This window comes from Leptodactylus fuscus, unplaced genomic scaffold (genome assembly GCF_031893055.1).
Source record: "Leptodactylus fuscus isolate aLepFus1 unplaced genomic scaffold, aLepFus1.hap2 HAP2_SCAFFOLD_114, whole genome shotgun sequence".
NCBI lineage: Eukaryota > Metazoa > Chordata > Amphibia > Anura > Leptodactylidae > Leptodactylus > Leptodactylus fuscus.
This window is the reverse complement of record NW_027439967.1, coordinates 165,097-237,185: the sequence shown is the minus strand read 5'-3', so window position 1 is coordinate 237,185 and position 72,089 is coordinate 165,097. Positions and strand designations below refer to the sequence as shown.

The window sequence follows — 72,089 nt, the reverse complement described above, 5'->3', positions numbered from 1 at the left end:
CTCTTCATAGATTCTCCTCATACATACCTCTTCATAGATTCTCCTCATACATACCGCTTCATAGATTCTCCTCATACATACCGCTTCATAGATTCTCCTCATACATACCTCTTCATAGATTCTCCTCATACATACCTCTTCATAGATTCTCCTCATACATACCTCTTCATAGATTCTCCTCATACATACCTCTTCATAGATTCTCCTCATACATACCTCTTCATAGATTCTCCTCATACATACCTCTTCATAGATTCTCCTCATACATACCGCTTCATAGATTCTCCTCATACATACCTCTTCATAGATTCTCCTCATACATACCTCTTCATAGATTCTCCTCATACATACCTCTTCATAGATTCTCCTCATACATACCTCTTCATAGATTCTCCTCATACATACCGCTTCATAGATTCTCCTCATACATACCGCTTCATAGATTCTCCTCATACATACCTCTTCATAGATTCTCCTCATACATACCTCTTCATAGATTCTCCTCATACATACCGCTTCATAGATTCTCCTCATACATACCGCTTCATAGATTCTCCTCATACATACCTCTTCATAGATTCTCCTCATATATACCTCTTCATAGATTCTCCTCATACATACCGCTTCATAGATTCTCCTCATACATACCTCTTCATAGATTCTCCTCATACATACCGCTTCATAGATTCTCCTCATACATACCTCTTCATAGATTCTCCTCATACATACCTCTTCATAGATTCTCCTCATACATACCTCTTCATAGATTCTCCTCATACATACCTCTTCATAGATTCTCCTCATACATACCTCTTCATAGATTCTCCTCATACATACCGCTTCATAGATTCTCCTCATACATACCTCTTCATAGATTCTCCTCATACATACCGCTTCATAGATTCTCCTCATACATACCTCTTCATAGATTCTCCTCATACATACCTCTTCATAGATTCTCCTCATACATACCTCTTCATAGATTCTCCTCATACATACCTCTTCATAGATTCTCCTCATACATACCTCTTCATAGATTCTCCTCATACATACCGCTTCATAGATTCTCCTCATACATACCGCTTCATAGATTCTCCTCATACATACCTCTTCATAGATTCTCCTCATACACACCTCTTCATAGATTCTCCTCATACACACCTCTTCATAGATTCTCCTCATACATACCGCTTCATAGATTCTCCTCATACATACCGCTTCATAGATTCTCCTCATACATACCGCTTCATAGATTCTCCTCATACATACCGCTTCATAGATTCTCCTCATACATACCGCTTCATAGATTCTCCTCATACATACCGCTTCATAGATTCTCCCCATACATACCTCTTCATAGATTCTCCTCATACATACCTCTTCATAGATTCTCCTCATACATACCTCTTCTTTCTTTGTACAGCTCAGGCCTTGACGTGTTTTCATTGTGATGACGATGGGAATCCTGCAAATTGCCAGAAGAAAAACTGCCCAGAGGGGAACACAGGCTGCGCCATGTACCTGACCAATAAAGGTGAGTGGTGCAGGCGCTTTACACAGTGACCTAGAGAAGATACTGACACAGTTAGCAAGGCAGAGGTCTTCTCCATAGGCTTCATTTTGAGTTGTAGATTCCTCGGCCTGGAGATGTTACATGATACAGAACCCCCATACTGTGCCCTGTAGGAGGGGACCTCTGGATGTCACCCTGCAGGGACAAGTAGTGTTGATTTTTTTAAGGTCTTGTATGGAGACCATAAGGCAAGCATTGGGTCCCAACAAGTCCTTTCTCGGCAGGTCTCCCACCCAAGCAGAGCTCCCATTGAATGTATTTTTGTAGACAGAAAGGAGTGACAACCTCTATGGGTGATGGGACAGAGTGACCAGAGTGGTTGTCACGTTTCCTATAAAACTTGACCAGGGCCGAGGTCAGTGACCGGTTGATGACTTAAGGACTCTAACTTAATTTCAAGAGCAGACAATAGTAAAAGCTGTGCACTAAACGAATAACCTACCCCAGGGGTGTAAGAGCTGTGAATCTGGGGAATAGCCTACTCCAGGGGTGTAAGAGCTGTGAATCTATGAAATAGCCTACTCCAGGGGTGTAAGAGCTGTGAATCTATGAAATAGCCTACTCCAGCGGGTGTAAGAGCTGTGAATCTATGAAATAGCCTACTCCAGGGGTGTAAGAGCTGTGAATCTATGGAATAGCCTACTCCAGGGGTGTAAGAGCTGTGAATCTATGGAATAGCCTACTCCAGGGGTGTAAGAGCTGTGAATCTATGGAATAGCCTACTCCAGGGGTGTAAGAGCTGTGAATCTATGGAATAGCCTACTCCAGGGGTGTAAGAGCTGTGAATCTGTAGAATAGCCTACTCCAGGGGTGTAAGAGCTGTGAATCTATGAAATAGCCTACTCCAGGGGTGTAAGAGCTGTGAATCTATGAAATAGCCTACTCCAGGGGTGTAAAAGCTGTGAATCTGTGGAATAGCCTACTCCAGGGGTGTAAGAGCTGTGAATCTATGAAATAGCCTACTCCAGGGGTGTAAAAGCTGTGAATCTATGAAATAGCCTACTCCAGGGGTGTAAGAGCTGTGAATCTATGAAATAGCCTACTCCAGGGGTGTAAAAGCTGTGAATCTGTGGAATAGCCTACTCCAGGGGTGTAAGAGCTGTGAATCTATGAAATAGCCTACTCCAGGGGTGTAAGAGCTGTGAATCTGTGGAATAGCCTACTCCAGGGGTGTAAAAGCTGTGAATCTGTGGAATAGCCTACTCCAGGGGTGTAAGAGCTGTGAATCTATGAAATAGCCTACTCCAGGGGTGTAAGAGCTGTGAATCTATGAAATAGCCTACTCCAGGGGTGTAAAAGCTGTGAATCTGTGGAATAGCCTAACCTAGGAGTGTAAGAGCTGTGGACTTATGGAATATTCTACTCCAGGGGTGTAAGAGCTGTGAACTTATGGAATGGCCTACCCCAGGAGTGTAAACTGTGAATCTGTGGAATAGCCTACCCCAGGGGTGTAAGATCTGTGATTATGTAGAATAGCCTACTCCAGGGGTGTAAGAGCTGTGAATTTGTGGAATAGCCTAACCTAGGAGTGTAAGAGCTGTGGACTTATGGAATAGCCTACCTCAGCGGTGTAAACATTGTGAATCTGTGGAATAGCCTACTCCAGGAGCTAACAGCTTAGATGCCTTTTTTTTTTTTTTTTACAGCAAAATAACATTCATACTTTTGAAATTGTATAGAAGATTTATCCCCTTCACTTGTCCCTTCAGTCTTGGTTGAAATGTTGGACATGTCTTGTTTTAGCCCTACATAAGTAACCTGTCGGCTCCCCCTCGTATAAATTTATCCAGACCTTCCTGGCTCCAGGACTCATTTTTTACCAAATTTCAAGAATTTTGCAAAGATGTCCTACAAGTTGTGTAATATTCTAGTATGACGGACGTCTCATCACGTTTTGTTTTTCAGATGGACAAATGAAGCAGACCAGAGATTGTGTCTCCAGCTGCCAAGAACCTAACTCATATATCATCTTTTGCTGCAACACCGAGCTGTGCAATAATGTGGGACTCGCCTTCAATGCTGGTTCTGCCAGTTCTTCCAGTAATAGTAATGCTGGGGCTGCTTCTGGCCCTGACACTACTAGTTCCTCCACCAGTAGCTCAGTTCATAACCCAAATTCCTCCAATACCCTTACTGGAACCAGCAGCAACTCTTCAACCATCCACAGTGGTCCAGTATCTGGCTCCAGCTCTTCTATGACTGGTAATAATAACAATAGTGGGTCCACCGCCGTACATTCTGCCAATGGTTCACCCACTCATGTTTCCAGTGGTCCAGTACCAGTCCCAGGATCAGGCTCGGGCTCTTACGTGAATAGTAATGGCAACAATAACACTTCCACCACCGTACACTCCACTGGTGGTTCATCCACTGGTCCAGTCCCAGTCCCAGGCTCAGGCTCTTACGCAAGTAGTAATAGCAATAACAGCACTTCCACCACCGTACACTCTACTGGTGGTTCATCCACTGGTCCAGGCCCAGTCCCAGTCCCTTACGCCAGTAGTAATGGCAGCAGTAACACTTCCACCACCATACTCTCTACCAGTGGTTCATCCACTTATGTTTCCAGTGGTGCAGTCCCAGTCCCAGGCTCAGGCTCGGGATCTTATGTAAGTAGTAATGGCAATAACAGCACTTCCACCACCGTGCACTCCACTGGTGGTTCATCTACTCATGTTTACAATGGCCCAGTACCAGTACCAGCTTCAGGCTCAGGCTCCAATTCTTATCCGAATAGTAATGTCAACTCTGGCGGTTCTGCCTATGGTTCGTCCAACACCATACACTCTACTGGTGGTTCCTCCGTTCATGATCAAAACTCCCCATCAAAAAACAAAGATCCTTCAATTAAGACCTAGAGATAATCCTGACCATATCGAGAGGTGGAGTGAGATGCTCCTGGGTCCTTGAACACACCACCGATGATGTCACGTGCCACCCTTTACGTCAGTAGCCTCCAACCTGTGACTCTCCAGTGGTTGAGAAACTACAATTCCTAACACGCCCTGACAGTCGCGAGCTGGGAGTTGTATTTTTTCCAACAACTGGAGAGTCAAAGTTTGGAGACCTAAGACATAATGTGAACCTTGAAGTATTTATTTGTCATTGATGACCTCCTAGTGCCTTAGCCCATGGGTGCCAATGGGTCACCCGGCCATGGGAGATGAGGTGCCACTGCGCCCCCTGCTCTGCCACTGCGTATCAATCCTTATATCTCAAGCACATTCTAGGAAATTCCTAATATTTACATTTTTCTCTTTGTTTCAACTTTTTGGAATATTTTTGACTACAAGAGTTTGAGGGATTCCAGAATTCAGCTTGCAGGGTTTGGTGGGCGATAAAGAGCCAATATCTGCGATAGGTTTCATGAAGAGCTGGAGCCCCCTTGCTGGATCCTATATAGCCTGCGGGTCTGCCCTATATAGCTGCGTTGCCTCCTGCGTTTTGTCACTGTCTATGGGACTTACTGTTGTTACAATGTAATAAATATAATAAACTCTGACTTATTGTCGTCTGATTTCTCACCTTGGAGCATTGATATTAACAGAACTAGAGGAGAAGCGAAACAGCAGAGAAATCAAAGAGTTAAAGTGACAGAAGAATATCCGGAAAATTCCCATCACTTGGATTTTTTTTAAAAACCTCACTAAAAAATTCTTTAAAAAAATGTTTAACATAAAATTTGATAAAAAAAAAAAGGTTATTTTCTGGCTACACATTCCCTTTAAAGGGGACCTTCACCCCTGTCACTAACCCCAACTCTGCTTCCTTCAATGGATTTTGCATTCTGCACAGTTGCAGTTTTGTCTCCAGCCCCTGCCATAACCTGAGCAGTCAATGCTGTTAGTTTCTGTACCCAATATGCTAATTGGGCTCTCTACTGTCAGGTGGGCTGGGGTCATGGACTGGAGCAGATAGTCTGGGACCGCCCACATGACACTAGGGAGCCTGAAAAGCATATTGAGTGCAGAAACTAACTTTCCCTGGGAACAATGGAGGCCAGAGAAAATAATTCTGACTGCGTTGGAAACAGTGGTGACTGGGGTTGAGCCGATCTTGAGATTTCAGGATCGATTTTAAAATCCAATTTCTGATCATTTTCCAGCCAATCCCAATCGTGGAAGTTGCTTGATCACCGATCGGGATCCAATCTATCCGAATCCCGATCGCTCAACTCTAGTCAATGCTTCTCTATGGGAAAAGTCAATTTTAGGGTCGAGCCGATCTTGAGATTTCAAAATGCGATTTCCGATCATTTCCCAGCTGATCCCAATTGTAATCGGGAAATTTGCTTGAATGCCGATCGGGATCTGATCTTTCCTGATCGTTCAAATTTAGCGGAGAGAAAGAAAGATTATGAATGATAATCCCCCTACGCCCAAACAGCAGCACAACTGGCATATTCCTGCCCCTATGAGCTGTTAGGACAGGTGGAATATTTAATTACCTAACAGCTTTGACCCCTATAAGAGGCCGGAAGACCTGCTCCCCCTTGTGTTAGTAACAAGTATGATATACAAAGAGCAATTTATGCCAAGAGCTACACACATACACAAAATCTGTACAACAGTACCTCCTAGGGAGGGAGTCTTGTGCTGCTGTTTGGGCTAAGGGAAAACAGATCATTCATAATCTTTCTTTCCCCCTACGCCCAACAGCAGCACAACTGGGGATTTAGCAAGTATTATTTCCACTAGCGTGGGCCATCTTGGCAAGCTGATGCCAAAACAGAGTGTCCAAAGGCAGTTGACTCTGTCGTACGCCAGTCCAGCCTGTAGTGCTTGGCAAAAGTTAGCTGTGAGCTCCAAGAGGCTGCAGCACATATCTGCTCTAAGGAAAGACACCGGGTCTCTGCCCATGATGTTGCTACTGCTCGGGTGGTATGGGCACGGATAAATTCTGGAACAGGAAGCCCCTGAGCCCGTAGGGAACAACTGATGGCTTCTCTGATCCATCTTGACAGGGTGGTCTTTGATGCTTTAGCGCCTCTATTGTGGCCAAACACATTGACCAGAAGATTCTCTGCTCTTCGGATTGGTGCTGTACAGTCTAGGTAAATACGTAAGTAGTAAAAGGTTCAGCGGCCGCTAAGGCCTGTAGTTCACCAACTCTCTTGGCGGAGGTTATTACCAACAGGAAAGCCACTTTGTATGATAGGTACTTCCAGTCCACTTCAGGTAAAGGTTTGAAAGGGGGGAGCAGAGGCCTTGTAGAACCGCAGCCAGGTCCCACCTGGGAACAGGGGGCCGTACCTGGGGGCAGAGCCTGGCAGCCCCCCTTAGGAACTGCTTGACTAGAGGATCTAGTGCCAGACGTGTCTCCAGGAGAGCAGATAGAGCTGAGACTTGGACTTTCAGGGTAGACACTGCTAGTCCTCTCTCTCTAGGCCCTTCTGTAGGAACTCCAGAACTGAGTTTCTATCCGGATCGCGTTGGTTTCTCACACACCAATCCTGGAATATCCGGGCGATCCTACTGTAGCTCTGATTAGTTGACTCTGCTCTTGAATGGGCTAAGGTACTTAGCACTCCCTGGGACAATCCTCTGTCTGCGCGTATGGCGCGGTTAACCTCCAGGCAGTGAGGTTGAATTTGTCTAGGCCCAGGCACGGCCGACTGTTCAGTGACACCAGGTTCCTGACTGGTGGAAGCCTCCAGTAGTTCCCCCGACTCATAAGGATAAGGTCGGTGAACCATGCCCTCTTTGGCCAGAACGGCATGATCACTATTGCCGAGGTCTGGTCCTGCCTGAGTTTCGCCAATACCTTCGGAATCATTGGAATAGGAGGGAAAACGTACGCCAGCTTGAACCTCCATGGTATTGACAGGGCATCCACCGCCAAAGGATTGTCTTCCTGGTACAGGGAGAAAAACCTTTCTACTTTGGCATTGTATCGGGTGGCCATCCGATCCACCTCGGGGAGACCCCATATCGTGGTAAGGTAGTGGAAGATGTCCTGATGTAAGGACCATTTGGCTGTGACTGTCAAGCCTCTGCTGAGTCGATCCGCCAGGCTGTTCAGACGACCTTGGATGTGCACCGCGGCCAGCTGGGAGAGGTTCTGTTCTGCCCAGGAGAAGATCTGGTTGGTGACTTGTAGAAGCGAGGGGGACCTGGTTCCTCCTTGTGCTTGTTGATGTAGTGGACTGCCGTCAGGTTGTCCGACCTCACCTTGACTGCTGTCCCCCGCAGAACTGGAGCAAACGCTAGAAGAGCCCAATGAACTGCCGTAAGATCGCGCCAATTGGATGAGCACGTCCTCTCCCGCTGATTCCATGTACCTTGTACCAGGGTCTCCCCCAGATGGGCTCCCCAGCCTGTGAGGGAGGCATCTATAGTCAACAGGGTCCAGGCGGGCTGGACCGAGGACTTTCCATCTCACAGATGGGTCCACCAGGGCAAGGTTTGCCGGGTGCTGATGGTTAACTGGATAGGCTTCTGTAATCCTGTAGGACTGTGGTTCCAGACTCTCAAGATCTTGTTCTGCAGCGGGCGCATGTGCCATAGGGCCCAGGGGACTGCTTCTATGGTGGCGGACATCAATAATAGGACCTTCATGGCCGTCCTGATGGTGACCCTCCATGTAGTGGATAAGTGATGCACCGCCCGAGCAATCTTCCTTTTGCGAGAGGAGGGTAGAGAGATCGTCATGTTGAGAGAGTCTAGAATGAATCCCAGGAACTGAATTCGTGTTGCTGGCACCACCACCGATTTTTGCCAGTTTACCAGCCACCCCAACTTGGTTAACAGAGCTACTACGGTCTGCACCTGCGTGGTAAGAACCTCCTTTGAGTGGGCTTTGAGGAGCCAGTCGTCCAGATAAGGGACTATAAATATGCCTTGAAGGCGCAGGGTGGCAGCGACCGGAGCTATTACCTTGGTGATGGTGTGGGGGGCTGAGGTAATGCCGAACAGGAGGGCTGTGAACTGGAAGTGCGCCTCTTTCCCTTCTATGTATACAGCAATCCTTAGGAATTTCCGGTGCGCTGGAAATATGGGTACGTGGAGATAGGCGTCCTTCAGGTCTAGGGTGACGAAGTGATCTCCAGGCTATAGGAATGGCAGCACTGACCTGATGGTTTCCATGTGGAAGCGCACTTTGTGGATAAACTGATTCAGGTATCTGAGATCGATGATCATACGCCACTCGCCTGATGTCTTGGGGACCAAGAAGACTGGGGAGTAGATGCCCTTGCCTTGCTCTGCGCGAGGAACCACCTCCAGCACAGTGTTGTCCACGTACTCTTGGATGGATTTCTCCAGATGAAGTTGTTTGGAGCCCTGAAGAGGGCGGGTTCTTACCATCTTCTCTGATGGCTGGAAAATAAAACTTATTTTGTAACCCTCCTGGATAGTCTGGATAGCCCAGGGGTCCCGAGTGTGCTGGCGCCAGGCAGCCACATAGTGGAAAAGACGATCGCCCACTACAGGGGGGGAAGGAAGGGGGGGGAGAGGGGATTTTCAGAAGGAGACCTGCTTATGGTCGCGAGAGGCGCCCCTTCCTCTGCCGCCACGCCTACGTCCTCTGGACCCTCTTCTTGCGAAACCCCGCCCCCAAAAGGAGGATCTTCGGCTCTCTAAGGGCTGTGGGAGGTTTTTCGCCTTGGAGTCGGCCAGGCCCTCCATGATCCGGTTGAGCTCTTTCCCAAACAACCGCCCAGGCTCAAAGGGGAGGCCGCAGAGGCTGCTCTTGGAGGAGATGTCAGCCCTCCATGGTTTCAACCACAAGGGCCGTCGGGCAGCAGTTGAAAGTGCCATCGCCCTGGAGGCTAGCCTCGTCTGGAAGCGGGTGGCCTCCGCCAGGTGGTCCGCCAGCAAGGAGATATCTGCCATTGTATCCAGGAGGTCATCCCGATGGACTCTGGAATCAATGTCCCTTGATAGGGACGACAACTCAGCCCGAAGGCCCAAAGCCACTTCATTGGCCAAGATGCCTAAGGAGGCCTGGGCGGAGGAGGCTGAATAGATACGCCTCAGAGAACTCTTGACCCGACGATCCATTGGGTCCCTTAAACTTGACCCATCTTTCGTGGGCAGCACAGTACGCCTAGACAATTTGGCCACTGTGACATCCACCTTTGGGGGTGTCCCCATACCTTCAGCTGGGCCTCCGCCATGGGGAACAGCGTCCTGAAACGCCGGGAAGGGATGAATGGTTTATCTGGGCGCCTCCACTCCCTTTCCATCACGCGGGCCAAGTCTGGGCTGGGTCTGAAGGTCTTGGTTTTGCGGCTTGGATCTTCACCGCCGTCGCGGTCTTTTATCTTTAGTGTTTTAAACACTCTAGAGATCTTCTCTAAGGGGAAGATCTCTTTCTCTCCTTCCACAGAGTTGTCCTCCGAAGACTCCACGTCTCTAATCCGCAAGTTTTCCAACGGCGGTAGCGACAGCTCGCATGGTTCCAGGCGCGGTCTTTTCGCTAGGTGGGAAACCGTATCTTCCACCTGCTTCATGGAATCCTGGACAAATCCCTTCACCCAGGAGACCATTTCGCGCATGGGGGTCGCATCAGATGAAGGAGCTCTACACCCTTGGCAAAATCGATACTGTGAGTCATCCGGTAATGGAATCCTACACTTGGCGCATGCTAGGTGCTTTCTTTTACTCGTAGCCTTCCTTCGAGGCGGCAAAACGGAGGAAGATGAGGATGACATCCTGGGAAGAGAAAAAAAAACACCCCTCACAAACTGCTTTAACAGGTAGAGCCCCCCCTTTCCTCCGCCCCCTCCCCCTCCACCAAACCTTTCAAATCCGTAGAAGTCAGATTGCACTTCACGCAATGTACAGCAAGGCAAAGCTTACCGAGTTGCTTGCAACCGGAATGGCAAGCAAAGAATGAATGGTGGAGGGTGGAACTTATAGGAGCCGGGGGAGGGGCTTACAGTGGGACCACCCACTGACAAATCTGCACTGTGACAGCCTGGGGGCCCTTCTCCCCCTCCAAAAAGCCCCCCCCCGGGGGGGGGGGGGGGGGCGCTATCTTTCCAGGGGGGGAACAAACAAAAAAATCCCCTAGATTCTTAATATAATCTCCCGGGGGGACACCATAGCCGGCGGACCTGGGGAACCTGAGAAAAGTTCCCAGGCAAAAAGGTTCCTCCTCCTCCTACCACCAAGCACCCGGCGGGGAGGAGACGTGGCCACCGAAGCCGGAGCCACAAGAGACAAAGAAGGGGGGGGGGGAGAGGAAAGCTGTCAACCTCCGCCCCACCCAAGGAGAGGGAGCCCCCCTGACACCCCGCAGGGCCAGGAAAAGAATCACTAAAAAGATAACTGAAGGGGGAGAGGGGCAGACCCTAAGGCCAGAACCCCTGCTCTCCCCTGACCACCTGAAAAAAAGAAAAAAACAAAGGGGGGAGCAGGTCTTCCGGCCTCTTATAGGGGTCAAAGCTGTGAGGTAATTAAAACTTCCACCTGTCCTAACAGCTCATAGGGGCGCGAATACCCCAGTTGTGCTGCTGTTGGGCGTAGGGGGAAAACCTATTAATGGATGGAAGAGTTGGAGGAGGTGGTGAAAGGTCTTCAGAGGGTTCTCCAGGGAGTGTCTCAAAATTGACTTCCCCCATGGCCTGAACCACAGGTTTCTGGTCTGGGTCAGATCACCAGTTGGTTCCGCCCATTAGTCATGTGATCTGAACCAGCATCACCGCCCCCCCAGTTGCTCCGCCTCCTCGTGCCTCGCCTGTATTAACTACTACCTGTGTATGGAGCTGGAGTTACTTTTATAAGGATCTGGTATGGTTAATGGATTCTTGGAGGATATCCTGGAAGGCTACAGAACAATGGCGCCACCTATAGGCCTTCACTAGGATTTCACAATTACCACCAGACTCTTAGACTCCAATATTAATATGGGTCAGATTATAAGGACCGCGGCCTGCCAGAGGAACCAAAACCAGAAATGGAGGCCAGTGGGAAATTTTATCTAATTCCTTATAATCAGGCCCACACCGCAACTTCTGACGATTGGCAGCCATGTTTTTTTGCAACCATAATTTTCTCCTTTTTGACAGAGGCAGGTGAGGCGTCAAAGGCAGAAAGGAGATAGGCATAATAAGCCTGAGTGTGGTGAGAGTGACCTATGGATTCCCATGGTTTATGGACCCAATGGCAGGTCAGACAACAGCAAACCCTTAGTGTATAGGTCCCATAAGACTCCTGGGCCAGGGTGTGATCGCACCCACTGCCTCTGGCTGTAACCAGTACAACTGATCTGCACTGTCTCCAAGAGGTTGCCAAATTGAGGCACAAGAACCAGAAACCAGTAAGACCTGATGGCGTTCCTGGTAGTGCTCCCACAGTTATCAGTCAAGCCTGATGAACAAGGACATGGTGAAGCACGCCCATTATGGTGGCAGAAACTGCAGGCTCCTGCGGGCCGGGTCATTCCACATTAAGCCGGATTAAATCCTCTGTAATATTGTTGTACGAAGCCCATTATGTGTTGTATGGCTCCATCCCCGGATTCAGGCAACGCCTGTAGATCATCCTGCATGGAGAGGAGATGAATCCTACTCCTGACTGCTGGGATGCCCACCGATCCTGAGATCAGGGACTCATCTTCTCCATGTGCCTGAAGAAACACGTCACACATGCGTATCCCATTCATTCTCTATGTGCCTGGCCTTCCATTTACAAATAAGAGACAGGGCTCTTGGGACTGGTGGGGATTCCAGTGGTCAATCCCTCCCCCACCAATCTACAATCCTGATCTATTCTGAGGACAGGTCTGCAATGATGTTTTGGCAGTATACCTGCAGGGAAGGATTCTCCCACTCCTCTGCCTCCCTCTCCTCTGTCTCACTCTCCTCTCCCTCCTTCTCCTCTGTCTCACTCTCCTCTCCCTCCTTCTCCTCTGTCTCTCCCTCCTCTCCCTCCTTCTCCTCTGTCTCTCCCTCCTCTCCCTCCTTCTCCTCTCTCTCCCTCTCCTCTCCCTCCTTCTCCTCTGTCTCCCTCTCCTCTCCCTCCTTCTCCTCTGTCTCTCCCTCCTCTCCCTCCTTCTCCTCTCCCTCTTTCTCCTCTGTCTCACTCTCCTCTCCCTCCTTCTCCTCTGTCTCACTCTCCTCTCCCTCCTTCTCCTCTGTCTCCCTCCTTCTCCCTCCTCTCTCTCACTCTCCTCTCCCTCCTCTGTCTCACTCTCCTCTCCCTCCTCTGTCTCACTCTCCTCTCCCTCCTTCTCCTCTGTCTCACTCTCCTCTCCCTCCTCTGTCTCACTCTCCTCTCCCTCCTTCTCCTCTGTCTCTCCCTCCTCTCCCTCCTTCTCCTCTCTCTCCCTCTCCTCTCCCTCTTTCTCCTCTGTCTCACTCTCCTCTCCCTCCTTCTCCTCTGTCTCACTCTCCTCTCCCTCCTTCTCCTCTGTCTCCCTCCTTCTCCCTCCTCTCTCTCACTCTCCTCTCCCTCCTCTGTCTCACTCTCCTCTCCCTCCTCTGTCTCACTCTCCTCTCCCTCCTTCTCCTCTGTCTCTCCCTCCTCTCCCTCCTTCTCCTCTCTCTCCCTCTCCTCTCCCTCTCCTCTGTCTCCCTCTCCTCTCTCTCCTTCTCCTCTGTCTCTCCCTCCTCTCCCTCCTTCTCCTCTCCCTCCTTCTCCTCTGTCTCACTCTCCTCTACCTCCTTCTCCTCTGTCTCCCTCTCCTCTGTGTGGCCACCTTGGGCTCTTTGCAGGTAACTTGTGCAGGAACATTCTATTAACCAGTTCGTGGAGATCTTGTAACATCCTGCTGAGCGCAGCACCGGAGGACAAAAGAATAACAAAATGATAAGCCTGGGTCTTAGCCAATAACTTCAGTACAAGTAGTAGCAGTTAAAGGGGATGTCCAATTTAAAAAAAATAATTTCCAGACCCCCTGGCTTCTCAGTACACTGTCCAGTGGCTGATACTCTACAACTCCTTAGAACATCCCATCTGTGGGTTATGTAACCAGTATGGGAAGCAACATGGCGGCGACCATGGGATTTATTAACCCATATAGTGTTGGCCAAAAGTATTGGCCCCCCTGCAATTCTGTCAGATAATACTCGTGTTCTTCCAGATAATGATTACAATCACAGATTCTTTGGTATTTTCTTCATTTAATTTGTCTTCAATGGAAAACCACAAAAAGAATTGTCAAAAAGCCAAATTGGATCTAATTCCACAGCAAACATAAAAAGGGGGTGGACAAAAGTATTGGCGTTGTCTGATAAATCATGTGATGCTTCTGTAATTTGTGTAATTAACAGCACCTGTTACTTCCCTGAGGCACCTAACAGGTGGTGGTAATAACTAAATCACACTTGCAGCCAGTTGAAATGGATTAAAGTTGACTCCACCTCTGTCCTGTGTCCTTGTGTGACCACATTGAGCATGGAGAAAAGAAAGAAGACCAAAGAACTGTCTGAGGACTTGAGAAGCAAAATTGTGAGGAAGCCTGAGCAATCTCAAGTCTACAAGTCCATCTCCAAAGCCCTGAATGTTCCTGTGTCTACCGTGCGCAGTGTCATCAAGAAGTGTAAAGCCCATGGCACTGTGGCTAACCTCCCTAGATGTGGACGCAGAAGAAACATTGACCAGAGATTTCACCGCAAGATTGTGCGGATGGCGGATAAAGAACCGCGACTAACATCCAAACAAGTCCAAGCTGCCCTGCAGTCCGAGGGTACAACAGTGTCACCCCGTACTATCCAGTGTCAGCGTCTGAATGAGAAGGGACTGTATGGTAGGAGACCCAGGAAGACCCCACTTCTTACCCACAGACAGAAGCCAGGCTGGAGTTTGCCAAAACTTACCTGAGAAAGCCAGAACCGTTCTAGAAGAATGTTTTCTGGTCAGAGGAGACAAAAGTAGGAGAAGGCCTCAACATAGAGATTACAGGGAAAAGAGAAGAAGACGCCCCCTACAGTCAGACATGGCGGAGGTCCCTGATGGTTTGGGGTTGCTTTGCTGCCTCTGGCACTGGACTGCTTGACCGTGTGCATGGCATTATGAAGTCTGAAGACGACCAACACATTGTGCAGCATCATGTAGGGCCCAGTGTGAGAAAGCGGGGTCTCCCTCAGAGGTCAGGGCTCTTCCAGCAGGACAAGGACCCAAAACACACTTCAGGTCAGCACTAGAAAATGGTGGTGAGAGAAAGCCCTGGAGACTTGTAAAGTGGCAGCAATGAGTCCAGTCCTGAATCCCATAGAACACCTGTGGGGGAGGGGGAGAGATCTCTTGGTGGCAGTTTGGAGAAGGCCCCCTTCACATCTCAGGGGGGACCGCGAGCAGTTTGCCAAAGAAGAAGGGTCTAAGATTCCAGCAGAGCCTTGTAAGAAACTCATTGCTGGTTAGCGGAAGCGGTTGTGCGCAGTTATTGTGTCTAAAGGTTGTGCTACCAAGTATTAGGCTGAGGGCGCCAATACTTCTGTCCACACCAGTTCTGGAGTTTTGTGTAAAATGATCAATGATGTGACTTTTATTTCATTCTCTTTTGTGTTTTTTCATAGCAAGCAAAATAACTGAAGATATTACCAAAGAGTTTGTGCTGTGTAATCATTATCTGGGGGACAGCGAGGATTATCTGACAGGACTGCAGGGGGCGATACTTATACTGTATATACCCTGTGTCACTTATATACTATATAAGAGTCTGTGCTGTGTAATCATTATCTGGGGGACAGCGAGGATTATCTGACAGGACTGCAGGGGGCGATACTTATACTGTATATACCCTGTGTCACTTATATACTATATAAGAGTCTGTGCTGTGTAATCATTATCTGGGGGACAGCGAGGATTATCTGACAGGACTGCAGGGGGCGATACTTATACTGTATATACCCTGTGTCACTTATATACTATATAAGAGTCTGTGCTGAGTAATCATTATCTGGGGGACAGCGAGGATTATCTGACAGGACTGCAGGGGGCGATACTTATACTGTATATACCCTGTGTCACTTATATACTATATAAGAGTCTGTGCTGTGTAATCATTATCTGGAGACAGCGAGGATTATCTGACAGAACTGCAGGGGGCGATACTTATACTGTATATACCCTGTGTCACTTATATACTATATAAGAGTCTGTGCTGTGTAATCATTATCTGGGGGACAGCGAGGATTATCTGACAGGACTGCAGGGGGCGATACTTATACTGTATATACCCTGTGTCACTTATATACTATATAAGAGTCTGTGCTGTGTAATCATTATCTGGGGACACCGAGGATTATCTGACAGGACTGCAGGGGGCGATACTTATACTGTATATACCCTGTGTCACTTATATACTATATAAGAGTCTGTGCTGTGTAATCATTATCTGGGAGACAGCGAGGATTATCTGACAGGACTGCAGGGGGCGATACTTATACTGTATATACCCTGTGTCACTTATATACTATATAAGAGTCTGTGCTGTGTAATCATTATCTGGGGGACACCGAGGATTATCTGACAGCACTGCAGGGGGCGATACTTATACTGTATACACCCTGTGTCACTTATATACTATATAAGAGTCTGTGCTGTGTAATCATTATCTGTGGACAGCGAGGATTATCTGACAGGACTGCAGGGGGCGATACTTATACTGTATATACCCTGTGTCACTTATATACTATATAAGAGTCTGTGCTGTGTAATCATTATCTGGGAGACAGCGAGGATTATCTGACAGGACTGCAGGGGGCGATACTTATACTGTATATACCCTGTGTCACATATACTATATAAGAGTCTGTGCTGTGTAATCATTATCTGGGGGACACCGAGGATTATCTGACAGGACTGCAGGGGGCGATACTTATACTGTATACACCCTGTGTCACTTATATACTATATAAGAGTCTGTGCTGTGTAATCATTATCTGGGGGACACCGAGGATTATCTGACAGGACTGCAGGGGACGATACTTATACTGTATATACCCTGTGTCACTTATATACTATATAAGAGTCTGTGCTGTGTAATCATTATCTGTGGACAGCGAGGATTATCTGACAGGACTGCAGGGGGCGATACTTATACTGTATATACCCTGTGTCACTTATATACTATATAAGAGTCTGTGCTGTGTAATCATTATCTGGGGGACAGCGAGGATTATCTGACAGGACTGCAGGGGGCGATACTTATACTGTATATACCCTGTGTCACTTATATACTATATAAGAGTCTGTGCTGTGTAATCATTATCTGGGGACAGCGAGGATTATCTGACAGGACTGCAGGGGGCGATACTTATACTGTATATACCCTGTGTCACTTATATACTATATAAGAGTTTGTGCTGTGTAATCATTATCTGGGGGGCACCGAGGATTATCTGACAGGACTGCAGGGGGCGATACTTATACTGTATATACCCTGTGTCACATATACTATATAAGAGTCTGTGCTGTGTAATCATTATCTGGGGGACAGCGAGGATTATCTGACAGGACTGCAGGGGGCGATACTTATACTGTATATACCCTGTGTCACTTATATACTATATAAGAGTCTGTGCTGAGTAATCATTATCTGGGGGACAGCGAGGATTATCTGACAGGACTGCAGGGGGCGATACTTATACTGTTGTTAGCGTAGAAATAAGTTCTCACCCAATAGATTGTATAATTGGTTATCACCGGTGAAGAAAGACAGAGAAATACAGACACTTGTAGATAAGTATCCGGTCAGATCTGCAAAGACCCACCCAGATTTGGTTTATTTTATAGTAAGAATTGTCATTGAAAATTAACCAATAAAAGAATATATTAGAAATTAACCAATCAGATTAGATCAAAATTCCACCAATACAGTTATTGTCAACAATCCTAAATTGTCCAATCATAGTACATGTGACTGGTCAGGCGTCATGCATAACCTGGCCAAAAATACATTCTTTTCTCATGTGAAAGAGAAATGTTTGGGACTTTTTCCCTCCATCTGGCATCCATCATAGTCTGCTAATTGGCCTGAAAATGATAACCTCTGGCAGCTATCTCCCTCACTTCTGGGAAACTTCTGGGAAGAGCAGAACATCTTGTTGGCCGCCATACGAATGACTAACTTGTTGTCCCTCCATACTTCTGGCAATCTCAACAGTACAAAAGGTTGAGTGCGGGTTAGACATGGATACTAGAAGACAATATGGCTATCTAACCATTACAGACACAAAGTAATATACCATGAGTACATGGGTAAAGAACTACTCTAACAACTCCCCTCTTTTTATCATTTTCATACAAGGCCAATATTTCCCTAACTACCTTCCTCTTCCTTTTATGGATAGCAAAATAGAAGCACCCTACATACTCAAAGTGTGTGAATACTAATTCCACAGATTGAGGGATGCTAGCATCCATCCGGATGGTCCCACCACCTCTATCCTTCTACCTTGAACCCAATTGGATTCCTAAGACCTCGCATGAGAAAAGGACAAAAAGATATAACCTTAAGGGAGTGTATTCATTTCTCTTTCCTATAACTAATCTCGATTATAAGTATATATCGGTATACGTTCTCTTAACTATAGGATTAACTATAACATTGTATATGTAGTTATGGCGAAAATCTTCTTATTAACAGGCTGTGGATGTTCCGAACTTTGTCCCACAATATATGCAGTCGGACAGGTCTTCCAGAGCCTCTTTTCCGCAATGGGTACACGTGCATTTTCAGGTGGTCAAAGTTACCATGGCATGTAGGTCAGATCCATTTTTTCCTTTTTCTGTAAAACAAGCAGACTTTAATACTCTATTACAGACTAACATAATTAATTTGATTAGGATACACAGGATTATCAAAAGGAGGCATGCTTGCAGTACAAAATGAATTACCCCTGAGATCCACCCTCCCAAACCTTTAAACCAATTAACTGGGTTTAACCAGGACAACCAATTAGGCCAAGAATCATTCCCCTCTGCATGGGCCTTTCGGAAGTTTTCCTTGAATGCTTGTGCTTTCATTAAGTCATGGGCAACCCTAAATAATCCCTGATCGTCAATATAATGACAGCAGGCAGGGCCTACAATCTGGCACATTCCCCCTTGGGCTGCAGTTAGATAGTCTAATACCATGGCATGCTGATTTGTAACCAAAACTAATTGCCTAAGGTAAGTATTGTCAACTTCAATGGCATCAAAAAGATAAGTGGTAATATTATCAAATAACTCTGCCAAATCCTCTATCCTATGAGCATTCTTTACTATACCAAAATAATACCCAGCTAGAGGTGTAGCTAGAGCTACTTTTTCCTGCCAAGATACTTGTAGCAACTTATTGATATGGTGTGAGGTAGGCCTCTGGTCCGGTATCTCTGGCAGTTCCGAACTAAGATCTGGAACATCTGACATAAGGGAAGGATTATCGAGAGAAATTTCTGACCTAGCTATTACCTTGGGGTCAGGTTCCTCAATGATTTCTCTCTTGGTTTTTCCGTGGAGATGCTGATGATGATGAGCATCATGTGTCACAGTCCAAGTGGCAGGTTCAATTCGAGCTAGGGTACAGGTTCCACCAGCCCCTTCTGGCAGCCACTTATATGCTTTACTGCCACATACTATATACACATTCCAGGGGAGGCGAAACTGGCTTCGGGTAACAAACAGATTAACCAAAGACAGCAATGATGCAGCCTCTTCCCACAAACACCAGGAGTCCGGAGACGCCTCATCAGAAGTGATATATCTATAGTATGCAAAAGGGGCACATGCTTCTTTATGGATATCCTTTGCCTTATTCTGACTACTCTGTATCGAGAGTCCTACTGGATTATACGGGGCTCCGAGTGCATCACACTGGGCAATGGTACCCAAGGGAAATTTATCAAAGTGAGTCCAGTTAGAATCATGTAGGGTTCTAAGTATTCTATACTTTGCCTTAGAAGCTTCAGTCTCCACTGATGAGAAACTAATTTTTAATCCATCGGTGGGAACCATTCCCAAATTTAGCTGAGTTACTATTTTACTGGCCCACCCTTGATCTCTATGCTGTTTCACCCCGTAAACCCCATAGACTAACCAACTACCGTCTTTCATGGTTAGGTTTACTTGCCACCAAGGTGAAGTTACCCATGCAGTAACTCGGAGAGCCACCGACGTGGTGTCCTGTCCCCTATCCAGATTTAGAGGTTCCAAACCCCAACAAGGTGCTCCTATTATTTCCTCCATTGATAAGGGATCTGCTACATAAGGCATAGAGCGGGATGATATTGGTGAATGGCTGCAGATCCAACAACTTGATAAGTTTTTTACATTTGCCACAATGTGGTGATACTTCAAAAATTTATTGTCCCAATCCCCATCCACATCATCATAATTTGCAGTTGGACTACTTTTGGCAACATAGAAAATCAAAATGATTAATATTACTGAGACAATACTTATGGATTGTGGAACTTCTTGCAATGTGAAGCGTGAATCCAAGTAAGTTTACCCTCCAGCTTGACTGAAGTAGGAGTTGTCAGTTGTACTTGGAAGGGACCATCAAATCGAGGATCCAGAGTTCTCCTCACGTGTCGTCTTACAGTGACCCAATCTCCTGGCTGGAGGGAATGGGCTCCTTCCACTGAGTTAGGATCTGGAATGGAACTAAAAACACGCTCATGAATCTGCTGCAGATTCTTTTGCAATGCTCCCACATATCCTGTCATGTCAGAATGTCTCATCTGCAATTGTTGGGGAAAATACAGAAGACAATATGGCTATCTAACCATTACAGACACAAAGTAATATACCATGAGTACATGGGTAAAGAACTACTCTAACACTGTATATACCCTGTGTCACTTATATACTATATATGAGTTTGTGCTGTGTAATCATTATCTGGGGACAGCGAGGATTATCTGACAGGACTGCAGGGGGCGATACTTATACTGTATATACCCTGTGTCACTTATATACTATATAAGAGTCTGTGCTGTGTAATCATTATCTGGGGACACCGAGGATTATCTGACAGGACTGCAGGGGGCGATACTTATACTGTATATACCCTGTGTCACTTATATACTATATAAGAGTCTGTGCTGTGTAATCATTATCTGGGGGACAGCGAGGATTATCTGACAGGACTGCAGGGGGCGATACTTATACTGTATATACCCTGTGTCACTTATATACTATATAAGAGTTTGTGCTGTGTAATCATTATCTGGGGACAGCGAGGATTATCTGACAGGACTGCAGGGGGCGATACTTATACTGTATATACCCTGTGTCACTTATATACTATATAAGAGTCTGTGCTGTGTAATCATTATCTGGGGGACAGCGAGGATTATCTGACAGGACTGCAGGGGGCGATACTTATACTGTATATACCCTGTGTCACTTATATACTATATAAGAGTCTGTGCTGTGTAATCATTATCTGGGGACAGCGAGGATTATCTGACAGGACTGCAGGGGCGATACTTATACTGTATATACCCTGTGTCACTTATATACTATATAAGAGTCTGTGCTGTGTAATCATTATCTGGGAGACAGCGAGGATTATCTGACAGGACTGCAGGGGGCGATACTTATACTGTATATACCCTGTGTCACTTATATACTATATAAGAGTCTGTGCTGTGTAATCATTATCTGGGGGACAGCGAGGATTATCTGACAGGACTGCAGGGGGCGATACGTATACTGTATATACCCTGTGTCACTTATATACTATATAAGAGTCTGTGCTGTGTAATCATTATCTGGGGGACAGCGAGGATTATCTGACAGGACTGCAGGGGGCGATACTTATACTGTATATACCCTGTGTCACTTATATACTATATAAGAGTCTGTGCTGTGTAATCATTATCTGGGGGACAGCGAGGATTATCTGACAGGACTGCAGGGGGCGATACTTATACTGTATATACCCTGTGTCACTTATATACTATATAAGAGTCTGTGCTGTGTAATCATTATCTGGGGGACAGCGAGGATTATCTGACAGGACTGCAGGGGGCGATACTTATACTGTATATACCCTGTGTCACTTATATACTATATAAGAGTCTGTGCTGTGTAATCATTATCTGGGGGACACCGAGGATTATCTGACAGGACTGCAGGGGGCGATACGTATACTGTATATACCCTGTGTCACTTATATACTATATAAGAGTCTGTGCTGTGTAATCATTATCTGGGGGACACCGAGGATTATCTGACAGGACTGCAGGGGGCGATACTTATACTGTATATACCCTGTGTCACTTATATACTATATAAGAGTTTGTGCTGTGTAATCATTATCTGGGGACAGCGAGGATTATCTGACAGGACTGCAGGGGGCGATACTTTTGGCCAACACTGTAAGTCCACTTTCTGAGTTGGCCTCTACGTGCAGGGGAGGTAAGTGACTTCGCTTCTCCAGGATCAGGTACTGAGGGGCCAAAAACCGTTAACTAACCAATCCAGGCCAAGCATCATGGGCTCATAACAGCAGGAAAAGAGCAAGATGGAGGGAATAAACCGCCATAACTAGTGCGGGAACAGAGCGGAATGGGGGGGGGGGATTAATTCACCACTGCTCTCCGATTGGCTGACATGACTGGGCCCTGGATATTTGTCACTCTTACACAATAATCGGGTAGGGGGATTTTCACAGCTGTTTTGGAGATAAGCGGCGGCAGATATAGGAGGTGTCTGCTTATCATCGATGTGTTGGATCTGAGCCGGCATGTGTACAGGGAGTGTGGGAGACGGTGCAGCTCTAGTATATGAAGTACTGGAGGGTGTGAGGACTTATTACTATTTTTAATTAAGTCATTAATACATTCAGGGAGGAAAACGACATCATCACCTCCTGAGAAATGGCAGGCGCAGCCAAGAAAACCTTTCCTAGAAATGGCAGGGGTGTGACCCAGAAATGCCAGAGTAATGTCACCCTATAGCTCCTATAGAATGTGCGTACGTGACCCGGGATGGCAGCGCTATGGAGGACTCCGTGATCATCAGCATGTGGGGTCAGGGGTGATACCATGTACTATGTAGTGATGTCATCACGTTGTAGTGATGTCACCACATCGCTGGTTAGTTTCCCTTTCACAAGCCCTTGTCTTGCCTGTCGGGGCTGTTTGGGGCTCATTGTGCAGCACCTGTAGGGTATCGGGGGTGGGGACATATTAAACAATAGATTCAGCCCTGGCCAATGTTTCAGTTATTATAGAGTCTCATTCACTCAGTGTTATACTCCAGAGCTGAAATCATGAGGCTGCTTTATACAACAAATCCCCAGCTAAGACCTTGCAGTATAGCCAGCTACATCCTATATTGGGTCTAGTGAGAAGGTCGCACTTCCCAGAATGCAACTGACCTGAGCAATCTCCGCGCAGACACTGAACAAGCCGGGAATGTCAGGGCCTCGAGTAGCAAAATCCTACAAGCAGATCTCAAGTCAATATAGAGCTGTATCTATCCAGTAGCATCCAAATCTGATCTGAGCATGCATGTCTACCGCCATATGGGGAAGGAATGAGTGGCTGCCGCACCGCACGGGTGCTGCCTATCTCCCCTAGAGAGTCTGTCCATAGCAATGTCGGTGGTTTGGGTTGGCGGCAGCTGCGAGGTGACTTGGCGGCGGCTTCTCTAAATCAGACATGTGCAATGATCTGCTGCCCCAGAGGAAGATGGAGATGTCAATTTTGGAAACATGGGGGAGAGTGCAGATAAGCGCCGACCATTGTCACTGAGGAGCAAACAGGAGCCTCATCCTTCAGCACATCCACAGGGGAACACCAGCTCTTTGGTTGCAGGACCCTTCCGGACTCGTGCAGCAGAGGGCAGTCCAATGATGTGCAAGTCTGGTTTTCTTATCTTTTGGGAAATGTCCCCCATGACCCCCAACCAATTCCAGGGCACCACGGCCATTTGTGTGTCATCACCACATCTCGAGACCAGTTCCCTGGGAGTAGTTGCATCACCACTCTCATTCCTCCCACCCTGCCTTCCTTGACTAATAATACATATGCCTGAGAGGCTGCCATTGTCCCGGGCAGTATGGACCTTGTATATATGGCAGTATGGACATCCTAGAATATCTACTGATGAAACTGCAGAGTATGGACTTATCCCTCATGTTTTACACTGCAGCTCTGCTTGTTCAGACTGGCCACTGTGTACACGCACCAGCCCAGCAGTGAGTCAGTGCAAGGATAAATCCCAAGTAATAAACTAGCAGAGTATTATCCAGGAACCCGCGCATGCACATGCAGGATCCTCCGCAGAGAGGGGGCATTGGAGCTCTCCACACACAGTATAACTGAGGAGTCCTGAGTGCGGTGAGTCCTGAGACGTCAGTCCCTCGGCCCCGCCAGTAACCAGTAAGTGCTTGTGTCCTTGTATCGGAATCAGTGGCGGATCCAGGCTGTGCGGAGCCCTGGGCAATTGACTTTGGCGGGGCCCCACTTACCAGGGGGGTCTGGGGGACCCGGACCCCAGGGAAACGGGGGAGTCTGGGGTCCGGCCGGCAGCCAGTTTTGGGAGGCCGGTCTTGCTCTTGTAGTTTCTATACAGTAGTGTACTGCGCAGGCGTTGGAAGTTGGACCGAGACGGAACAGAAGAGGCGGTTGCAGCTGAAGATGGAGGCGGCGCTGGAGTGAGCTCTCGGGCAGCAGTGGGGACGCTCCCATCGCCGTTTGAGCACTGGGTCCCGCCCTCATTACTGCGCAGAACCATTTGCATACCGGGTAAAACTGGTATTTCTAAGGAACAGCACCGCGGAGACCACGTCTAAAGGTAGGAGAGGAATAGACTTTCTTAAAGCTATTCCAATGTGGTAATTAGAAAAAATGTTGCTTTAGTGGTAGAATCCCTTTAATCCTAGCAGGCACTGGGCCTATATGGTACTGCTAGCACAGGCTTCGGGCCTATATGGTACTGCTAGCACAGGCTTCGGGCCTATATGGTACTGCTAGCACAGGCTTCGGGCCTATATTGTACTGCTAGCACAGGCTTCGGGCCTATATGGTACTGCTAGCACAGGCTTCGGGCCTATATGTTACTGCTAGCACAGGCTTTGGGCCTATATGGTACTGCTAGCACAGGCTTCGGACCTATATGGTACTGCTAGCACAGGCTTCGGGCCTATATGGTACTGCTAGCACAGGCTTCGGGCCTATATGGTACCGCTAGCACAGGCTTCGGACCTATATGGTACCGCTAGCACAGGCTTCGGGCCTATATGGTACCGCTAGCACAGGCTTCGGGCCTATATGTTACCGCTAGCACAGGCTTCGGGCCTATATGTTACCGCTAGCACAGGCTTCGGGCCTATATGGTACTGCTAGCACAGGCTTCGGGCCTATATGGTACTGCTAGCACAGGCTTCGGGCCTATATGGTACTGCTAGCACAGGCTTCGGGGCCTATATGGTACTGCTAGCACAGGCTTCGGACCTATATGGTACTGCTAGCACAGGCTTCGGGGCCTATATGGTACTGCTAGCACAGGCTTCGGACCCATATGGTACTGCTAGCACAGGCTTCGGGGCCTATATGGTACTGCTAGCACAGGCTTCGGGCCTATATGGTACTGCTAGCACAGGCTTCGGGGCCTATATGGTACTGCTAGCACAGGCTTCGGGCCTATATGGTACTACTAGCACAGGCTTCGGGGCCTATATGGTACTGCTAGCACAGGCTTCGGACCTATATGTTACTGCTAGCACAGGCTTCGGGCCTATATGGTACTGCTAGCACAGGCTTCGGGCCTATATGGTACTGCTAGCACAGGCTTCGGGCCTATATGGTACTGCTAGCACAGGCTTCGGACCTATATGGTACTGCTAGCACAGGCTTCGGGCCTATATGTTACCGCTAGCACAGGCTTCGGGCCTATATGGTACTGCTAGCACAGGCTTCGGGCCTATATGGTACTGCTAGCACAGGCTTCGGGCCTATATGGTACTACTAGCACAGGCTTCGGGGCCTATATGGTACTGCTAGCACAGGCTTCGGACCTATATGGTACTACTAGCACAGGCTTCGGGGCCTATATGGTACTGCTAGCACAGGCTTCGGACCTATATGTTACTGCTAGCACAGGCTTCGGGCCTATATTGTAATATACCAGACCACGTGACGTCTGGGCATTACCATATACGGCCGAAGCATGCTAGGAGTAACATCGGATGCCAGAGGGGTGAGTAACACTGTTTATTATGTTCCCTCACCTCCCCTGGGACTCCGATTATTATACTTGGGGGTCTGAAAAGAGTATAAGAGTATAATAATAGTGGCAGTGGGATCGCGGCCTGGCCCGGGCCTATTCACTGCCGTCCTCCGTGGCCTATAGTACAAGGGGAAGCGGGGGCGGCAGTAATCAGGTCCGGGGAGGTTGGTAAATAAAACTAAAAAATGTTATTATACTTCCCGATCGCGCTGCTGCTGCTCCCGCTGCCTCTGCGAGTCTCTTCTCTCGTCAGACGTCTAAGTATCAGCGTACACTAATACGTAGACGTCTGAACCAGCGCACGCAGAGCGGCACCTCTCCTGCGCTGGTACAAAGAAAAAAGAAAAGTAAAATAAAGAAAAAAAAAATCGCCCGGGCTGCCACCCTCATTAGAGGTGCGGTGCTGAGTCGGGGCCACACCTGGGCCCGGTTCGCTCGGCCCTAGATCCGCAGCTGGTTGGTATTAATGGAATTGCTCATTAGTTACCAGCAGGGCTCAGTAGCCTACGAGCTACCGATGTCCTGGTGGCAGTGATGTTACTAGTGGGGGGAGGGGGCAGCTGTCCCGGGCCCAATGACATGGTGGGGCCCTCCCATGGGCTGCCACTAATACACACTGCTAACTAGATTGGTGTCTGCATCCTGCAATCACAATCCAGCTGAGTCCTGCGATCTACAAGACCCCGAGACCACAGATAGAATTTCTCTGCTCTCGGCACTGGTGGGCGCGATGACGTCACAGCATCCACCTCCTGCACTGAGACCCAGACGTCCTGTGCGCGGTGCCGGGAGAGGCGGCAGATCCATTCATCTAAGGATGACAGACAGGGGTTGCTGAACCTCCAGCTACGCCTCTGCCTGGTGCTGATGGGTAATATTATTGAGCAAAGCAGTGGGCGGCCATGGTCAGCACGAGGCTGGTGAACTGTTCCCTTGGGTACGCCCCTAGGATTTCCTGCACACAGACCGATGATCCTCACAAAGTGGCCTGGACGAATCTCATCCTCATGGCTTGTGGTTCTTGCTACATCTGAACTGGCCCTGAATTAGACTAAAGAATGATTTGTGCCGCGCTGCCAGTGTGTGCCCGGTCTCCTAGCTGAAAATGCCAGCCACAGAACTCTGACTCAGGCTCACGTCTGCGCCCGCTCTCCGCTGGGGTCCTGCAAGCAGAGCTTTTCTCTCATTTTTCTGTTCTTTTCCGGTGAAATCCTGGCAGACCCCATTATAGTCTATTCACGGTTTTCCAAGGGTAACCACTTTTTTTAAGCGGACTAGATTTCCATTCAGGGGACCCCCAAACACAAATTTGAATGCTAATGTGAACCCCGCGTCAATATTTGTGTTTCACTGCTTTCAAAGATGTCTGTATTCTCCGGAAGTGTGACAACATTGCGGCTACGGAGGAGGTGTCAGGACTGGAAGTAGTGTTGCTGAGCTTGTTACACTCCAGATTCCTATTGGTAGTACTTGCACCAGTCTTCTCCTTTTGTCTTCCCCTGCTGACGTTTTCTGCTCATTCTGACGGCTCACACTTCTTTTTGTTGATTTTTTGGTCAGTAGGAGCTCGAAGAAGATGTGTGAGACGAATCGCCATTTCTAATGAAACTGAACAATTTGGAATATTTGGGTCAGTCGTGATGAAACGGTTCGTTTTCTGTTTTTGTCATGGAGGTCATGAGGAGGCCTCATTCACTCTTCTATATTGAGGTTCATATGTTGTGTGTCAGGTCTGATCCAAAGGTCCCAAAAAACACTTCTAAGATTGTTTTCAAAAACAAAATGAAACCCGGTGAAGGGTTAATCCAAAAACGTTACAAAGTTTCACAATCAATAAAGATTTAGCTGCAGTTTCAACAAAGTTTCATAAGAAATGAATTGTGAAGAGCAGAGTTATTGACCTCAGATGTTCAGCCCTGGGGGATTGATATAAAGTAACCTGAGATTCCTGAGTGTGTTTCGTGACGTTGTGTGCCAGGAGGTGGCGGTGACCCGAGGGCGTGCTGAGCTGCTCATCCTACCTTTGAATAAGCCGATTCTGGTACCGGCCCACAAGAATGCAAATGACTCAATCAGTTCTGGTGACATGTGGAGGAACCGGCTCCTTGTTATATATAAGGAGGAGATGTCTCTATAGTCACGTCAGCAGGTCCTCCAGTACCAGAACGTCTCAGGAGCATCTCAGGAGCATCTCAGGAGCAGAGAAGATCTCATCATCATTAGGACTTCAGTATGAATATTTTTGGGATTGTTTTGGTCGTCCTGACCTTGTGTTCCTTGCCCGGTAAGATCCTTATATCTTTCTTATGACCATATGGCCGGTATTTCTCTGAAATCTTCCGTCTTGTGGTTGGATCTTCAGACTTCTCTCCATCCTTCTTCTCCCTGGTGCTCGTCCTCACCACTTTTTCCCGTCATCATTTCCAAACCTTTCTTTCATGACCCATGGGGTGTCATTCTGTACCAATTTTTTGTAAATGTAACCGCTTGACTGTGCATGCAGCTCCGGATGTGACTGCAGTAGAAGACATCATTTATCGTATTGTGGTTGCTGCAACTGAAGTTTAACCACAGAATTCTAAATGCAGCTCTGGATGTAACTGGGTGTACAATGTAACAGCAGAACTCTGAATGCAGCTCTGGATGTAACTGGGTGTGCAATGTAACAGCAGAACTCTGAATGCAGCTCTGGATGTAACTGGGTGTGCAATGTAACAGCAGAATACGGATTGCAGCTCTGGATGTAACTGGGTGTACAATGTAACAGCAGAACTCTGAATGTAGCTCTGGATGTAACTGGATGTAACTGGGTGCACAATGTAACAGCAGAACTCTGAATGCAGCTCTGGATGTAACTGGGTGTGCAATGTAACAGTAGAATTCTGAATGCAGCTCTGGATGTAACTGGGTGTGCAATGTAACAGCAGAATTCTGAATGCAGCTCTGGATGTAACTGGGTGTGCAATGTAACAGCAGAACTCTGAATGCAGCTCTGGATGTAACTGGGTGTGCAATGTAACACTAGAATTCTTAATGCAGCTCTGGATGTAACTGGATGCACAATGTAACAGTAGAATTCTGAATGCAGCTCTGGATGTAACTGGGTGCACAATGTAACACTAGAACTCTGAATGCAGCTCTGGATGTAACTGGGTGTACAATGTAACAGCAGAATACTGAATGCAGCTCTGGTTGTAACTGGGTGTACAATGTAAGCAGAATTCTTAATGCAGCTCTGGTTGTAAATGGGTGTGCAATGTAACAGCAGAACTCTGAATGCAGCTCTGGATGTAACTGGGTGTACAATGTAACAGCAGAACTCTGAATGCAGCTCTGGATGTAACTGGGTGTACAATGTAACAGCAGAATACTGACTGCAGCTCTGGATGTAACTGGGTGTGCAATGTAACACTAGAATTCTGACTGCAGCTCTGGATGTAACTGGGTGCACAATGTAACACTAGAACTCTGAATGCAGCTCTGGATGTAACTGGGTGTGCAATGTAACACTAGAATTCTTAATGCAGCTCTGGATGTAACTGGATGCACACTGTAACAGCAGAACTCTGAATGCAGCTCTGGATGTAACTGGATGCACAATGTAACAGTAGAATTCTGACTGCAGCTCTGTATGTAACCGGGTGTGCAATGTAACACTAGAATTCTTAATGCAGCTCTGGATGTAACTGGATGCACAATGTAACAGCAGAACTCTGAATGCAGCTCTGGATGTAACTGGATGCACAATGTAACAGTAGAATTCTGAATGCAGCTCTGTATGTAACTGGGTGTGCAATGTAACACTAGAATTCTTAATGCAGCTCTGGATGTAACTGGGTGTACAATGTAACAGCAGAATACTGAATGCAGCTCTGGTTGTAACTGGGTGTACAATGTAAGCAGAATTCTTAATGCAGCTCTGGTTGTAAATGGGTGTGCAATGTAACAGCAGAACTCTGAATGCAGCTCTGGATGTAACTGGGTGTACAATGTAACAGCAGAACTCTGAATGCAGCTCTGGATGTAACTGGGTGTACAATGTAACAGCAGAATACTGACTGCAGCTCTGGATGTAACTGGGTGTGCAATGTAACACTAGAATTCTGACTGCAGCTCTGGATGTAACTGGGTGCACAATGTAACACTAGAACTCTGAATGCAGCTCTGGATGTAACTGGGTGTGCAATGTAACACTAGAATTCTTAATGCAGCTCTGGATGTAACTGGATGCACACTGTAACAGCAGAACTCTGAATGCAGCTCTGGATGTAACTGGATGCACAATGTAACAGTAGAATTCTGACTGCAGCTCTGTATGTAACCGGGTGTGCAATGTAACACTAGAATTCTTAATGCAGCTCTGGATGTAACTGGATGCACAATGTAACAGCAGAACTCTGAATGCAGCTCTGGATGTAACTGGATGCACAATGTAACAGTAGAATTCTGAATGCAGCTCTGGATGTAACTGGGTGCACAATGTAACACTAGAACTCTGAATGCAGCTCTGGATGTAACTGGGTGTGCAATGTAACACTAGAATTCTTAATGCAGCTCTGGTTATAACTGGGTGTACAATGTAAGCAGAATTCTGAATGCAGCTCTGGATGTAACTGGGTGTGCAATGTAACAGCAGAATTCTGACTGCAGCTCTGGATGTAACCGGGTGTGCAATGTAACACTAGAACTCTGAATGCAGCTCTGGATGTAACTGGGTGTACAATGTAACAGCAGAATACTGAATGCAGCTCTGGTTGTAACTGGGTGTACAATGTAAGCAGAATTCTTAATGCAGCTCTGGTTGTAAATGGGTGTACAATGTAACAGCAGAACTCTGAATGTAGCTCTGGATGTAACTGGGTGTACAATGTAACAGCAGAATACTGAATGCAGCTCTGGTTGTAACTGGGTGTACAATGTAAGCAGAATTCTTAATGCAGCTCTGGATGTAACTGGGTGTACAATGTAACAGCAGAACTCTGAATGTAGCTCTGGATGTAACTGGGTGTACAATGTAACAGCAGAATTCTGAATGCAGCTCTGGATGTAACTGGGTGTGCAATGTAACACTAGAATTCTGAATGCAGCTCTGGATGTAACTGGGTGTACAATGTAAGCAGAATTGTGAATGCAGCTCTGGATGTAACTGGATGTACACTGTAAAACTAGAATTTTGAATGCAGCTCTGGATGTAACTGGGTGTGCAATGTAACACTAGAATTCTGACTGCAGCTCTGGATGTAACCGGGTGTGCAATGTAACAGTAGAATTCTTAATGCAGCTCTGGTTGTAAATGGGTTTACAATGTAAGCAGAATTCTGACTGCAGCTCTGGATGTAACTGGGTGTACAATGTAACAGCAGAACTCTGAATGCAGCTCTGGATGTAACTGGGTGTGCAATGTAACACTAGAATTCTGACTGCAGCTCTGGATGTAACTGGGTGTACAATGTAACACTAGAATTCTGACTGCAGCTCTGGATGTAACTGGGTGTACAATGTAACACTAGAATTCTGATTGCAGCTCTGGATGTAACTGGGTGCACAATGTAACACTAGAATTCTGACTGCAGCTCTGGATGTAACTGGGTGTACAATGTAAGCAGAATTCTGACTGCAGCTCTGGATGTAACTGGGTGCACAATGTAACACTAGAATTCTGATTGCAGCTCTGGATGTAACTGGGTGCACAATGTAACACTAGAATTCTGACTGCAGCTCTGGATGTAACTGGGTGTACAATGTAAGCAGAATTCTGACTGCAGCTCTGGATGTAACTGGGTGTACAATGTAACAGTAGAATTCTGATTGCAGCTCTGGATGTAACTGGGTGTACAATGTAACAGTAGAATTCTGATTGCAGCTCTGGATGTAACTGGGTGTGCAATGTAACACTAGAATTCTGAATGCAGCTCTGGATGTAACTGGGTGTACAATGTAAGCAGAATTGTGAATGCAGCTCTGGATGTAACTGGATGTACACTGTAAAACTAGAATTTTGAATGCAGCTCTGGATGTAACTGGGTGTGCAATGTAACACTAGAATTCTGACTGCAGCTCTGGATGTAACCGGGTGTGCAATGTAACAGTAGAATTCTTAATGCAGCTCTGGTTGTAAATGGGTTTACAATGTAAGCAGAATTCTGACTGCAGCTCTGGATGTAACTGGGTGTACAATGTAACAGCAGAACTCTGAATGCAGCTCTGGATGTAACTGGGTGTGCAATGTAACACTAGAATTCTGACTGCAGCTCTGGATGTAACTGGGTGTACAATGTAACACTAGAATTCTGATTGCAGCTCTGGATGTAACTGGGTGCACAATGTAACACTAGAATTCTGACTGCAGCTCTGGATGTAACTGGGTGTACAATGTAAGCAGAATTCTGACTGCAGCTCTGGATGTAACTGGGTGTGCAATGTAACACTAGAATTCTGACTGCAGCTCTGGATGTAACTGGGTGCACAATGTAACACTAGAATTCTGATTGCAGCTCTGGATGTAACTGGGTGCACAATGTAACACTAGAATTCTGACTGCAGCTCTGGATGTAACTGGGTGCACAATGTAACACTAGAATTCTGACTGCAGCTCTGGATGTAACTGGGTGCACAATGTAACACTAGAATTCTGACTGCAGCTCTGGATGTAACTGGGTGTACAATGTAACAGCAGAACTCTGAATGCAGCTCTGGATGTAACTGGGTGTGCAATGTAACACTAGAATTCTGACTGCAGCTCTGGATGTAACTGGGTGTACAATGTAACACTAGAATTCTGATTGCAGCTCTGGATGTAACTGGGTGCACAATGTAACACTAGAATTCTGACTGCAGCTCTGGATGTAACTGGGTGTACAATGTAAGCAGAATTCTGACTGCAGCTCTGGATGTAACTGGGTGTGCAATGTAACACTAGAATTCTGACTGCAGCTCTGGATGTAACTGGGTGCACAATGTAACACTAGAATTCTGATTGCAGCTCTGGATGTAACTGGGTGCACAATGTAACACTAGAATTCTGACTGCAGCTCTGGATGTAACTGGGTGTACAATGTAAGCAGAATTCTGACTGCAGCTCTGGATGTAACTGGGTGTACAATGTAACAGTAGAATTCTGATTGCAGCTCTGGATGTAACTGGGTGTACAATGTAACAGTAGAATTCTGATTGCAGCTCTGGATGTAACTGGGTGTGCAATGTAACACTAGAATTCTGAATGCAGCTCTGGATGTAACTGGATGTAACTGGGTGCTCAATGTAACAGTAGAATTCTGAATGCAGCTCTGGATGTAACTGGATGTAACTGGGTGCTCAATGTAACAGCAGAATTCTGAATGCAGCTCTGGATGTAACCGGGTGTGCTATGTAACAGCAGAATACTGATTGCAGCTGTGGATGTAACCGGGTGTGCTATGTAACAGCAGAATACTGATTGCAGCTCTGGATGTAACCGGGTGTGCAAAGTAACAGCAGAACTCTGAATGCAGCTCTGGGTTTGTCATATAACATACAATATTTAATTTAATTGGAAGATAATTGGATTTGTTGTGTAAAAGATGATATAACTGCAGAATTGTGACTGCAGATCTGAAGGTGACTGGAGTATAACACACGAGGAAACTGCAGCTCTAGATGTAACTAGGTTATGAAAGTACAGAAATGTAGAATCAGGTCAGGATGTGATCGGAGTACAAGACATGTTGTGACAGCTGAATTCTAAATGCAGCTCTGGATGTGACTTATATAAAACATGGTAAAACTGCTAAATTGTGACTGCAGCTCTGAATGTAACTAAGGTATAACTCATTATGTAACAGCCTAATGGATACCGCAGTCCTGGAAGTGAATGGAGTATAAAACACAATGAAACTACAGAGTCTTAGATACAGATCTGGATGTCATTATATTATAGGATGTGTTTTACAATTACTGAGAATGCAGCTCTAGATGTGATTGCAGTACAAGGCACAGTGTAACTACAGCTCTAGATGTGACTGCAGAATGAGTCTCAGGGCAACTACCAAATTGTGACTGCAGCCCTGGATGTGGCTGAGGTATAAGACATTATGTAACTTAGGATCTGCTCAGCAAAGGATATTACTGTCCCCGTATACAGCATGAGGCAGGAGTCGAGGGTGGGGTTTACATGAGAGAGTTTCTTATTTTCGCACTTGTTCACACTCACCTCTGCAAGACAGGTCTACCTCGCCACATTCATATTAATATAATAATGTACAGCACCATGGGATTAATACAATAATGTACAGAGCACCATGGAATTAATATAATAATGTACAGAGCACCATGGGATTAATACAATAATGTACAGAGCACCATGGGATTAATATAATAATGTACAGCACCATGGGATTAATACAATAATGTACAGAGCACCATGGAATTAATATAATAATGTACAGAGCACCATGGGATTAATACAATAATGTACAGAGCACCATGGGATTAATACAATAATGTACAGAGCACCATGGAATTAATATAATAATGTACAGAGCACCATGGGATTAATACAATAATGTACAGAGCAGCATGGGATTAATATAATAATGTACAGAGCACCATGAGATTAATATAATAATGTACAGCACCATGGGATTAATATAATAATGTACAGCACCATGGGATTAATATAATAATGTACAGTACCATGGAATTAATATAATAATGTACAGCACCATGGGATTAATACAATAATGTACAGAGCACCATGGAATTAATATAATAATGTACAGAGCACCATGGGATTAATATAATAATGTACAACACCATGGAATTAATATAATAATGTACAGAGCACCATGGGATTAATATAATAATGTACAGAGCACCATGGGATTAATATAATAATGTACAGAGCACCATGGGATTAATATAATAATGTACAGAGCACCATGAGATTAATATAATAATGTACAGAGCACCATGGGATTAATATAATAATGTACAGAGCAGCATGGGATTAATATAATAATGTACAGAGCACCATGAGATTAATATAATAATGTACAGCACCATGGGATTAATATAATAATGTACAGTACCATGGAATTAATATAATAATGTACAGAGCACCATGGGATTAATATAATAATGTACAGAGCACCATGGGATTAATATAATAATGTACAGAGCACCATGAGATTAATATAATAATGTACAGCACCATGGGATTAATATAATAATGTACAGAGCACCATGGGATTAATATAATAATGTACAGCACGATGGGATTAATATAATAATGTACAGAGCACCATGGGATTAATATAATAATGTACAGCACCATGGGATTAATATAATAATGTACAGAGCACCATGGGATTAATATAATAATGTACAGAGCACCATGAGATTAATATAATAATGTACAGCACCATGGGATTAATATAATAATGTACAGAGCACCATGGGATTAATATAATAATGTACAGATCACCATGGAATTAATATAATAATGTACAGAGCACCATGGGATTAATATAATAATGTACAGAGCACCATGGAATTAATATAATAATGTACAGAGCACCATGGGATTAATATAATAATGTACAGCACCATGGGATTAATATAATAATGTACAGAGCACCATGGGATTAATATAATAATGTACAGAGCACCATGAGATTAATATAATAATGTACAGCACCATGGGATTAATATAATAATGTACAGAGCACCATGGGATTAATATAATAATGTACAGATCACCATGGAATTAATATAATAATGTACAGAGCACCATGGGATTAATATAATAATGTACAGAGCACCATGGAATTAATATAATAATGTACAGCACCATGGGATTAATATAATAATGTACAGAGCACCATGGGATTAATATAATAATGTACAGAGCACCATGGGATTAATATAATAATGTACAGATCACCATGGAATTAATATAATAATGTACAGAGCACCATGGGATTAATATAATAATGTACAGAGCACCATGGAATTAATATAATAATGTACAGCACCATGGGATTAATATAATAATGTACAGAACACCATGGGATTAATATAATAATGTACAGAGCACCATGGGATTAATATAATAATGTACAGCACCATGGGATTAATATAATAATGTACAGAGCACCATGGGATTAATATAATAATGTACAGAGCACCATGGGATTAATATAATAATGTACAGATCACCATGGAATTAATATAATAATGTACAGAGCACCATGGGATTAATATAATAATGTACAGAGCACCATGGAATTAATATAATAATGTACAGCACCATGGGATTAATATAATAATGTACAGAACACCATGGGATTAATATAATAATGTACAGAGCACCATGGGATTAATATAATAATGTACAGAGCACCATGGGATTAATATAATAATGTACAGAGCACCATGGGAGTAATATAATAATGTACAGCACCATGGGATTAATATAATAATGTACAGAGCACCATGGAATTAATATAATAATGTACAGAGCACCATGGGATTAATATAATAATGTACAGAGCACCATGGGATTAATATAATAATGTACAGAGCACCATGGGATTAATATAATAATGTACAGAGCACCATGGGATTAATATAATAATGTACAGAGCACCATGAGATTAATATAATAATGTACAGAGCACCATGGGATTAATATAATAATGTACAGAGCACCATGAGATTAATATAATAATGTACAGAGCACCATGGGATTAATATAATAATGTACAGAGCACCATGGGATTAATATAATAATGTACAGAGCACCATAGGATTAATATAATAATGTACAGAGCACCATGGGATTAATATAATAATGTACAGAGCAACATGGGATTAATATAATAATGTACAGAGCACCATGGGATTAATATAATAATGTACAGAGCACCATGGGATTAATATAATAATGTACAGAGCACCATGGGATTAATATAATAATGTACAGAGCACCATGGGATTAATATAATAATGTACAGAGCACCATGGGATTAATATAATAATGTACAGAGCACCATGAGATTAATATAATAATGTACAGAGCACCATGGGATTAATATAATAATGTACAGAGCACCATGGGATTAATATAATAATGTACAGAGCACCATAGGATTAATATAATAATGTACAGAGCATCATGGGATTAATATAATAATGTACAGCACCATGAGATTAATATAATAATGTACAGAGCACCATGGGAGTAATATAATAATGTACAGAGCACCATGGGATTAATATAATAATGTACAGAGCACCATGGGATTAATATAATAATGTACAGAGCACCATGGGATTAATATAATAATGTACAGAGCACCATGGGATTAATATAATAATTAGAGATGAGCGAACACTAAAATGTTCGAGGTTCGAAATTCGATTCGAACAGCCGCTCAATGTTCGTGTGTTCGAACGGGTTTCAAACCCCATTATAGTCTATGGGGAACAGATACTCGTTAAGGGGGAAACCCAAATCCGTGTCTGGAGGGTCACCAAGTCCACTATGACACCCCAGGAAATGATGCCAACACCTCTGGAATGACACTGGGACAGCAGGGGAAGCATGTCTGGGGGCATCTAACACACCAAAGACCCTCTATTACCCCAACATCACAGCCTAACAACTACACACTTTACACACTCAATACCACCTCTCTGACAGTAGGAAAACACCTTGAAACATGTGTATTTGGCACTTGCAGTGAGGAGAGCTTGTCACCAGCAGTGAATTTGGCCCTTGTAGTAAGTTGAGGTTGGCACCAACATTTGTTTTGAAAATCAGGGTGGATTGAGCCTCTAACCAGCAGAGTTTGGACCAATTCATGGTGGAGGGAGCCTCTAAAAACACCAGTTTGGACCAATTCATGGTGGAGGGAGCCTCTAAACACCCCAGTTTGGGCAAATTCATGATGGAGGGAGCCTCTAAACAGCCCAGTTTGGACCAATTCATGATGGAGGGAGCCTATAAACAGCCCAGTTTGGACCAATTCATGATGGAGGGAGCCTCTAAACAGCCCAGTTTGGACCAATTCATGATGGACGGAGCCTCTATACAGCCCAGTTTGGGCAAATTCATGGTGGAGGGAGCCTCTAAACAGCCAAGTTTTGGGAAATTCATGGTGGAGGGAGCCTCTAAAAACCCCAGTTTGGACCAATTCATGGTGGAGGGAGCCTCTAACCAGCCCAGTTTGGACCAATTCATGGTGGAGGGAGCCTCTAACCAACCCAGTTTGGACCAATTCATGGTGGAGGGAGCCTCTAACCAGCCTAGTTTGGACCAATTCATGGTGGAGGGAGCCTCTAACCAGCCCAGTTTGGACCAATTCATGGTGGAGGGAGCCTCTAACCAGCCCAGTTTGGACCAATTCATGGTGGAGGGAGCCTCTAAAAAACCCAGTTTGGACCAATTCATGATGGAGGGAGCCTCTAAACAGCCCAGTTTGGACCAATTCATGATGGAGGGAACCTCTAAACAGCCCAGTTTGGACCAATTCATGATGGAGGGAGCCTCTAAACAGCCCAGTTTGGGCAAATTCATGGTGGAGGGAGCCTCTAAACAGCCAAGTTTTGGGAAATTCATGGTGGAGGGAGCCCCTAAAAACCCCAGTTTGGACCAATTCATGGTGGAGGGAGCCTCTAAAAACCCCAGTTTGGACCAATTCATGGTGGAGGGAGCCTCTAAAAACCCCAGTTTGGACCAATTCATGGTGGAGGGAGCCTCTAACCAGCCCAGTTTGGACCAATTCATGGTGGAGGGAGCCTCTAAACAGCCCAGTTTGGACCAATTCATGATGGAGGGAGCCTCTAAAACCCCAGTTTGGACCAATTCATGATGGAGGGAGCCTCTAAACAGCCCAGTTTGGGCAAATTCATGGTGGAGGGAGCCTCTAACCAGCCCAGTTTGGACCAATTCATGATGGAGGGAGCCTCTAAACAGCCCAGTTTGGGCAAATTCATGGTGGAGGGAGCCTCTAAACAGCCAAGTTTTGGGAAATTCATGGTGGAGGGATCCTCTAAAAACCCCAGTTTGGACCAATTCATGGTGGAGGGAGCCTCTAAAAACCCCAGTTTGGACCAATTCATGGTGGAGGGAGCCTCTAAAAACCCCAGTTTGGACCAATTCATGGTGGAGGGAGCCTCTAACCAGCCCAGTTTGGACCAATTCATGGTGGAGGGAGCCTCTAAACAGCCCAGTTTGGACCAATTCATGGTGGAGGGAGCCTCTAAACAGCCCAGTTTGGACCAATTCATGATGGAGGGAGCCTCTAAACAGCCCAGTTTGGGCAAATTCATGGTGGAGGGAGCCTCTAACCAGCCCAGTTTGGGCAAATTCATGGTGGAGGGAGCCTCTAACCAGCCCAGTTTGGACCAATTCATGGTGGAGGGAGCCTCTAACCAGCCCAGTTTGGACCAATTCATGGTGGAGGGAGCCTCTAAAAACCCCAGTTTGGACCAATTCATGGTGGAGGGAGCCTCTAAAAACCCCAGTTTGGACCAATTCATGGTGGAGGGAGCCTCTAACCAGCCCAGTTTGGACCAATTCATGGTGGAGGGAGCCTCTAAACAGCCCAGTTTGGACCAATTCATGGTGGAGGGAGCCTCTAAAACCCCAGTTTGGACCAATTCATGATGGAGGGAGCCTCTAAACAGCCCAGTTTGGGCAAATTCATGGTGGAGGGAGCCTCTAACCAGCCCAGTTTGGACCAATTCATGATGGAGGGAGCCTCTAAACAGCCCAGTTTGGGCAAATTCATGGTGGAGGGAGCCTCTAAACAGCCAAGTTTTGGGAAATTCATGGTGCAGGGAGCCTCTAAAAACCCCAGTTTGGACCAATTCATGGTGGAGGGAGCCTCTAAAAACCCCAGTTTGGACCAATTCATGGTGGAGGGAGCCTCTAAAAACCCCAGTTTGGACCAATTCATGGTGGAGGGAGCCTCTAACCAGCCCAGTTTGGACCAATTCATGGTGGAGGGAGCCTCTAAACAGCCCAGTTTGGACCAATTCATGATGGAGGGAGCCTCTAAACAGCCCAGTTTGGGCAAATTCATGGTGGAGGGAGCCTCTAACCAGCCCAGTTTGGACCAATTCATGGTGGAGGGAGCCTCTAGAAAACCCAGTTTGGACCAATTCATGGTGGAGGGAGCCTCTAACCAGCCCAGTTTGGACCAATTCATGATGGAGGGAGCCTCTAAACAGCCCAGTTTGGGCAAATTCATGGTGGAGGGAGCCTCTAAACAGCCCAGTTTGGACCAATTCATGGTGGAGGGAGCCTCTAAACAGCCCAGTTTGGGCAAATTCATGGTGGAGGGAGCCTCTAACCAGCCCAGTTTGGGCAAATTCATGGTGGAGGGAGTCTCTAAAAAACCCATTTTGGACCAATTCATGGTGGAGGGAGCCTCTAAACAGCCCAGTTTGGACCAATTCATGGTGGAGGGAGCCTCTAAAAACCCCAGTTTGGACCAATTCATGGTGGAGGGAGCCTCTAAACAGCCCAGTTTGGACCAATTCATGGTGGAGGGAGCCTCTAAAAACCCCAGTTTGGACCAATTCATGGTGGAGGGAGCCTCTAAACAGCCCAGTTTGGACCAATTCATGGTGGAGGGAGCCTCTAAAAACCCCAGTTTGGACCAATTCATGATGGAGGGAGCCTCTAAACAGCCCAGTTTGGGCAAATTCATGGTGGAGGGAGCCTCTAACCAGCCCAGTTTGGGCAAATTCATGGTGGAGGGAGCCTCTAACCAGCCCAGTTTGGGCAAATTCATGGTGGAGGGAGCCTCTAACCAGCCCAGTTTGGACCAATTCATGGTGGAGGGAGCCTCTAACCAGCCCAGTTTGGACCAATTCATGGTGGAGGGAGCCTCTAGAAAACCCAGTTTGGACCAATTCATGGTGGAGGGAGCCTCTAACCAGCCCAGTTTGGACCAATTCATGGTGGAGGGAGCCTCTAAACAGCCCAGTTTGGACCAATTCATGGTGGAGGGAGCCTCTAAAAACCCCAGTTTGGACCAATTCATGGTGGAGGGAGCCTCTAAACAGCCCAGTTTGGACCAATTCATGGTGGAGGGAGCCTCTAAACAGCCCAGTTTGGGCAAATTCATGGTGGAGGGAGCCTCTAACCAGCCCAGTTTGGGCAAATTCATGGTGGAGGGAGTCTCTAAAAAACCCATTTTGGACCAATTCATGGTGGAGGGAGCCTCTAAACAGCCCAGTTTGGACCAATTCATGGTGGAGGGAGCCTCTAAAAACCCCAGTTTGGACCAATTCATGGTGGAGGGAGCCTCTAAACAGCCCAGTTTGGACCAATTCATGGTGGAGGGAGCCTCTAAACAGCCCAGTTTGGACCAATTCATGATGGAGGGAGCCTCTAAACAGCCCAGTTTGGGCAAATTCATGGTGGAGGGAGCCTCTAACCAGCCCAGTTTGGGCAAATTCATGGTGGAGGGAGCCTCTAACCAGCCCAGTTTGGACCAATTCATGGTGGAGGGAGCCTCTAACCAGCCCAGTTTGGACCAATTCATGGTGGAGGGAGCCTCTAAAAACCCCAGTTTGGACCAATTCATGGTGGAGGGAGCCTCTAAAAACCCCAGTTTGGACCAATTCATGGTGGAGGGAGCCTCTAACCAGCCCAGTTTGGACCAATTCATGGTGGAGGGAGCCTCTAAACAGCCCAGTTTGGACCAATTCATGGTGGAGGGAGCCTCTAAAACCCCAGTTTGGACCAATTCATGATGGAGGGAGCCTCTAAACAGCCCAGTTTGGGCAAATTCATGGTGGAGGGAGCCTCTAACCAGCCCAGTTTGGACCAATTCATGATGGAGGGAGCCTCTAAACAGCCCAGTTTGGGCAAATTCATGGTGGAGGGAGCCTCTAAACAGCCAAGTTTTGGGAAATTCATGGTGCAGGGAGCCTCTAAAAACCCCAGTTTGGACCAATTCATGGTGGAGGGAGCCTCTAAAAACCCCAGTTTGGACCAATTCATGGTGGAGGGAGCCTCTAAAAACCCCAGTTTGGACCAATTCATGGTGGAGGGAGCCTCTAACCAGCCCAGTTTGGACCAATTCATGGTGGAGGGAGCCTCTAAACAGCCCAGTTTGGACCAATTCATGATGGAGGGAGCCTCTAAACAGCCCAGTTTGGGCAAATTCATGGTGGAGGGAGCCTCTAACCAGCCCAGTTTGGACCAATTCATGGTGGAGGGAGCCTCTAGAAAACCCAGTTTGGACCAATTCATGGTGGAGGGAGCCTCTAACCAGCCCAGTTTGGACCAATTCATGATGGAGGGAGCCTCTAAACAGCCCAGTTTGGGCAAATTCATGGTGGAGGGAGCCTCTAAACAGCCAAGTTTTGGGAAATTCATGGTGGAGGGAGCCTCTAAAAACCCCAGTTTGGACCAATTTATGGTGGAGGGAGCCTCTAAACAGCCCAGTTTGGACCAATTCATGGTGGAGGGAGCCTCTAAAAACCCCAGTTTGGACCAATTCATGATGGAGGGAGCCTCTAAACAGCCCAGTTTGGGCAAATTCATGGTGGAGGGAGCCTCTAACCAGCCCAGTTTGGGCAAATTCATGGTGGAGGGAGCCTCTAACCAGCCCAGTTTGGACCAATTCATGGTGGAGGGAGCCTCTAACCAGCCCAGTTTGGACCAATTCATGGTGGAGGGAGCCTCTAGAAAACCCAGTTTGGACCAATTCATGGTGGAGGGAGCCTCTAACCAGCCCAGTTTGGACCAATTCATGGTGGAGGGAGCCTCTAAACAGCCCAGTTTGGACCAATTCATGGTGGAGGGAGCCTCTAAAAACCCCAGTTTGGACCAATTCATGGTGGAGGGAGCCTCTAAACAGCCCAGTTTGGACCAATTCATGGTGGAGGGAGCCTCTAAACAGCCCAGTTTGGGCAAATTCATGGTGGAGGGAGCCTCTAACCAGCCCAGTTTGGGCAAATTCATGGTGGAGGGAGTCTCTAAAAAACCCATTTTGGACCAATTCATGGTGGAGGGAGCCTCTAAACAGCCCAGTTTGGACCAATTCATGGTGGAGGGAGCCTCTAAAAACCCCAGTTTGGACCAATTCATGGTGGAGGGAGCCTCTAAACAGCCCAGTTTGGACCAATTCATGGTGGAGGGAGCCTCTAAAAACCCCAGTTTGGACCAATTCATGGTGGAGGGAGCCTCTAAACAGCCCAGTTTGGACCAATTCATGGTGGAGGGAGCCTCTAACCAGCAGAGTTGGTGGAAATCAGGGTGGAGGGAACCTCTAACCAGCAGAGTTGTGGGAAAGCAGGGTGGAGGGAGCCTCTAACCAGCAGAGTTGGTGAAAATCAGGGTGGAGGGAGCCTCTAACCAGCAGAGTTGTGGGAAAGCATGGTGGAGGGAGCCTCTAACCAGCAGAGTTGTGGGAAAACAGGGTGGAGGGAGCCTCTAACCAGCAGAGATGGTGGAAATCAGGGTGGAGGGAGCCTCTAACCAGCAGAGTTGGGGGAAATCAGGGTGGAGGGAGCCTAGTATTAGCAGAATTGTGCAACGCTTATGGTGGATGAGTATGAGGATGCGGAGGAATTGGAGAGGTTGAGTACAGACATGGAGTTTCATGTTGGGGTGCTTTACACAGGTGGGCACAAAAATGAAGGCTCTATCCAGTGGTGGTTCATTTTTATCAAAGTGAGCCGGTCGGCACTCTCAGCTGACAGACGGGTGCACTTGTCAGTGATGATGCCACCGGCTGCACTGAACACCCTCTCAGATAGGACGCTGGCGGCAGGACAGGACAGCACCTCCAAGGCATATAGGGCAAGTTCAAGCCACAGGTCCAACTTCGACACCCAATACGTGTAGGGCGCAGAGGGGTCGGAGAGGACAGGGCTGTGGTCGGAAAGGTATTCCCGCAACATGCGCCTATATTTCTCACGCCTGGTGACACTAGGACCCTCCGTGGCGGCACTTTGGCGAGGGGGTGCCATCAAGGTGTCCCAGACCTTAGACAGTGTGCCCCTCGTTTGTGTGGACCGGTGAGAACTTGGTTGCCTACTGGAGGAACTGCCCTCCCTGCCGCCAACGTCACATGCTGGAAACATCTCCATCATATTCTGCACCAATTGCCTGTGGCAAGCATTGATGCGATTGGCCCTCCCCTCTACCGGAATAAAAGACGAGATGTTGTTTTTATACCGGGGGTCAAGGATAGCAAAGATCCAGTACTGGTTGTCCTCCATGATTTTGACAATACGCTTGTCGGTTGTAAAGCACCCCAACATGAACTCAGCCATGTCTGCCACAGTGTTAGTTGGCATGACTCCTCTGGCCCCACCGGAAAGTTCAATCTCCATTTCCTCCTCATCCTCCATGTCTACCCATCCGCGCTGCAACAATGGGACGATTCGAAGTTGCCCGGAAGCCTCCTGTATCACCATCACATCATCGGACAACTCTTCTTCTTCCTCCTCCTCCTCCTCCTCCTCCTCCATTAAACGCGATGAAGTGGACAGATGTGTGGACCTACTCTCCAGCTGTGACGGATCGGATGCTATCCCTAACTCCTCTGTGTGATCTGAGTTATCCCTGATGTCAATCAGGGATTCTCTCAGAACACACAAGAGCAGGATTGTAAGGCTCACCATCGCATCCTCAGAGCTCACCCTCCTTGTGGACTCCTCAAAGACCCGTAGGATGTCACAAAGGTCTCTCATCCATGGCCACTCATGGCTGAGAAACTGAGGCAGCTGACTTTGTGGCACCCTAGGGTTTTGTAGCTGGTATTCCATCAAAGGTCTCTGCTGCTCAACCACTCTATTCAACATCTGAAACGTTGAGTTCCAGCGTGTGGGGACGTCGCACAAAAGCCGGTGTTGTGGCACATGCAGGCGTTGCTGGAGAGATTTTAAGCTAGCAGCGGCTACTGTCGACTTGCGAAAGTGGGCGCACATGCGCCGCACTTTCACCAGTAGCTCTGGAACATTGGGGTAGCTCTTTAGGAAACGTTGCACCACTAGGTTGAAGACGTGGGCCAGGCATGGAACATGTTGGGAGTCCGGCAAGCTCCAGAGCTGCTACCAGGTTCCGGCCGTTATCACAAACGACCATGCCTGGGCCCAGGTGCAGCGGCTCAAACCATATTGCCGTCTCATCGAGGAGGGCATCCCTCACCTCGGAGGCAGTGTGCTGTCTGTCCCCCAAGCTGATCAGCTTCAGCACAGCCTGCTGACGTCTACCAACGCCAGTGCTGCAACGTTTCCAACTCGTAGCTGGGGTCAATCTAACAGCGGAGGAGGAGGCGGTGGCGGAGGAGGAGGCGGTGGCGGAGGAGGAGGCGGTAGAGGAGGAGGAGGAGGGGGGTGTTCTTCTCGTGTCCCTGCCAGGAATGTTAGGCGGGGAGACGAGGTACACCGGGCCAGTTTGGGAAGCAGTCCCAGCCTCAACTACATTCACCCAGTGCGCCGTCAGTGAAATGTAGCGTCCCTGTCCGCATGCACTTGTCCACGCGTCGGTGGTCAAGTGGACCTTTGTGCAAAGCGCGGAACTAAGGGCCCGCCTGATGTTGAGTGACACGTGCTGGTGCAAGGCGGGGACGGCACACCGGGAGAAGTAGTGATGGCTAGGGACGGCATAGCGAGGTGCCGCAGTTGCCATCAGGTCCAGGAAGGCGGGAGTTTCAACAAGCCGGAACGCCAACATCTCCTGGGCCAGCAGTTTAGCGATGTTGGCGTTCAAGGCTTGCGCGTGTGGGTGGTTAGCAGTGTATTTCTGCCGCCGCTCCAATGTCTGAGAGATGGTGGGTTGTTGTAAAGAAGCGCCTGATGGTGCCTTTGATGGTGCAGGAGAAGGAGATAAGACAGGAACAGGGGAGGATGAGGGAGAAGTCAACAAAGTGGCGGAGGCAGATGAAGTGGTGTCCTGGCTCGTCCTCTGGAGTGCATCGCCAGCACAGTCAGCAGTGGCAGTGGCAGAGGCAGAGGCAGTGGCAGGGGCGTGAACGGCAGGCGGCCTTTGTCCTGCCGTTGCTGCCTGCCACTGATTCCAGTGCTTGGATTCCAAATGACGGCGCATTGAAGTGGTGGACAGGTTGCTCTTCTCAGAGCCCCTAATCAATTTCGAGAGGCAAATTGTGCAGACAACACTATATCTGTCCTCGGCGCATTCCTTGAAAAAACTCCACACCTTCGAGAAACGTGCCCTCGAGGTGGGAGTTTTTCGGGGCTGGGTACGAACTGGAACATCTTGGGAGATTCCGGGTGTGGCCTGGCTTCGCCTAAGCTGCTGACCTCTGCCTCTGCCTCTAGCTACCCTTTTTGGTGCTGCACCTGCCTCAACATCCACACTACTTTCCCCGCTTGACATCCCCCCTGTCCAGGTCGGGTCAGTGTCCTCATCATCCACCACTTCCTCTTCCAACTCCTGTCTCATCTCCTCCTCCCGCAATGCGCCGGTCAACTGGATGCCCTGACGGCAACTGCGTCACATCATCGTCGATGAGGGTGGGTTGCTGGTCATCCACCACCAAATCGAACGGAGATGGAGGAGACTCTAGTGTTTGAGCATCTGGACACAGATGCTCCTCTGTTAGGTTCGTGGAATCGTGACGTGGAGGGGCAGGTTGAGGGACAATGAAAGGAGCGGAGAACAGCTCTGGGGAGCAGGGACAGTTTGGGTTATTGTTCTGTAAAGCTTGGGAATTTTGGGAGGAAGGAGGACAAGACTGTTGGGTAATAGGAGGAGAGGAGGCAGAGTCTGACTGGCTGCTGGACAATGTGCTGTAAGCGTTCTCTGACAGCCATTGCAAGACCTGTTCCTGGTTCTCGGGCCTACTAAGGTTTGTACCCTGCAGTTTAGTTAATGTGGCAAGCAACCCTGGCACTGTGGAGTGGCGCAATGCTTGCTGCCCCACAGGAGTAGGCACGGGACGCCCTGTGGCTTCACTGCTACCTTGCTCCCCAGAACCATTCCCCCGACCTCGCCCACGGCCTCGTCCACGTCCCTTTCCGGGAGCCTTGCGCATTTTGAATTCCCAGTTAGAAATTGGCACTATATACCAGTAGCAAAAATTGTGGGTGCACGTAACCCCAATATATTCTTTGAATTCCCAGTCAGACAATGGCACTATATGGCAGTAGCAAGAAATGAGGGTATTTATAACCCCAATATATTCTTTGAATTCCCAGTCAGACAATGGCACTATATACCAGTAGTAAAAATTGTGGGTGTATATAGCCCCAATTCTATTGCTAGGGGACTTGCAGGGTATTTCTGGGGTGAAGGTGGGGGGGCACACCGTTGGAACGGGTATCGGGGGTATATATCGGGTATACGGGAATACACTGACAGTGTATTCCATTCAGGATCCTGGGAAAGCTGGGTTGCGGCGATTGAGCCCGTCAGTGCCACGTTACACTGACAAGCTTCTCCCTGGAATTTAGCTCTTACAAGAGCTGTTGTGGTTGTCTTCTCCTTCCTATCCTAGCCTGTCCCTGCCTACCCAGAATCTAAGCCCTAGCTAACTGGACGGAAACCTCCGTCCTCGGTGAATTGCAAGCTCAGAATGACGCGAACCTGGGCGGCGCTGTTCTTTTAAATTAGAGGTCACATGTTTTCGGCAGCCAATGGGTTTTGCCTACTTTTTTCAACGTCACCGGTGTCGTAGTTCCTGTCCCACCTACCCTGCGCTGTTATTGGAGCAAAAAAGGCGCCAGGGAAGGTGGGAGGGGAATCGAGTAATGGCGCACTTTACCACGCAGTGTTCGATTCGATTCGAACATGCCGAACAGCCTAATATCCGATCGAACATGAGTTCCATAGAACACTGTTCGCTCATCTCTATACATCACCATGGGATTAATATAATAATGTACAGAGCGCCATGGGATTAATATAATAATGTACAGAGCACCATGGGATTAATATAATAATGTACAGAGCACCATGAGATTAATATAATAATGTACAGAGCACCATGGGATTAATATAATAATGTACAGACCACCATGGGATTAATATAATAATGTACAGAGCACCATGGGATTAATATAATAATGTACAGAGCACCATGGGATTAATATAATAATGTACAGAGCACCATGGGAATAATATAATAATGTACAGAGCACCATGGAATTAATATAATAATGTACAGCACCATGGGATTAATATAATAATGTACAGAGCACCATGGAATTAATATAATAATGTACAGCACCATGGAATTAATATAATAATGTACAGCACCATGGAATTAATATAATAATGTACAGCACCATGGGATTAATATAATAATGTACAGAGCACCATGAGATTAATATAATAATGTACAGAGCACCATGGGATTAATATAATAATGTACAGAGCACTATGGGATTAATATAATAATGTACAGAGCACCATGAGATTAATATAATAATGTACAGAGCACCATGGGATTAATATAATAATGTACAGAGCACCATGGGATTAATATAATAATGTACAGAGCACCATGAGATTAATATAATAATGTACAGAGCACCATGGGATTAATATAATAATGTACAGAGCACCATGGGATTAATATAATAATGTACAGAGCACCATGGGATTAATATAATAATGTACAGAGCACCATGGGATTAATATAATAATGTACAGAGCACCATGGGATTAATATAATAATGTACAGAGCACCATGGGATTAATATAATAATGTACAGAGCACCATGAGATTAATATAATAATGTACAGAGCACCATGGGATTAATATAATAATGTACAGAGCACCATGGGATTAATATAATAATGTACAGCACCATGGGATTAATATAATAATGTACAGAGCACCATGGGATTAATATAATAATGTACAGAGCACAATGGGATTAATATAATAATGTACAGAGCACCATGGGATTAATATAATAATGTACAGAGCACCATGGGAATAATATAAAATAATGTACAGAGCACCATGGGATTAATATAATAATGTACAGACCACCATGGGATTAATATAATAATGTACAGAGCACCATGGGATTAATATAATAATGTACAGAGCACCATGGGATTAATGTAATAATGTACAGAGCATCATGGGATTAATATAATAATGTACAGAGCACCATGGGATTAATATAATAATGTACAGAGCACCATGGCATTAATATAATAATGTACAGCACCATGGGATTAATATAATAATGTACAGAGCACCATGGGATTAATATAATAATGTACAGAGCACCATGAGATTAATATAATAAAGTACAGCACCATGGGATTAATATAATAATGTACAGAGCACCATGGGATTAATATAATAATGTACAGAGCACCATGGGATTAATATAATAATGTACAGAGCACCATGAGATTAATATAATAATGTACAGAGCACCATGGGATTAATATAATAATGTACAGAGCACCATGAGATTAATATAATAATGTACAGCACCATGGGATTAATATAATAATGTACAGAGCACCATGAGATTAATATAATAATGTACAGAGCACCATGGGATTAATATAATAATGTACAGACCACCATGAGATTAATATAATAATGTACAGAGCACCATGGGAGTAATATAATAATGTACAGAGCACCATGGGATTAATATAATAATGTACAGAGCACCATGGGATTAATATAATAATGTACACTGCACCATGGGATTAATATAATAATGTACAGAGCACCATGGAATTAATATAATAATGTACAGAGCACCATGGGAATAATATAATAATGTACAGAGCACCATGGGATTAATATAATAATGTACAGAGCGCCATGGGATTAATATAATAATGTACAGAGCACCATGGGATTACTATAATAATGTACAGCACCATGGGATTAATATAATAATGTACAGAGCACCATGGGATTAATATAATAATGTACAGAGCACCATGGAATTAATATAATAATGTACAGAGCACCATGGGAATAATATAATAATGTACAGAGCACCATGGGATGAATATAATAATGTACAGAGCACCATGGAATTAATATAATAATGTACAGAGCACCATGGGAGTAATATAATAATGTACAGAGCACCATGGGAGTAATATAATAATGTACAGAGCACCATGGGATTAATATAATAATGTACAGAGCACCATGGGATTAATATAATAATGTACAGAGCACCATGGAATTAATATAATAATGTACAGAGCACCATGGGAGTAATATAATAATGTACAGAGCACCATGGGAGTAATATAATAATGTACAGAGCACCATGGGATTAATATAATAATGTACAGAGCACCATGGAATTAATATAATAATGTACAGAGCACCATGGGAGTAATATAATAATGTACAGAGCACCATGGGATTAATATAATAATGTACAGAGCACCATGGGATTAATATAATAATGTACAGAGCATCATGGGATTAATATAATAATGTACAGCACTATGGAATTAATGTTGCTATATGTCACGGAGCAAAGGTATACGTCTTCCTCCGGATGGTCTTTTGAATCAACACGGACGCAAGAGGTCGGGAGACAACAGCAATTTATTGTAATCCACAAAGTTAGTAGCCGGCAGCGGTCACATCAACCGTAATAACAATAAGTCCACAGAAGTCACAATCCAATGATAACTTTGGTTCCTTGGTCCTGTAACTATATCCTGGCTCTCTGCAGAGCTGTGCACAGGCTGGCTAACACATACTAACTGCAAGCTACAACTATATACTAAGACTGTTACACCTATATCTGTGGGTGGGAAGGGCTGAGTCACAGATCCTTCCCCCCTCACCTATACCAAGGAGAGCAGACTCCCTGTCTACTATGGACAATGCACCATCCAACATCTTCTTGGAGACACTGATCAGATTATCTCCACCCATTGTCCTCACTAGTTAGAGGGATTTGCATACAATGTGCTAACACACTAGACCCGAATCAGCCAACTACACATTGATGTATATAACAGGTTAGAGAATACATTCCACATGAAATATATATTACACATTGCCTATAGTATAGACTCTAACCATCCCGTGACAACCCCTCCCCCTCTCAAAACATGTGCATGACACAATTGGCCTACACAGGTAAATTGGGGAATGCACATCAGTCTCTATAGCTCATATGTCCTCCTGCCGGGATAACCCATCTGCGTTCTGGTGTTGGTTCCCTCGGTGGTACTGAATGGTAAAGTTGTAGGGTTGAAGGGCTGGCATCTGGCAGAAAATCCGGTGGATCCATGTTGGCTTCTCTCTGAGCTTGGCTTCGGGTCACTGCTCCCACAAAGTGGCACTGTAGATTTCCAACATCGTTGCCTAACAGAACATCGGCCGGCAGCCCGCTCATCACACCAATTGTGCATCGTTTTGGTCCATAACCATAGTCGAGTTCCACGGTAGCTTTAGGAATACGTCTTTGAGTACCTCCTGCCAACTTGATAGAAATGCCAGGGCCCTCCTCTAGGGCCTCGGGTCGCACAACTCGGGGGTCCGCTACCGTTAGGAAAGCTCCCGAGTCCCGGAATCCAACAACTGTTCGGCCATCCAGTAGGACCTCCTGCAAGTGCTTCCGCTGAAGGTTTGCGGGATGTGTGGCGGAAGGCTGAATCCCATAGACCCCTGGAGGTGGAACAGATGGGTCATTCATGGAGTCATCTGGAAATGGGGCCAAACTTTCTGTCCTAGGGGTGGTTCCCAGGTAGTGAATAGGCCGGGATGCCACGGTGGCCCGTGCCCCCATGTTAGCAGGGCAACTAGCTTGCAAATGTCCAGGCCGCCCGCACCCAAAACATCTGCGCTCTAGCATTCTTCCAGTGGGTCGTTGTCTAGGGACAGGGTTGTTCATAGCTGGAGGCCGATGGGCTGGGGCAGGGGTAGAGGGGGAATTGTAATCCTGAGGCCGGGCACGAAAGGTGGGTGGCTGGCTGAAGGGTGTCTGGCGGACTGTGGTAGTTTTCCGCTCCTCTGCAAACAACCTCTTCCACTGCGGCTTGATGGTCAGGCCCTCATCTGCAAGAGAAGCAGCTTGCTCAACTGTGGCTGGGTTCCGTTCCAGCACCCACTCACGGATCTCAGCGGGACACTGGGAAAAGAACTGTTCCTTAAGTATGACTTGGAGGATCTTATCGACTGTGACAGCCTCCTCTCCTTCTAGCCAGCGCTTGCATGCTTGCTTCAACTTGTGGGCGAACATGTGGAAGGAGCTTCCCCCATTGTAAGACAAAGAGCGGAACTGAACTCGGTAGGTCTCTGGAGTGACGGCATAATACTTCTGCACCGCTCTTTTAATGGTCTCATAGTCCCGCTGATCACTAGGGTCCATGGCTCTGAGAGCTTCCGCAGCCCCATCTCGTAGGTGCCCCACCAGATACCGGACCCAATCCTTCTCTGGGACTTCCATCAGGCGGCACTGGTGTTCGAAGTCCTGAAAATATCCATCAACATCCCCAGCCGCTTCATCAAAGGTCTTGAAGTGTTTATGGGAGACATATGGTGGTTCTCTCACTGTTGGGCTGGGGGTCGACGTTTGATTATAATTCCGCGCAGTGATCTCAGCCATTCGCATTTCATGCGCCATTCTTTCCTTTTCATGCGCCATTCTCTGTTCCTCCTTCTCCGTTTCCTGAGCCCTCTGTAATGCTCTACTCCTTTGCTCTGCAGTTGCTCCTAGCCCCAGCACTGCCAATTCCTCCTCATACAAAACAACCCATCTGCTCTTTTGGGTCTGTACCTGCCACTCCCGTATCTCTACTGTCTCCTGGGGGCAGCCCTCCTCATGGTCGCTTTGCAGGGTCATCTCCTCCAGTGCCTCGATCAGTTGCTCTTTCGTTCTTCCCTGGTAACTCAGGTTTAGTTCCCGGGCCCTTACTTGTAGACTTGCCATAGTCCAGTTCCTGTATTCTGAGGTTGTGGTTCCATTAATCGCTGAGCTGCTGTAGTCCATCTCGCTGTCCGCTGTTGATCCCACCGCTGCCAACCAGTTGTCACGGAGCAAAGGTATACGTCTTCCTCCGGATGGTCTTTTGAATCAACACGGACGCAAGAGGTCAGGAGACAACAGCAATTTATTGTAATCCACAAAGTTAGTAGCCGGCAGCGGTCACATCAACCGTAATAACAATAAGTCCACAGAAGTCACAATCCAATGATAACTTTGGTTCCTTGGTCCTGTAACTATATCCTGGCTCTCTGCAGAGCTGTGCACAGGCCGGCTAACACATACTAACTGCAAGCTACAACTATATACTAAGACTGTTACACCTATATCTGTGGGTGGGAAGGGCTGAGTCACAGATCCTTCCCCCCTCACCTATACCAAGGAGAGCAGACTCCCTGTCTACTATGGACAATGCACCATCCAACATCTTCTTGGAGACACTGATCAGATTATCTCCACCCATTGTCCTCACTGGTCCTCACTAGTTAGAGGGATTTGCATACAATGTGCTAACACACTAGACCCGAATCAGCCAACTACACATTGATGTATATAACAGGTTAGAGAATACATTCCACATGAAATATATATTACACATTGCCTATAGTATAGACTCTAACCATCCCGTGACACTATATAAATAAGTAATAACAATAATAATATTTTAACCCTATTTTGCATATCTAAGGTGAATCACTCGTTTGTTACTACTGTCCGGATGAAACGCTGAGCTCGGAGTGCACCGACCAGAAGAACTGCACGGCCTCTGACAGTATGTGCAAGACCACCGTGCTGAGCCCAGATATACGTGAGTACGTCCATAGTCACGTCCCTAAGGTGCAACATTGTCACCCTGAATAGAGAGCCTTGTACTAGATTAACAAAAGTGGGGCGGACATGTTACCCAATACCTCACAGGTTTCTAGATCTCTGCCTGATGTCATCCATTGTATACCTACAGTGGAAAAAGACAGTATATGATCATGTGATGGACAGTGTACGGTCATGTGATGGACAGTCTACGGTCATGTGATGGACAGTCTATGGTCCTGTGATGGACAGTGTACGGTCATGTGATGGACAGTCTACGGTCATGTGATGGACAGTCTACGGTCATGTGATGGACAGTCTATGGTCATGTGATGGACAGTCTATGGTCATGTGATGGACAGTCTATGGTCATGTGATGGACAGTCTATGGTCATGTAGGTGCACAGCTTGTTACAATACAGAGTTCTGATTAGTGAGCTGTCGGTGCAACAATCCACACAGCTGTGTCCGTCACATGTCCATGGATTTCCCAGGTAACATGCTCTTTTGTTTGTTTGTTCTGTTGAATATCAGGTCAGTGTGCAGTATATACTGACACTGCGCCGCCCATACCTACAGACTGCTGGACATAAGTAGAAAAGAATAGATAAAGAAATCATTGTCAGAAATGAAATAATCTTTTATATGTTACATTTCAGCTTTCCCATTCCAAGGGAATGAGGTTGTGATCCGCGGCTGCTCCACAATTCGTGACTGTGACCCCACTGAAGAAGATGAGCTCGGAAATATCCGAAAAGTCTTCTGCTGCAACGTGGAACTGTGTAATAACCGAGGACTTAATGCCACCACGAGCTACGCAGCAGACAAATCCAGCATGACATTGGGGATCATCTTATTAGGAATTTCGGTACCACTTATAGTAATGTGGCAATGACTGGAAAGCTATGACCCCAGAAGGCCGCGCTCCCCAAACCGGAGTCGCAATGCTTTGAATATTTATACGTTATAAGACTGGGAGCCACTTAATATACTGTGATGTGTGTGCACTCGCCAATCGGCAGTGCCGGAATCAGCGCTACATGGATATAAATCCGTCTCCTATGGACTAAATATTCTATGTATTATATAGAGAGGACTTTTCACCACCTTCAGTTCTTTCCACCTTGTAATAGTTGGCTCTCCGCTGATTCTAGAGCAATCGGTATTTTTTCTCTCTCTCGCACTGTTCCGGAGTAGTTTGGGTGTTTCATATCTTATCTAGACTCTCTAATATCTAGTGGGCGGTGTCCTGCACGAGTAGGCAAGAGGGGCGGGACTCTGACACTGGCTGCCTATGATTGGAGCTCTAAGACACGCCCACTCTCGTGCTCCTGCCGGACGACACCCACTTGATATTAGAGAGTCTAGACAGGATATGAGACACCAAAGCAAATTACTCAGGAACGGTGGGGCCTAGAGAAAAGATTCCAAATGTGCCGCAACCAATGGGGCGCGCGTATTAAAGGATGAGAAGAACTGGAGGTGGTGGACGGTCCTCTTTAAAGAGAAGATGACAACTCAATATTTATTACCAAGCTATGTAATGAATAATTATGTGATGATGATAACTATGAGTGTATACAGCTAAGAACACACAGCCCACCTTCTATATACTGGTCAGTCTCCCATAATAGTGCCAGATAAAGTGTCCCCATAAGAGGACTCATAGCCAGCTAAAGCCCCAAGAGAAGAACCCGCATAGTGTTAGGCAGCCCATAAATAGATAAAGGTCCCATAACAGGAATGGCCAGGGAGCTTCCATGTCAGAGCCCTCATAACAAAGCCGCCAGAGAACCCCCATCATGGTGGCGCTACAGTGATGACAGCCAGAGAACCCCATCATGGTGGAGCTACAGTGATGACAGCCAGAGAACCCCCATCATGGTGGAGCTACAGTGATGACAGCCAGAGAACCCCCATCATGGTGGCGCTACAGTAATGACAGCCAGAGAACTCCCATCATGGTGGAGCTACAGTAATGATAGCCAGAGAACCCCCATAATGGTGGAGCTACAGTGATGACAGCCAGAGAACCCCCATCATGGTGGAGCTACAGTGATGACAGCCAGAGAACCCCCATCATGGTGGAGCTACAGTGATGACAGCCAGAGAACCCCCATCATGGTGGAGCTACAGTGATGACAGCCAGAGAACCCCCATCATGGTGGAGCTACAGTAATGATAGCCAGAGAACCCCATCATGGTGGCGCTACAGTAATGACAGCCAGAGAACTCCCATCATGGTGGAGCTACAGTGATGACAGCCAGAGAACCCCCATCATGGTGGAGCTACAGTGATGACAGCCAGAGAACCCCCATCATGGTGGAGCTACAGTGATGACAGCCAGAGAACCCCCATCATGGTGGAGCTACAGTGATGACAGCCAGAGAACCCCATCATGGTGGCGCTACAGTAATGACAGCCAGAGAACTCCCATCATGGTGGAGCTACAGTAATGATAGCCAGAGAACTCCCATAATGGTGGAGCTACAGTGATGACAGCCAGAGAACCCCCATCATGGTGGAGCTACAGTAATGATAGCCAGAGAACCCCATCATGGTGGAGCTACAGTGATGACAGCCAGAGAACTGACAGCCAAATCAGAGTGACAGCCAGAATGCCCTATAGTAGTGACAATGTTATTACCATGTAATAGTAACAGCTAGTCTCTGACAGCGCCTCTGTCTTCTGGCAATAAATGGACTCACACATTGTCCCCTCCAACCTAGCGGAGTGCACTCTCTATACGAGGGGCACAGTCAATGACCTCCAGCTGCACTATTTATACAGGGGCGCAGTCAGTGATCTCCAGCCTAGCGGAGTGCACTATTTATACCAGAGGTGCAGTCAGTGACCTCCAGCTGCACTCTTTATACCAGGGACTCAGTAAATGATACTGTACTATGGTGTGAGATTCCTGGACAGAAGGGATGGGTGTGTGACTGACTAAATGCAGAAACAGTACTTATCATGGGAGGATCCATCATCATTGGGCGCAGGTCTACTGCCACTAAATCGCTGCCTTCTGACTCTTCATCCAGTATCTGGTCTGGGACCGAGAACAAATGTTATAGTAACTGCAATAAATAGCACTATTAAAATCTGTAAAACAAAATTGCTCTCGTTTCTGATTTCTGGCCAACATTGTCATTTGCACTGTTCTATACACTGCGCTGTCCTCACATTGTCATCTGCACTGCACAGTCCTCAGTTTGTCAGCTCCACTGTCCTATACACTGCGCTGTCCTCACATTCTCATCTGCACTGCACAGTCCTCAGTTTGTTAGCTCCACTGTCCTATACACTGCACAGTCCTCACATTGTCATCTGCACTGCACAGTCCTCAGTCTGTCAGCTCCACTGTCCTATACACTGCACGGTCCTCACATTGTCATCTGCACTGCACAGTCCTCAGTCTGTCAGCTCCACTGTCCTATACACTGCACAGTCCTCACATTGTCATCTGCACTGCACAGTTCTCAGTTTGTCAGCTCCACTGTCCTATACACTGCACAGTCCTCACATTGTCATCTGCACTGCACAGTTCTCAGTTTGTCAGCTCCACTGTTCTATACACTGCGCTGTCCTCACATTGTCATCTGCACTGCACAGTCCTCAGTTTGTCAGCTCCACTGTCCTATACACTGCGCTGTCCTCACATTCTCATCTGCACTGCACAGTCCTCAGTTTGTCAGCTCCACTGTCCTATACACTGCACGGTCCTCACATTGTCATCTGCACTGCACAGTCCTTAGATTGTCAGCTCCACTGTCCTATACACTAGACGGTCCTCACATTGTCATCTGCACTGCACAGTCCTCAGTTTGTCAGCTCCACTGTCCTATACACTGCACTGTCCTCACATTGTCATCTGCACTGCACAGTCCTCAGTTTGTCAGCTCCACTATCCTATACACTGCACGGTCCTCACATTCTCATCTGCACTGCACAGTCCTCAATCTGTCAGCTCCACTGTCCTGTACACTGCACGGTCTTCACATTGTCATCTGCACTGCACAGTCCTCAGTTTTTCAGCTCCACTGTCTTATACACTGCATGGTCCTCAGATTGTCATCTGCATTGCACAGTCCTCAGTTTGTTAGCTTCACTGTCCTATACACTGCACGGTTCTCAGTTTGTCAGCTCCACTGTTCTATACACTGCACGGTCCTCACGTTGTCATCTGCACTGCACAGTCCTCAGTTTGTCAGCTCCACTGTCCTATACACTGCACGGTCCTCACATTGTCATCTGCACTGCACAGTCCTCAGTTTTTCAGCTCCACTGTCCTATACAATGCACGGTCTTGACATTGTCATCTGCACTGCACAGTCCTCAGTTTTTAAGCTCCACTGTCCTATACACTGCACGGTCTTCACATTGTCATCTCCACTGCACAGTCCTCAGTTTTTCAGCTCCACTGTCCTATACACTGCACGGTACTCACATTGTCATCTCCACTGCACAGTCCTCAGTTTGTCAGCTCCACTGTCCTATACACTGCACGATCCTCACATTGTCATCTACACTGCACAGTTCTCAGTTTGTCAGCTCCACTGTCCTATACACTGCGTGGTCCTCACATTGTCATCTTCACCGCACAGTCCTCAGGTTGTCAGCTCCACTGTCCTATACACTGCGCTGTCCTCACATTGTCATCTGCACTGCACAGTCCTCAGTTTGTCAGCTCCACTGTCCTATACACTGCACGGTCCTCACATTGTCATCTGCACTGCACAGTCCTCAGTTTGTCAGCTCCACTGTCCTATACACTGCACGGTCCTCACATTGTCATCTGCACTGCACAGTCCTCTGTTTGTCAGCTCCACTGTCCTATACACTGCACGGTCTTCACATTGTCATCTGCACTCCACAGTCCTCAGTTTTTCAGCTCCACTGTCCTATACACTGCACGGTCCTCACATTGTCATCTCCACTGCACAGTCCTCAGTTTGTCAGCTCCACTGTCCTATACACTGCACGGTCTTAACATTGTCATCTCCACTGCACAGTCCTCAGTTTGTCAGCTCCACTGTCCTATACACTGCACGGTCCTCACATTTTCATCTCCACTGCACAGTCCTCAGTTTGTCAGCTCCACTGTCCTATACACTGCACGGTCCTCACATTGTCATCTGCACTGCACAGTCCTCAGTTTGTCAGCTCCACTGTCCTATACACTGCACGGTCCTCACATTGTCATCTGCACTGCACAGTCCTCAGTCTGTCAGCTCCACTATCCTATACACTGCATGGTCCTCACATTGTCATCTGCACTGCACAGTCCTCAGTTTGTCAGCTCCACTGTCCTATACACTGCGCTGTCCTCACATTGTCACCTGCACCACACAGTCCTCAGTTTGTCAGCTCCACTGTCCTATACACTGCGCTGTCCTCACATTGTCATCTGCACCGCACAGTCCTCAGTTTGTCAGCTCCACTGTCCTATACACTGCGCAGTCCTCACATTGTCATCTGCACCGCACAGTCCTCAGTTTGTCAGCTCCACTGTCCTATACACTGCGCTGTCCTCACATTGTCATCTGCACCGCACAGTCCTCAGTTTGTCAGCTCCACTGTCCTATACACTGCGCGGTCCTCACATTGTCATCTTCACCGCACAGTCCTCAGTTTGCAAGCTCCACTGTCCTATACACTGCACTGTCCTCACATTGTCATCTGCACTGCACAGTCCTCAGTTTGTCAGCTCCACTGTCCTATACTCTGCACGGTCCTCACATTGTCATCTGCACTGCACAGTCCACTGTTTGTCAGCTCCACTGTCCTATACACTGCACGGTCCTCACATTGTCATCTGCACTGCACAGTCCTCTGTTTGTCAGCTCCACTGTCCTATACACTGCACGGTCCTCACATTGTCATCTGCACTGCCCAGTCCTCAGTTTTTCAGCTCCACTGTCCTATACACTGCACGGTCTTCACATTGTCATCTGCACTGCACAGTCCTCAGTTTTTGAGCTCCACTGTCCTATACACTGCACCGTCCTCATATTGTCATCTCCACTGCACAGTCCTCAGTTTGTCAGCTTCACTGTCCTATACACTGCACGGTCCTCACATTGTCATCTGCACTGCACAGTCCTCAGTTTGTCAGCACCACTGTCCTATACACTGCACGGTCTTCACATTGTCATCTCCACTGCACAGTCCACAGTTTGTCAGCTCCACTGTCCTATACACTGCACGGTCCTCACATTGTCATCTCCACTGCACAGTCCACAGTTTGTCAGCTCCACTGTCCTATACACTGCACGGTCTTCACATTGTCATCTCCACTGCACAGTCCTCAGTTTGTCAGCACCACTGTCCTATACACTGCACGGTCCTCACCTTGTCATTTCCACTGCACAGTCCTCAGTTTGTCAGCTCCACTGTCCTATACACTGCACGGTCCTCACATTGTCATCTGCACTGCACAGTCCTCAGTTTGTAAGCTCCGCTGTCCTATACACTGCACGGTCCTCACATTGTCATCTGCACTGCACAGTCCTCAGTTTGTCAGCTCCACTGTCCTATACACTGCGCTGTCCTCACATTGTCATCTGCACTGCACAGTCCTCAGTTTGTCAGCTCCACTGTCCTATACACTGCATGTTCCTCACATTGTCATCTGCACTGCACAGTCCTCAGTTTGTCAGCTCCACTGTCCTATACACTGCACGGTCCTCACATTGTCATCTGCACTGCACAGTCCTCTGTTTGTCAGTTCCACTGTCCTATACACTGCACGGTCCTCACATTGTCATCTGCACTGCACAGTCCTCTGTTTGTCAGCTCCACTGTCCTATACACTGCACGGTCCTCACATTGTCATCTGCACTGCCCAGTCCTCAGTTTGTCAGCTCCACTGTCCTATACATTGCGCTGTCCTTACATTGTCATCTGCACCACACAGTCCTCAGTTTGTCAGCTCCACTGTCCTATACACTGCGCGGTCCTCACATTGTCATCTTAACCGCACAGTCCTCAGTTTTTCAGCTACACTGTACTATACACTGCACGGTCTTCACATTGTCATCTGCACTGCACAGTCCTCAGTTTGTCAGCTCCACTGTCCTATACACTGCACGGTCCTCACATTGTCATCTGCACTCCACAGTCCTCAGTTTGTCAGCTCCACTGTCCTATACACTGCACGGTCCTCACATTGTCATCTGCACTGCACAGTCCTCAGTTTGTCAGCTCCACTGTCCTATACACTGCGCTGTCCTCACATTGTCATTTGCACTGCACAGTCCTCAGTTTGTCAGCTCCACTGTCCTATACACTGCACGGTCCTCACATTGTCATCTGCACTGCACAGTCCTCAGTTTGTCAGCTCCACTGTCCTATACACTGCGCTGTCCTCACATTGTCATCTGCACTGCACAGTCCTCAGTTTGTAAGCTCCACTGTCCTATACACTGCATGGTCCTCACATTGTCATCTGCACTGCACAGTCCTAAGTCTGTCAGCTCCACTGTCCTATACACTGCACGGTCCTCACATTGTCATCTGCACTGCACAGTCCTCAGTTTGTAAGCTCCACTGTCCTATACACTGCATGGTCCTCACATTGTCATCTGCACTGCACAGTCCTCAGTCTGTCAGCTCCACTGTCCTATACACTGCATGGTCCTCACATTGTCATCTGCACTGCACAGTCCTCAGTTTGTCAGATCCACTGTCCTATACACTGCGCTGTCCTCACATTGTCATCTGCACCACACAGTCCTCAGTTTGTCAGCTACACTGTCCTATACACTGCACGGTCCTCACATTGTCATCTGCACTGCCCAGTCCTCAGTTTGTCAGCTCCACTGTCCTATACATTGCGCTGTCCTTACATTGTCATCTGCACCACACAGTCCTCAGTTTGTCAGCTCCACTGTCCTATACACTGCGCGGTCCTCACATTGTCATCTTAACCGCACAGTCCTCAGTTTTTCAGCTACACTGTACTATACACTGCACGGTCTTCACATTGTCATCTGCACTGCACAGTCCTCAGTTCGTCAGCTCCACTGTCCTATACACTGCACGGTCCTCACGTTGTCATCTGCACTCCACAGTCCTCAGTTTGTCAGCTCCACTGTCCTATACACTGCACGGTCCTCACATTGTCATCTGCACTGCACAGTCCTCTGTTTGTCAGCTCCACTGTCCTATACACTGCACGGTCCTCACATTGTCATCTGCACTGCCCAGTCCTCAGTTTTTCAGCTCCACTGTCCTATACACTGCACGGTCTTCACATTGTCATCTGCACTGCACAGTCCTCAGTTTTTGAGCTCCACTGTCCTATACACTGCACCGTCCTCATATTGTCATCTCCACTGCACAGTCCTCAGTTTGTCAGCTTCACTGTCCTATACACTGCACGGTCCTCACATTGTCATCTGCACTGCACAGTCCTCAGTCTGTCAGCTCCACTGTCCTATACACTGCATGGTCCTCACATTGTCATCTGCACTGCACAGTCCTCAGTTTGTCAGATCCACTGTCCTATACACTGCGCTGTCCTCACATTGTCATCTGCACCACACAGTCCTCAGTTTGTCAGCTACACTGTCCTATACACTGCACGGTCCTCACATTGTCATCTGCACTGCCCAGTCCTCAGTTTGTCAGCTCCACTGTCCTATACATTGCGCTGTCCTTACATTGTCATCCGCACCACACAGTCCTCAGTTTGTCAGCTCCACTGTCCTATACACTGCGCGGTCCTCACATTGTCATCTTAACCGCACAGTCCTCAGTTTTTCAGCTACACTGTACTATACACTGCACGGTCTTCACATTGTCATCTGCACTGCACAGTCCTCAGTTTGTCAGCTCCACTGTCCTATACACTGCACGGTCCTCACATTGTCATCTGCACTCCACAGTCCTCAGTTTGTCAGCTCCACTGTCCTATACACTGCACGGTCCTCACATTGTCATCTGCACTGCACAGTCCTCTGTTTGTCAGCTCCACTGTCCTATACACTGCACGGTCCTCACATTGTCATCTGCACTGCCCAGTCCTCAGTTTTTCAGCTCCACTGTCCTATATACTGCACGGTCTTCACATTGTCATCTGCACTGCACAGTCCTCAGTTTTTGAGCTCCACTGTCCTATACACTGCACCGTCCTCATATTGTCATCTCCACTGCACAGTCCTCAGTTTGTCAGCTTCACTGTCCTATACACTGCACGGTCCTCACATTGTCATCTGCACTGCACAGTCCTCAGTTTGTCAGCACCACTGTCCTATAAACTGCACGGTCTTCACATTGTCATCTCCACTGCACAGTCCACAGTTTGTCAGCTCCACTGTCCTATACACTGCACGGTCCTCACATTGTCATCTCCACTGCACAGTCCACAGTTTGTCAGCTCCACTGTCCTATACACTGCACGGTCTTCACATTGTCATCTCCACTGCACAGTCCTCAGTTTGTCAGCACCACTGTCCTATACACTGCACGGTCCTCACCTTGTCATTTCCACTGCACAGTCCTCAGTTTGTCAGCTCCACTGTCCTATACACTGCACGGTCCTCACATTGTCATCTGCACTGCACAGTCCTCAGTTTGTCAGCTCCACTGTCCTATACACTGCACGGTCCTCACATTGTCATCTGCACTGCACAGTCCTCAGTCTGTCAGCTCCACTGTCCTATACACTGCGCTGTCCTCACATTGTCATCTGCACTGCACAGTCCTCAGTTTGTCAGCTCCACTGTCCTATACACTGCATGTTCCTCACATTGTCATCTGCACTGCACAGTCCTCTGTTTGTCAGCTCCACTGTCCTATACACTGCACAGTCCTCACATTGTCATCTGCACTGCACAGTCCTCAGTCTGTCAGCTCCACTATCCTATATACTGCATGGTCCTCACATTGTCATCTGCACTGCACAGTCCTCAGTTTTTCAGCTCCACTGTCCTATACACTGCACGGTCTTCACATTGTCATCTGCACTGCACAGTCCTCAGTTTTTCAGCTCCACTGTCCTATACACTGCACCGTCCTCATATTGTCATCTCCACTGCACAGTCCTCAGTTGGTCAGCTTCACTGTCCTATACACTGCACGGTCCTCACATTGTCATCTGCACTGCACAGTCCTCAGTTTGTCAGCACCACAGTCCTATACACTGCACGGTATTCACATTGTCATCTGCACTGCACAGTCCTCAGTTTTTCAGCTCCACTGTCCTATACACTGCACGGTCCTCACATTGTCATCTCCACTTCACAGTCCTCAGTCTGTCAACTCCACTATCCTATACACTGCATGGTCCTCACATTGTCATCTGTACTGTACAGTCCTCAGTTTGTCAGCTCCACTGTCCTATACACTGCGCGGTCCTCACATTGTCATCTTCACCGCACAGTCCTCAGTTTGTCAGCTACACTGTCCTATACACTGCGCTGTCCTCACATTGTCATCTGCACTGCACAGTCCTCAGTTTGTCAGCTCCACTGTCCTATACACTGCACGGTCCTCACATTGTCATCTGCACTGCACAGTCCTCTGTTTGTCAGTTCCACTGTCCTATACACTGCACGGTCCTCACATTGTCATCTGCACTGCACAGTCCTCTGTTTGTCAGCTCCATTGTCCTATACACTGCACGGTCCTCACATTGTCATCTGCACTGCCCAGTCCTCAGTTTGTCAGCTCCACTGTCCTATACATTGCGCTGTCCTTACATTGTCATCTTAACCGCACAGTCCTCTGTTTTTCAGCTACACTGTACTATACACTGCACGGTCTTCACATTGTCATCTGCACTGCACAGTCCTCAGTTTGTCAGCTCCACTGTCCTATACACTGCACGGTCCTCACATTGTCATCTGCACTCCACAGTCCTCAGTTTGTCAGCTCCACTGTCCTATACACTGCACGGTCCTCACATTGTCATCTGCACTGCACAGTCCTCAGTTTGTCAGCTCCACTGTCCTATACACTGCGCTGTCCTCACATTGTCATTTGCACTGCACAGTCCTCAGTTTGTCAGCTCCACTGTCCTATACACTGCGCTGTCCTCACATTGTCATCTGCACTGCACAGTCCTCAGTTTGTAAGCTCCACTGTCCTATACACTGCACGGTCCTCACATTGTCATCTGCACTGCACAGTCCTCAGTTTGTCAGCTTCACTGTCCTATACACTGCACGGTCTTCACATTGTCATCTGCACTGCACAGTCCTCAGTTTGTCAGCACCACTGTCCTATACACTGCACGGTCTTCACATTGTCATCTCCACTGCACAGTCCACAGTTTGTCAGCTCCACTGTCCTATACACTGCACGGACCTCACATTGTCATCTCCACTGCACAGTCCACAGTTTGTCAGCTCCACTGTCCTGTACACTGCACGGTCTTCACATTGTCATCTCCACTGCACAGTCCTCAGTTTGTCAGCACCACTGTCCTATACACTGCACGGTCCTCACCTTGTCATTTCCACTGCACAGTCCTCAGTTTGTCAGCTCCACTGTCCTATACACTGCACGGTCCTCACATTGTCATCTGCACTGCACAGTCCTCAGTTTGTCAGCTCCACTGTCCTATACACTGCACGGTCCTCACATTGTCATCTGCACTGCACAGTCCTCAGTTTGTCAGCTCCACTGTCCTATACACTGCGCTGTCCTCACATTGTCATCTGCACTGCACAGTCCTCAGTTTGTCAGCTCCACTGTTCTATACACTGCATTTTCCTCACATTGTCATCTGCACTGCACAGTCCTCTGTTTGTCAGCTCCACTGTCCTATACACTGCACAGTCCTCACATTGTCATCTGCACTGCACAGTCCTCTGTTTGTCAGCTCCACTGTCCTATACACTGCACGGTCCTCACATTGTCATCTGCACCGCACAGTCCTCAGTTTTTCAGCTCCACTGTCCTATACACTGCACGGTCTTCACATTGTCATCTGCACTGCACAGTCCTCAGTTTTTCAGCTCCACTGTCCTATACACTGCACCGTCCTCATATTGTCATCTCCACTGCACAGTCCTCAGTTTGTCAGCTTCACTGTCCTATACACTGCACGGTCCTCACATTGTCATCTGCACTGCACAGTCCTCAGTTTGTCAACTCGACTATCCTATAGACTGCATGGTCCTCACATTATCATCTGTACTGTACAGTCCTCAGTTTGTCAGCTCCACTGTCCTATACACTGCGCGGTCCTCACATTGTCATCTTCACCGCACAGTCCTCAGTTTGTCAGCTACACTGTCCTATACACTGCGCTGTCCTCACATTGTCATCTGCACCACACAGTCCTCAGTTTGTCAGCTCCACTGTCCTATACACTGCACGGTCCTCACATTGTCATCTGCACTGCACAGTCCTCTGTTTGTCAGTTCCACTGTCCTATACACTGCACGGTCCTCACATTGTCATCTGCACTGCACAGTCCTCTGTTTGTCAGCTCCACTGTCCTATACACTGCACGGTCCTCACATTGTCATCTGCACTCCACAGTCCTCAGTTTGTCAGCTCCACTGTCCTATACACTGCACGGTCCTCACATTGTCATCTGCACTGCACAGTCCTCTGTTTGTCAGCTCCACTGTCCTATACACTGCACGGTCCTCACATTGTCATCTGCACTGCCCAGTCCTCAGTTTGTCAGCTCCACTGTCCTATACATTGCGCTGTCCTTACATTGTCATCTGCACCACACAGTCCTCAGTTTGTCAGCTCCACTGTCCTATACACTGCGCGGTCCTCACATTGTCATCTTAACCGCACAGTCCTCAGTTTGTCAGCTCCACTGTCCTATACATTGCGCTGTCCTTACATTGTCATCTGCACCACACAGTCCTCAGTTTGTCAGCTCCACTGTCCTATACACTGCACGGTCTTCACATTGTCATCTGCACTGCACAGTCCTCAGTTTGTCAGCTGCACTGTCCTATACACTGCACGGTCCTCACATTGTCATCTGCACTCCACAGTCCTCAGTTTGTCAGCTCCACTGTCCTATACACTGCACGGTCCTCACATTGTCATCTGCACTGCACAGTCCTCAGTTTGTCAGCTCCACTGTCCTATACACTGCGCTGTCCTCACATTGTCATTTGCACTGCACAGTCCTCAGTTTGTCAGCTGCACTGTCCTATACACTGCACGGTCCTCACATTGTCATCTGCACTGCACAGTCCTCAGTTTGTCAGCTCCACTGTCCTATACACTGCGCTGTCCTCACATTGTCATCTGCACTGCACAGTCCTCAGTTTGTAAGCTCCACTGTCCTATACACTGCATGGTCCTCACATTGTCATCTGCACTGCACAGTCCTCAGTCTGTCAGCTGCACTGTCCTATACACTGCACGGTCCTCACATTGTCATCTGCACTGCACAGTCCTCAGTTTGTAAGCTCCACTGTCCTATACACTGCATGGTCCTCACATTGTCATCTGCACTGCACAGTCCTCAGTCTGTCAGCTCCACTGTCCTATACACTGCATGGTGCTCACATTGTCATCTGCACTGCACAGTCCTCTGTTTGTCAGATCCACTGTCCTATACACTGCGCTGTCCTCACATTGTCATCTGCACCACACAGTCCTCAGTTTGTCAGCTACACTGTCCTATACACTGCACGGTCCTCACATTGTCATCTGCACTGCACAGTCCTCAGTTTGTCAGCTCCACTGTCCTATACACTGCACGGTCCTCACATTGTCATCTGCACTGCACAGTCCTCAGTTTGTCAGCTCCACTGTCCTATACACTGCACAATCCTCACATTGTCATCTGCACTGCACAGTCCTCAGTTTGTCAGCTCCACTGTCCTATACACTGCGCTGTCCTCACATTGTCATTTGCACTGCACAGTCCTCAGTTTGTCAGCTCCACTGTCCTATACACTGCATGGTCCTCACATTGTCATCTGCACTGCACAGTCCTCAGTTTGTAAGCTCCACTGTCCTATACACTGCATGGTCCTCACATTGTCATCTGCACTGCACAGTCCTCAGTCTGTCAGCTCCACTGTCCTATACACTGCACGGTCCTCACATTGTCATCTGCACTGCACAGTCCTCAGTTTGTAAGCTCCACTGTCCTATACACTGCATGGTCCTCACATTGTCATCTGCACTGCACAGTCCTCAGTCTGTCAGCTCCACTGTCCTATACACTGCATGGTCCTCACATTGTCATCTGCACTGCACAGTCCTCAGTATGTCAGATCCACTGTCCTATACACTGCGCTGTCCTCACATTGTCATCTGCACCACACAGTCCTCAGTTTGTCAGCTCCACTGTCCTATACATTGCGCTGTCCTTACATTGTCATCTACACCGCACAGTCCTCAGTTTGTCAGCTCCACTGTCCTATACACTGCGTGGTCCTCACATTGTCATCTTAACCGCACAGTCCTCAGTTTTTCAGCTACACTGTACTATACACTGCACGGTCTTCACATTGTCATCTGCACCGCACAGTCCTCAGTTTGTCAGCTCCACTGTCCTATACACTGCACGGTCCTCACATTGTCATCTGCACTCCACAGTCCTCAGTTTGTCAGCTCCACTGTCCTATACACTGCACGGTCCTCACATTGTCATCTGCACTGCACAGTCCTCAGTTTGTCAGCTCCACTGTCCTATACACTGCGCTGTCCTCACATTGTCATCTGCACTGCACAGTCCTCAGTTTTTCAGCTCCACTGTCCTATACACTGCACGGTCCTCACATTGTCATCTGCACTGCACAGTCCTCAGTTTGTCAGCTCCACTGTCCTATACACTGCGCTGTCCTCACATTGTCATCTGCACTGCACAGTCCTCAGTTTGTAAGCTCCACTGTCCTATACACTGCATGGTCCTCACATTGTCATCCGCACTGCACAGTCCTCAGTCTGTCAGCTCCACTGTCCTATACACTGCACGGTCCTCACATTGTCATCTGCACTGCACAGTCCTCAGTTTGTAAGCTCCACTGTCCTATACACTGCATGGTCCTCACATTGTCATCTGCACTGCACAGTCCTCAGTCTGTCAGCTCCACTGTCCTATACACTGCATGGTCCTCACATTGTCATCTGCACTGCACAGTCCTCAGTTTGTCAGATCCACTGTCCTATACACTGCGCTGTCCTCACATTGTCATCTGCACCGCACAGTCCTCAGTTTCTCAGCTCCACTGTCCTATACACTGCGCGGTCCTCACATTGTCATCTTAACCGCACAGTCCTCAGTTTTTCAGCTACACTGTACTATACATTGCACGGTCTTCACATTGTCATCTGCACCGCACAGTCCTCAGTTTGTCAGCTCCACTGTCCTACACACTGCACGGTCCTCACATTGTCATCTGCACTGCACAGTCCTCAGTTTGTCAGCTCCACTGTCCTATACACTGCACGGTCCTCACATTGTCATCTGCACTGCACAGTCCTCAGTTTGTCAGCTCCACTGTCCTATACACTGCGCTGTCCTCACATTGTCATCTGCACTGCACAGTCCTCAGTTTGTCAGCTCCACTGTCCTATACACTGCACGGTCCTCACATTGTCAGCTGCACTGCACAGTCCTCTGTTTGTCAGCTCCACTGTCCTTTACACTGCACGGTCCTCACAATGTCATCTGCACTGCACAGTCCTCAGTTTTTGAGCTCCAATGTCCTATACACTGCACTGTCCTCATATTGTCATCTCCACTGCACAGTCCTCAGTTTGTCAGCTTCACTGTCCTATACACTGCACGGTCCTCACATTGTCATCTGCACTGCACAGTCCTCAGTTTGTCTGCTCCACTGTCCTATACACTGCACGGTCCTCACATTGTCATCTGCACTCCACAGTCCTCAGTTTGTCAGCTCCACTGTCCTATACACTGCACGGTCCTCACATTGTCATCTGCACTGCACAGTCCTCTGTTTGTCAGCTCCACTGTCCTATACACTGCACGGTCCTCACATTGTCATCTGCACTGCCCAGTCCTCAGTTTTTCAGCTCCACTGTCCTATACACTGCACGGTCTTCACATTGTCATCTGCACTGCACAGTCCTCAGTTTTTGAGCTCCACTGTCCTATACACTGCACCGTCCTCATATTGTCATCTCCACTGCACAGTCCTCAGTTTGTCAGCTTCACTGTCCTATACACTGCACGGTCCTCACATTGTCATCTGCACTGCACAGTCCTCAGTTTGTCAGCACCACTGTCCTATACACTGCACGGTCTTCACATTGTCATCTCCACTGCACAGTCCACAGTTTGTCAGCTCCACTGTCCTATACACTGCACGGTCCTCACATTGTCATCTCCACTGCACAGTCCACAGTTTGTCAGCTCCACTGTCCTATACACTGCACGGTCTTCACATTGTCATCTCCACTGCACAGTCCTCAGTTTGTCAGCACCACTGTCCTATACACTGCACGGTCCTCACCTTGTCATTTCCACTGCACAGTCCTCAGTTTGTCAGCTCCACTGTCCTATACACTGCACGGTCCTCACATTGTCATCTGCACTGCACAGTCCTCAGTTTGTCAGCTCCACTGTCCTATACACTGCACGGTCCTCACATTGTCATCTGCACTGCACAGTCCTCAGTTTGTCAGCTCCACTGTCCTATACACTGCATGTTCCTCACATTGTCATCTGCACTGCACAGTCCTCTGTTTGTCAGCTCCACTGTCCTATACACTGCACAGTCCTCACATTGTCATCTGCACTGCACAGTCCTCTGTTTGTCAGCTCCACTGTCCTATACACTGCACGGTCCTCACATTGTCATCTGCACTGTACAGTCCTCAGTTTTTCAGCTCCACTGTCCTATACACTGCACGGTCTTCACATTGTCATCTGCACTGCACAGTCCTCAGTTTTTCAGCTCCACTGTCCTATACACTGCACCGTCCTCATATTGTCATCTCCACTGCACAGTCCTCAGTTGGTCAGCTTCACTGTCCTATACACTGCACGGTCCTCACATTGTCATCTGCACTGCACAGTCCTCAGTTTGTCAGCACCACAGTCCTATACACTGCACGGTATTCACATTGTCATCTGCACTGCACAGTCCTCAGTTTTTCAGCTCCACTGTCCTATACACTGCACGGTCCTCACATTGTCATCTCCACTTCACAGTCCTCAGTCTGTCAACTCCACTATCCTATACACTGCATGGTCCTCACATTGTCATCTGTACTGTACAGTCCTCAGTTTGTCAGCTCCACTGTCCTATACACTGCGCGGTCCTCACATTGTCATCTTCACCGCACAGTCCTCAGTTTGTCAGCTACACTGTCCTATACACTGCGCTGTCCTCACATTGTCATCTGCACTGCACAGTCCTCAGTTTGTCAGCTCCACTGTCCTATACACTGCACGGTCCTCACATTGTCATCTGCACTGCACAGTCCTCTGTTTGTCAGTTCCACTGTCCTATACACTGCACGGTCCTCACATTGTCATCTGCACTGCACAGTCCTCTGTTTGTCAGCTCCATTGTCCTATACACTGCACGGTCCTCACATTGTCATCTGCACTGCCCAGTCCTCAGTTTGTCAGCTCCACTGTCCTATACATTGCGCTGTCCTTACATTGTCATCTGCACCACACAGTCCTCAGTTTGTCAGCTCCACTGTCCTATACACTGCGCGGTCCTCACATTGTCATCTTAACCGCACAGTCCTCAGTTTTTCAGCTACACTGTACTATACACTGCACGGTCTTCACATTGTCATCTGCACTGCACAGTCCTCAGTTTGTCAGCTCCACTGTCCTATACACTGCACGGTCCTCACATTGTCATCTGCACTCCACAGTCCTCAGTTTGTCAGCTCCACTGTCCTATACACTGCACGGTCCTCACATTGTCATCTGCACTGCACAGTCCTCAGTTTGTCAGCTCCACTGTCCTATACACTGCGCTGTCCTCACATTGTCATTTGCACTGCACAGTCCTCAGTTTGTCAGCTCCACTGTCCTATACACTGCACGGTCCTCACATTGTCATCTGCACTGCACAGTCCTCAGTTTGTCAGCTCCACTGTCCTATACACTGCGCTGTCCTCACATTGTCATCTGCACTGCACAGTCCTCAGTTTGTAAGCTCCACTGTCCTATACACTGCATGGTCCTCACATTGTCATCTGCACTGCACAGTCCTCAGTTTGTCAGCTCCACTGTCCTATACACTGCGCTGTCCTCACATTGTCACCTGCACCACACAGTCCTCAGTTTGTCAGCTCCACTGTCCTATACACTGCGATGTCCTCACATTGTCATCTGCACCGCACAGTCCTCAGTTTGTCAGCTCCACTGTCCTATACACTGCGCAGTCCTCACATTGTCATCTGCACCGCACAGTCCTCAGTTTGTCAGCTCCACTGTCCTATACACTGCGCGGTCCTCACATTGTCATCTTCACCGCACAGTCCTCAGTTTGTCAGCTCCACTGTCCTATACACTGCGCGGTCCTCACATTGTAATCTTCACCGCACAGTCCTCAGTTTGCAAGCTCCACTGTCCTATACACTGCACTGTCCTCACATTGTCTTCTGCACTGCACAGTCCTCAGTTTGTCAGCTCCACTGTCCTATACTCTGCACGGTCCTCACATTGTCACCTGCACTGCACAGTCCACTGTTTGTCAGCTCCACTGTCCTATACACTGCACGGTCCTCACATTGTCATCTGCA

General features: G+C 47.3%; 1 protein-coding gene across 1 annotated transcript; it reads left to right on the top strand.

Annotated features, from left to right (window-relative positions):
- The first annotated feature begins 27,769 nt into the window (after positions 1–27,769).
- Positions 27,770–54,370, top strand: LOC142186714 (ly6/PLAUR domain-containing protein 2-like). Its single transcript, XM_075261344.1, has 3 exons — positions 27,770–27,976; positions 53,294–53,413; positions 54,075–54,370. Exons 1-3 carry the CDS (start codon positions 27,925–27,927, stop codon positions 54,308–54,310), a joined length of 408 nt encoding a protein of 135 aa, XP_075117445.1. The 5' UTR covers positions 27,770–27,924; the 3' UTR covers positions 54,311–54,370.
- Positions 54,371–72,089: the final 17,719 nt, after the last annotated feature.

What these genes read in the sequence shown, in the direction of transcription:
- LOC142186714 (XM_075261344.1), top strand. Translation starts at nt 27,925, where the DNA reads ATGAATATTTTTGGGATTGTTTTGGTCGTCCTGACCTTGTGTTCCTTG. An exon ending in GACCTTGTGTTCCTTGCCCG is followed by an intron (nt 27,977 to 53,293) that starts GTAAGATCCTTA and finishes TGCATATCTAAG; the next exon opens with GTGAATCACTCGTTTGTTAC. An exon ending in CGTGCTGAGCCCAGATATAC is followed by an intron (nt 53,414 to 54,074) that starts GTGAGTACGTCC and finishes GTTACATTTCAG; the next exon opens with CTTTCCCATTCCAAGGGAAT.